General features: G+C 39.7%; 1 protein-coding gene across 1 annotated transcript; it reads left to right on the plus strand.

Moving 5' to 3' along the window:
- Positions 1 to 8,441: 8,441 nt before the first annotated feature.
- On the plus strand, positions 8,442 to 26,996 carry LOC138446069 (hyaluronan synthase 2-like). Its single transcript, XM_069600797.1, has 3 exons — positions 8,442 to 9,068; positions 24,416 to 24,517; positions 26,067 to 26,996. The coding sequence occupies exons 1-3, from the start codon at positions 8,442 to 8,444 to the stop codon at positions 26,994 to 26,996; spliced, it is 1,659 nt and encodes a 552-aa protein (XP_069456898.1).
- Positions 26,997 to 72,089: the final 45,093 nt, after the last annotated feature.

Consider the following 72,089-nt stretch of genomic DNA (forward strand, 5'->3'; position numbering starts at 1 on the left):
CTCATACTTCCATAAGGTTGGAAGGTCATTCACACATTAAGCTGCCTATGATCAGAAAGAGAGGAAACACAATTTGTGAGCAGTCATGCTAAGATTCCTCAAAGTGTAGTGGGTGTTTACTCAGCATCACCTCAACATATGATAAAGAGGAGTAGAATTTGCCATCCCCAAATATGTCTCTTTGGCGTAAGGATTATATTGAGCTAAAGGCAATTGAAACACAGCACATATGGGAAAAGCTTTTTAATTCCCCCAACACTGCCTAAACTTGCACTGGAAAGGGCTCTTACACTAAGAAAGGGACTATTTTCAGAGAAGTATTGGTTGCTCAGTCATGTATGACTCTGTGACCTTATGGACTGTAGCCCACCAGGATCCTCTGTCCGTGGAATTTACCAGGCAAGAATACTGGAGTGGGTTGCCATTTCCTTCTCCAGGGGATCTTCCTGCCCCAGGGATTTAATATGCATCTCTTATGTCTCCCGATGCTGGGAAATATTGAAGGCAGGAGGAGAAGGGAACGACAGGGGATGAGACGGTTGGATGGCATCACCGACTCAATGGACATGATTTCAAGTAAGCTCCAGGAGTTGGTGATAGACAGGGAAGCCTGGTGTGCTACAGCCCATGGGGTTACAAAGAGTTGAACATGACTGAGTGACTGAACTGAACTGAACTGATGTCTCCTGCATTGTCTGGTGGGTTCTTTGCCACTAACACCACCTGGGAATTCAATATCAGAAATACCTTTCTAATCACAACAGACAGCACAGAAATACAAATGATCATAAGAGACTGCTATCAGCAAATAGTAAAATGGACAAATTGGAAGAAATGGATGAATTCTTAGAAAAGTGTAACCTTCCAAAACTGAACCAGGAAGAAATAGAAAATCTTAACAGACCCATCACAAGCATGGAAATTGAAACTGTAATAAGAAATCTTCCAACAAACAAAAGCCCAGGACCAGATGGCTTCACAGGTGGATTCTACCAAGAATTTAGAGAAGAGCTAATGCCTATCCTACTCAAACTCTTCCAGAAAATTGCAGGGGAAGGTAAACTCCCAAACTCATTCTATGAGGCCACCATCACCCTAGTACCAAAACCAGACAAAGATGCCACAAAAAAGAAAACTACAGGCCAATATCACTGATGAACATAGATGTAGAAATCCTCAACAAAATCCTAGCAAACAGAATCTAACAACATATTAAAAAGATCATACATCATGACCAAGTGGGCTTTATCTCAGGGATTCAAGGATTCTTAAATATTCACAAATTAATCAGTGTGATATACCACATTAACAAATTGAAGGATAAAAGCCATATGATTATCTCAATAGATGTAGAGAAAGCCTTTGACAAAATTCAACACCCATTTACGATAAAAACTTTCCAGAAAGCAGGGATAGAAGGAATATACCTCAACATAATAAAAGGCATATATGATAAACCCACAGCAAACATTATCCTCAATGGGAAAAAATTGAAAACATTTCCCCTAAAGTCAGGAACAAGACAAGGGTGCCCATTCTCATCACTACTGTTCAACATAATTTTGGAAATTTTAACCACAGCAATTAGAGAAGAAAAAGAAATAAAAGGAATCCAGATTGGAAAAGAAGTTAAACTCTCACTGCAGATGACATGGTCCTCTGCGTAGAAAACCCTAAAGATACCACCAGAAAATTACTAGAGCTAATCAATGAATATAGTAAAGTTTAAGAACATAAAATAAACACACAGAAGTCCCTTGCATTCCTACACACTAATGATGAGAAAACAGAAAGAAATTAAGGAAACAATCCCATTCACCATTGCAATGAAAAGAATAAAATACTTAGGAATAAATCTACCTATAGAAACAAAAGACCTATATATAGAAAACTATAAAACACTGGTGAAAGAAATCAAAGATGACACAAATAGATGGAGAAATACACCATGTTCATGAATCAGAAGAATCAATATAGTGAACGTAAGTATACTACCTGAAGCAATCTATAGATTTAATGCAATCCCTATCAAGCTACCAATGGCATTTTTCACAGAACTAGAAAAAATAATTTTACAATTTGTATGGAAACACAAAAAACCTAGAATAGCCAAAGCAATCTTGAAAAAGAAGAATGGAACTCGAGGAATCAACCTGCCTGACTTCAGATTATACTACAAAGCTACAGTCATCAAGACAGTATGGTACTGGCACAAAGACAGAAATATGGATCAATGGATCAAACTAGAAAGCCCAGAAATAAATCTATGCATCTATGGACACCTTATCTTTGACAAAAGAGGCAAGAATATACAATGGAGAAAAGACAATCTCTTTAAGAAGTGGTGCTGGGAAAACTGGTCAATCACCCGTAAAAGAATAAAACTAGAACACTTTCTAACACCATACACAAAAATTAATTCAAAATGGATTAAGATCTAAATGTAAGATCAGAAACTCTAAAACCCCTAGAGGAAAACATAGGCAAAACACTCTCTGACATAAATCACAGCAAGATCCTCTATGACCCACCTCCCATAGTAATGGAAATAAAAGCAAAAATAAACAAATGGAACCTAACTCAACTTTAAAACTTTTTCACAATGAAGGAAACTATAAGCAAGGTGAAAAGATGGCCTTCAGAGTGGGAGAAAATAATAGGAAATGAAGCAATCGACAAATAATTAATCTCAAAAATATACAAACAGTTCATGCAGCTCAATTCCAGAAAAATAAACAACCCAATAAAAAAATGGGCCAAAGAACTAAACAGACATTTCTCCAAAGAATACATACAGATGGCTAACAAGCACATGAAAAGATGCTCAACATCACTCATTATCAGAGAAATGCAAATCAAAACCACAATGAGGTACCATCTCTGCCAGTCAGAATGGCCGCTATCAAGAAGTCTACAAACCTTAAATGCTGAAGAGGATGCAGAGAAAAGGGAATCCTCTTACACTGTTGGTGAAATGCAAACTAGTATAGCCACTATGGAGAACAGTGTGGAGATTCCTTAAAAAACTGAAAATAGATCTGCCATATGACCCAGCAATCCCGCTGCTGGGCATACACATTGAGGAAACAAGAAGTGAAAGAGACGTGTACCTAGTGTTCATCACAGCACTGTTTACAATAGCTAGGACATGGAAGCAACCTAGATGTCCATTGGCAGATGAATGGATAAGAAAGTTACGGTATATATACGCAATGGAATATTACTCAGCTATTAAAAAGAATGCATTTGAATCAGTTCTAATGAGGTGGATGAAACTGGAGCCTATTATATAGAGTGAAGTAAGTCAGAAAGAAAAATACCAATAAAATATATTAATGGACATAGATGGAATTTAGAAAGATGGCAAAGATGACCCTGTATGTGAGACAGCAAAAAGACACAGATATAAAGAACAGACTTTTGGACTCTGTGGGAGAAGGCAATGGTGGGATGATTTGAGAGAATAGCATTGAAACATGAATATTACCATATGTGAAATAGATCACCAGTCCAAGTTTGATGCATGAAACTGGGCACTCAAAGCTGGTGCACTGGGACAACCCTGCGGGATAGGATGGGGAGGGAGGTGGGAGGGTGGAAGGTTTGGACTGGGGGACACATGTACACCTGTGGCTGATTCACATCAATGTATGGCAAAAACCACAATATTGTAAAGTAATTGGCCACCAATTAAAATAAATTTTTTAAAAAAGAAATACTTTTCTACATGAGAAACTTACCTGTGTTAACCAGGTACCCTTTGTTTTCAAAACATCTCCTCCCTTTCTGTTCCCTCTTCTCCTACCTGTTTCATTTCCTTAGCTCTGAATGTTGTATAAACCTCCAATACCTGGCTGCCCTTTGAGTCTTCATATCTTTATGGGGCTCATAAACAGAAGTGATTAATTCATTCTTTTAATCTATCTTATATCATTTTAATTGTTTAATGAGCCAAAGAACCTATAAAAGAAGAAGAAAAAAGTTCCACTACCTTATAGCTAGACCTGTCCATTGCTGCGGGGGCTGCTACCAGCCAAGATTGTGGGATCTCTGACAAGAGACAGCAGAAGGTAAGACTTCTTACTGCATCAGTCTCTAGATCTCTGCATGCAGTATTTGTTGAAATGAAAATGCTGAGAATTTCTTTTTCTCAATGAGAATATTTCTTCTGAAGCCTGAAGGTGCATATACTGATGTGCTTTTGGTAGCTAGTTGAGTAGGCTGGGTTCAGGGTCATAAATTCACAGGGAGCATCATCTTTGTCTGATCATATCAGCTTTCAGGGGAATTTTTCATAAGGGGTCCCAGTCCACAAGTGGCCTTTGTCCTGTCAACCTTCACTGTCTTTAGTGGTAGAAAAGCCCATTCTAGCAGTGCCTTCTTGGCTTGACAGATTAGCACATCTGTGACTGGAGGTATCTTACATTCTCATGAGAACTGGAAGAGATCCTTTTCACTACATCCTTCCTACTGCCTTATGACAATGAAGGTCTTTGGTAACTTTGGGAGTCACTTTTTGGGATCTTGTGAGGGCTATATCTTACGCATTCTCCTTTGGGATACCTACTACATCCATGGTTAAGGCTTTAAAAGATTTATTGGCGTGAGTAGCTATTGTGATTAGCAGATCCAACTCATCAATTCAATCCTTTGAATTGACTATATTTAAAAGAAAAAAAAAATAGAGAGCTCCCAGCCTAAACAATTGTTTTATTTGTACTTACATAAAGACCATGTTGAAAACTGGATGCCAAGGAGTGTAAGGGCTAGGGACTCCTTAACAAGTTAAAAAACAAGAATTATACTAAGAATAAATCTTAACGTTCACTTCTAATGTAAATTCCCGTTCTCTCCAACTCCCTGTCCTTGACCCCCGGAAGATCTTTTGGGCTACCTTCTTACTTAAATACAGTCCTGTTCTTTGGCAAATTTCCTTAGATCCCCAAACTTCTCCAACCTCCCCAGAAAATCTCTGAAATACCCAACTGCTTGTTTTGATTTCCCTTTCTTGAAAAGATTTTCAGAGAGCCCTCCCAAAACATCCAGAAAGTAAATTTATCAGAATCACCCAAGATGGGTGATATGGCTCAATCTGCTACCCCTTACAACTCGTCCTACTTTCCATTTCTCTATAAATAGGCTTTGTTAGCTTTAGACTTTCATGTGCAATGTCCTTTACAGATGTATCTTGGAATCCCACTGTGGATCATTCAAGTTCCCTGGACAGCAGCAGATCCGAATTATAAACCCCCCTTACCTCCACTCAGAAAATTCTACCAACTTTAGATAGGGCTTAGAGGGACATATTTGCAACTTGAATCTTTCGAGAAACAAAAGTGTAATTCTGAGAGCAACTTGAAAGTTCACTCAGATTGTTTCCTATTTCCTGCAGAGATTTGCAAATGTAAAAAAATCAGGACACTGGAAGTACAATGTTCTGAACTTAAGGAAAAGAAGGAAATTTTCAAAAATAATTACTCTAGACTTCTGATAATAAACAAATATACCCTGAGACTCCTTGGATAAAACTTGGATATATTCTTTGTACTTTTGTGATATAGATTTTCTATTCCATCTCTTCTAGGACTTAAGATCCAAACATCTCCTATGCCTTCTTAATAATTTCTCTTTATTTATTTTTGGCTGTGCTCAGTTTTCGTTCCTGCTCGTGGGTTTTCTCTAGTTGTGGCGAGCAGGGGCTACTCTTTAGTTGCGGTGTGTGGCCTTATTGTGGTTGCTCCTCTTGTTGCAGAGCATGGGCTATAGGCACACAGGTTTCACTAGTTGCAGCCCTCAGATTCAGTAGTTGTGACACATGGGCTTAGTTGCCCCCTTGGCATGTGAGATCTTCCTGGACGAACTCATGTCCCCTGCATTAGCAGTCAGACTTTCAACCATTGGACCATCAGGGAAGTCCCTCCTATGCTTTCTTGTAAATTGTCTTCCTCCCATTTGTGACTCAGTGTCCTAGCTCTTCATTAGCTCAGGATCTTGCATAAGCTTCAGTTACCTGTCTGTCTTTTCAGTCTTCATGTCTTTTGAGAACTCCCATAAGTATATAACTAAATTTGCTTTTCTCTTGTTAATCTATCTTATGTCATTTTAATGGTTTAACCAACCAAGAACCTAGAAAGGAAGAAGGGAAATTTTTTCCTCCACTATAGTGACCACAGGGAATAAAATGTGAGTGATGCCTCTTGGATGGAGCTGAGCAATATGTTAAAAAACAAAAAAACAAAACAAAACAAAAAACCCCAGTAAATTTGAAGATTTAATTGGCTTTATTCAATAACTGGGGCTTCTCAGGTGGTGCACTGGGAAAGAATCTGCCTGCCAATCCAGGAGATACAAGAGATTCAGGTTCAATTCCTGAGTCGGGATTTGGAGAATGAAATGACAACCACTCCAGTATTCTTGCCTGGAGAATTCAATGGACAGAGGAGCTTGGTGGGCTACAGTCCATGGGGTTTCAAAGAATCTGACAAAACTGTGCACCCACACACAACAACAATAGTGTATTCAATCATTAATTTAGGCAGCATCCCACCTAACAAGTAAAAAGAGATCCCAGGAGTCATGCAAAATTAAAGACTTTTATGAGCAGAAGGAGGTGGGAAAAATGTTTATACCAAATAATTGGTTGTTTAAGGCAATATCACCTTCCTTTGGGGTAAGAGGGGATCTATCACAAATTATGTCATTAATGATGGCCAGGTAACTCCAGAGTGACCAGTCACACTCCTGGGAGAGAATGAAACTGCATTTAGTTTAATTATTAAGTCTCAGTTTGCTGACTGAGGGCTTAGCACAGATGACTCCATTTATGGTGGTGTTGATTCGTTTTTTAAAAAATGTTATTACTGGGGAATAATTGCTTTACAATCTTGCATTCATTTCTGCTGTACAATAAAGTGAGTCAGCTATATGTACATATATCCTCTCCGTCTAGGGTCTTCTTCCCACCCTCCTTCCCCATCCCACCTCTCTAGGTCATCACCAAGACCAAGCTGAGCTCCCTGTGCTACACAGGAGCTTTCCACTAGCTATCTATTTTACACATGGTAGTGTGTGTGTGTATATATATGTGTGTGTGTGTATGTGTGTGTGTCCTACTCTCCCAATTTGTCTCATCCTCCATTTCCACCCCTGTGCCTACATGTCCATTCTTTGTGTCTCTGTCTCTATTCCTGCCCGGCAAATAGGTTCATCTATACCATTTTTTTTTCCTAGATTCTATATATATGTGTTAATATATGATATTTGTTTTTATCTTTCTGACTTATTTCATCCTATACAACAGATTCTACATCCATCCACATCACTACAAATGACCCAGTGTCATTCCTCTCTTATGGCTGGGTAATATTCCATTGTATATATGTGGCATATCCTCTCTACCTGGTCATCTGTCAGTGGACATCTAGGTTGCTCCCATGTTCTGGCTATCATCAATAGGGCCACAATGAACATTGAGGTACTTTTGTCCTTTTGCATTATGGTTGTCTCAAGGTATATTCCAGTAGTGGGATAGCTGGTTCATATGGATAGTTTTTTAAGAAAATATTTTTAGTTTTTTAGTTCTGTTTTTTAAACTATTTTAGCTCTATTTTTAGCTTTTTTTTTTTTTTTTTAGAAACCACTATACTGTTCTCCATAGAAAGAAAGTATGAAAGTGAGAGTGTTAATCCTTTAGTTGTGTCTGACTCTTTGCTATCCCATGGACTGTAGCCCACCAGGCTCCTCTTCCATGGAATTCTCCAGACAAGAATACTGGAGAGGATTGTCACTTCCCTCTCCATTGGATCTTCCTGACCCAGGGATCAAACCCAAGTTTTCTGCATTGGCAGGTGGATTCTTGACTGCTGAGCCAGCAGGGAAGTCCTATAGCTAGTTAATGGAAGAGCTAGTCCTAGAATCTAGTTACGCTGGCCTTTGATCTCAGCTGGCTGCATGAAAAAAGTGAGCTGAGGGATTTGTATCAGAGATGAGGTGGAATTACACATGGGAAATTCAGCAAAACCTGTGGAGTTTTCACTGGGCAGGACTGGGGGAGACAGAACATCATGGAGCAGGACAAAGGTGTTTTGCTTGCCAAGAAGTTTAGATTATACACTTGGCTATGACCCGGAACATAAAGTGCATTTTTAGACAGATAATCTAGTAATATTGGCTTATGAATTATGATTTTCAATGGTATGTCACACCGTCATCTCATCTGATGTTTAAAAGAGTCCTCTCAGGTATGTCGAAAGGGCATTCTTATCCTTTTTTGGCAGATGGGCAAACTGAGATGCAGAATGTCAACAGAGCTAGTTAAGTGACAAACTCAGGGTTAGAACACCTGGAATGCTTCCAGTCCAATGCGCTCCCTGTGGTACCCTGTATGTAACAAGTGTGGGACAAGAGTGGCTAACCAAGTGTATCATGTGATTGCTTCACAGATGCATTGTGAGAGGTTTCTATCTATCCTGAGAATATTTGGAACCACACTTTTTGGAGTCTCTCTCCTCACTGGAATGATCCTTTCTTATGTTATTGGCTACCAGTTTATCCACACAAATGATTACTATTTATCTTTTGGACCATATGGTGCCTTTTTAGCTTTACATGTTCTTATTCAAAACCTGTTTGCCTTTTTGGAGCACCGGAAAATGAAAAAATATGTAAGTATCCCCATTAACTTGGACAGAACTGTTGCTCTTTGCATTGCTGCATATCAAGAAGATCCAGACTATTTGCGGAAATGTTTGCAATCTGTGAAAAGGCTAACCTACCCCGGAATTAAAGTTGTCATGGTCATAGATGGAAACTCGGAAGATGACCTTTACATGATGGACATCTTCAGTGAAGTCATGGGCAGGGACCAGTCAGCCACTTATATCTGGAAGAACAACTACCACGTGAAGGGTCCTGGAGAGACAGATGAGTCACACAAAGAAAGCTCACAGCATGTCACCCAGTTGGTCTTGTCCAACAAGAGTATTTGCATCATGCAAAAATGGGGTGGAAAAAGAGAAGTCATGTACACGGCCTTCAGAGCACTGGGGCGAAGTGTGGATTATGTACAGGTAGGTCTCCACATCTGCCAGGAGAAACATACATTTAAATAAAGCACCTTTTGTATCTCTCCAGTCATATGCTATAGCCCATCTTTGTCCCTTCTGGACACAGTACTTCTTTCAGTTCATCTGAAAACAGCCACCAGGGAAGCCCAAGAATTCTGGAGTGGGTAGCCTGTCCCTTTTCCAGGGGATCTTTCCAACCCAGGAATTGAACCGGGGTCTCCTGCATTGTAGGCAGGCTCTTTACCAGCTGAACTACTAGGGAAGCCCCATGACTGTTGAAAGCACATTTCAAAAGAGAAAGAGAAAAAAATCATATAAAATTATTAAGACAATGAAAACACTTCACTTGTGCAATGTTATTGGTTAGAAATCAAGATTCTTTTGATCAGTAGATCCATCTCTTTCCCTCTCTTCCCTTTTCTGCCACGTTGGGCCTGCTAAGTCAAATCCAACATTATTTTCCACAATCTTAAAATCAGCCTCGTAAAAAAAGAGTCTGTTCCAGCCAGAAAGGTCCTGAGAAAATCTACAGGCCCTAGGAAGTTTTTCACAGAGTCTAGGCAAAAAAAGAATGGAGAACACAATTTTGATTTAAAAGGAAAAGGAATTCAAAATTTAGACACAGAGAAAAGGAACAGAAAAGTGAAAAAGGGAAGGGGGGAAGGAAAAAACAGCTTTTCAGAGCAAAACCTAAGTCATGTTTATTTCACTCCCCAAATAGCATTACCTCATTCACTGCAACTTGACCTTTGAAAACATTTGTGATGGTGTTTGCTTGTATGAAAATTAGGCTGTGTCTCTCATTAATTCCCTGCCTGCACACTCTTGGGTTTCTCCACTCCTAGTTGTCATTGAGGCTTTCTTCTTTAGAATGTTAGTAGGGTTCCTGTGAGGTTTTTTTTTTTTTAATGGGGGTGGGTGGGTGGGTTATGGAAGTGTTTCTTTTTTTCCCTTGCTTTTATTGAGATAGTTAGCAATAGAGTCTTATTACAAAAATGTATAAACAAATCTCATTTAAGAATAGGTTAGCACAGAAGTTATCACAACATTATAAATCAACTATACATTCCTAAAAAAATAGGTGTAGGGATTTTCTTGCTCCTGGGAGTTTTCTAGCTATAATTTTTTACAGATACTTTTAGTAGATTTTGGCCGTAATTGTATCAAGAAAGGAGAGATGTTTCTGGCTTACAAAATCTGATGGACACTTTCCCCCTTCTTTTGAAAGCAAAATTCTAGTTTTCAGAGGATGCATTGTGTTCATTAGGGGCTTTTATGATGCCCAGTGGGTCTCTCTGTGTGTAATGGGATAAGAATGGGCTTTGGGCTTCAGTGTCAACTGACTGAGGTTCTAGTCATAGTTAGTAATAGCTGCTGATCTTGAGGAAGACCACCTCCCAAACCTTGGTTACCTGGATACAAGAAACTAATTTCACAAGGGGTTTGAGATCATTATTACAAATCACGTATCCAAGTGGGCTTTACAAAAGTTGCTAATGATGGTATCATTAACTTTATTAAAAAGCTTGCTGGTAATATTAATACTAGTTTTTTATATGATCATCTAGTACTTACTTGAAAATTATGGTCCATGTCAATTCCCACCACAGAGTGAATTTGTTTAATCTCTGAAGAGTTTTGAAGTATTTCTTTTTAAAAATTAATTAATTTTTGGCTGCACTGTGTCCTTACTGAGGCACACACTGAGCAGTGAGGTGGTGCTGCTATGCTTTGTCGTGGTTGCAGGGATTTCTCATTGAAGTGGCTTCTCTCGTTGCAAAGCACGAGCTTTAAGGCATGCAGATTTCAGTAGCTGTGGCAAATGGGCTTAGTTGTTCTGGCATATGGGATCTTACCGGACGGGGGATTGAACCCATGTCCTCTGCATTGGGAGTCTTCCTGCCAACCACTGGACCACCCCGGAAGTCCTGAGGGGTTTCTTAAGTTGATACCATCTGTATATTAATCTCTCTTCTAGGGAATTGATAGAATTTCATTCCCAAGTTCTAATTTCTAGAGCTATCACAATTTAAGTAGTTTTAATTAACACAGGACATCTTCACATATTTACCTAGTGCAACTTCAGGCTCAGATGACAGAATAAAACATTTAAAGGAAAGAGTAACTTGGAAACTTGCAGAGGATTTGAAGAATGAAGCCTAAAAGAAGAGAACACCTATTTTGATACTTTACCTTTAATTCTAGTTAAAACAATTGTTACATTTGTCCTTTCTAATCAAGAAATCATTGTGTGGGGTTCCTTTTGTTTTTCAACCTGCTCTGCCCAAACTGCCTTCTCCCATCATTTTTGTTTTGAATTTTGTTTGTATTCTTGTAATTTGACATTGTACCTGTCCAAGAAAAAATAAAATATAAAATGTTAGAATAGACTTCCTGCTACAGATGTAATCAGGCTTGAGAACTTCTCTTCCTTCAGGATGAAGCCTCCAGATCGATTGACCTAAGCAGCAACTGGTAACTGGGCCCTGAATCCTTTTTGGACTTTCAGCCCATTCCAACCATTCAAGCAAGGGTAAAAAAATCTTTTGGTATTCTGTGACCAGTAAATTCCATTCATCCTTCATCAGCCCCCCAGATAGTTAACCATTCTGCCCTATAGGAGTGGAAATTACTAAAATCCAAATATTGTTGTTTTTCAGTCATTAAGTTGTGTCCGAATCCTTTGCAATTCCATGGACAGTAGCCCACCAGGCTCCTCTGTCCATGGGATTTCCCAAGCAAGAATACTGGAAGGGTTGCCATTTCCTCCTCCAGGGGATCTTCTGACCCAGGGATTAAACCTGTATCTCCTGCATTGCCAGGCAGATTCTTTACTGCTGAGCCACCAGGGAAGCCCAAAATTCAAACATATGTATCAATATAACTGATTCACTTTGCTGTACACCTGAAATGAATACAACATTGTAAACCAACTATACTTCAATCAAAATTGAAAAGAAAACAAAAACACTGTTCCAGGGTCCAAGAGTTGTAGAGCAGAAGCCCCAGGAAGAGCAAGGAGGGAGGGGGTCGAGGTTATCAGCTCCTGATCATTGCAAGTGCTTGGATGTGGAGTTCAAGTTGATTAGGGGCAGAAGGAAGCAACGTTCTTCCTAATACACAAGAGAGAATGGAGACTAGGGGAAGAAATTGACCATCTGCTTATACTTGCTAACCTGGCTAAAGAACACTGCTTAAGTGTTTGGAGAGATGGCCAAAATGATTGCTTCCAATTGCAGCTGGATCCTTGGCACTTATCAGCACTCTTTTCACTTGATCTTGAATAGATGTCTGTTTATTCCTCTCGTGTCTGTTATTCCATGTTTTGGCATTCTCCCAGGGCCTTACCCAAACTCCTGCCTGTTTGACTACCTGTGATCTTGCCTCCTATGAAAGAGAACAGCAAAAGTACTTGCTCTGAAGGCTATCAAGGCCTTCTTTACTCTCTCCTGCTTACAGTTCCAAAGGTACTGACCTTATTTCTTATCTCAAGGCAACCTTCCATCTACCTCCGAGGCTCTCTCTGTTGGCATCCTCTGGTATATTCCAGACCAATTTTTATTAATTATCACCTCTTTGTCTAGCTCTCTCCACTATCATTTCTAGTCTTCTCTACTAATAACTGTCTCAGTTTTATAGTCCCTCAAATAATTAATATTGACATGGAATATGGAAGGAAGATTTAGTTTAGGATAAATCCAACGTAGTAGCAAATTCAAAAGTGATGCTAGTGGCTCCTTACAGAGACAGAGAAGATATAAAAACAGAAGAAGAAAAATAACAAAATGAGAAAACAAAGATATACAGAATGAGAAATAAAGAGCATGAGGAAGATTTTCTTAATTTTGAATAATGAGGAAACTTTTTCTTTTCTTTGATCTGCCTAGATACAGTTTAAGGTAGGGCAAAAGTCTTTCTTATCTTTTCAAAATATTACTTATGTTAGTTTTTTCACTTGTCTAAATAGCTCAAGATTATGGCAATGTTTTAAAAAATGTAGAAAACCACAATAAGCAAAATTTAAATCATCTGCCACAAATGCTTGACCCAAACATAGATTTTCAAATAAATTCTTTCCAGTATATATGTCTTCTATCCTTTTTTAAATTTGAAATTATGTTATATTTGTCTTTTTGAACCATATTTTATTCTATAATATCAGAAGACTTTAAGTATCTTGTGACACCTAGATTATTTAATTGCTTTAACATATCTCCTATCACTGAACATGAATTTTATAAGTGGCCACCAGTCTGTGTGATGAAAGAGAAAAATTGTCTTATGATGTGTACAATAAGGATTTCCCAGGTATAAAATACACAATAAATATGAACATTTTTTTTCAGATTTTTTTCGGCCACTCTTATGGCCGAAAGCAAAGAGGAACTGAAGAGCCTCTTGATGAAAGAGGAGAGTGAAAAACCTGGCTTAAAACTCAACATTCAAAAAACTAAGATCCTGGCATGACATCCAGGCCCATCACTTCAGGGCAAATAGGTTGGGGAACAGGGAAACAGTGAGAGACTTATTTTCTTGGGCTCCAAAATCACTGCAGATGGTGACTGCAGCCATGAAATTCAAAGATGCTTGCTTCTTGGAAGAAAAGCTATGGCCAACCTAGACAGCATATTAAAAAGCAGAGACATTACTTTGCCCACAGAGTAATGTCTAGTCCAGTCAACGTCTGGTCTGTCTAGTCAAAGCTATGGTTTTCCCAGTGATCATGTATGGATGTGAGAGTTGAACTATAAAGAAAGCTGAGCACTGAAAAACTGATGCTTTCGAACTGTGGTGTTGGAGAAGACTCTTGAGAGTCAACTTGGATTCTAAGGAGAGCCAACCAGTCAATCCTAGAGGAAATCAGTCCTGAACATTCATTGGAGGGACTGCTGCTGAAGCTGAAGCTCCAATACTTTGGCCCCCTGGTGTGAAGACTGACTCATTGGAAAAGACCCTGATGCTGGAAAAGGTTGAAGGCAGGAGGAGAAAGGTATAACAGAGGATGAGATGGTTGGATGGCATCACCGACTGGAAGGACATGAGTTTGAGCAAGGTCTGGGAGTTGGGGATGGACAGGGAGGCCTGGTGTGCTGCAGTACATAGTGTTGCAAAGAATCAGATATGAATGAGTGAACTGAATTGAACTGATGAACATTTTCTAAAAGGGAAGTATATAGGAGACATTGTTCATTGTTCAGTTGCTAAGTCATGTCCAACTCTTGCAACCCCATGGACTACAGAACGACAAGCTTTCCTGTCCTTCACTATCTCTGGAGTTTGCTCAGACTCATGTCCATTGTGTTGATGATACCATCCAATCATCTCATCCTCTGTTGCCTCCTTCTCCTCTTGCCCTCAGTGTTTCCCAGCATCAGGGTCTTTTCCAATGAATCACTCTTCACATCAAGTAGCCAAAGTATTGGAGCTTCAGCATCAATCCTTCCAATGAATATTAAGAGTTGATTTCCTTTAGGATTGACTGGTTTGATCTCCTTGCTGTCCAAGGGACTCTCAAGAGTCTTCTCCAGCACCACAAACTGAAAGCATCAATTCTTTGGTGCTCAGCCTTCTTTATGGTCCAACTCTCACATCCAATCATGACTACTCTAAAAAAGTAGATTTGATTATACAGACTATTGTCAGCAAGTGATGTCTCTACTTCTTAATATGCTCTCTAGGTTTGTCTTAGCTTTCCTTCCAAGGAGCAAGCATCTTTTAATTTCATGGCTGCGGTTACTGTCCGCAGTGATTTTGAAGTCCAAGCAAATAAAATCTGTCACTGTTTTCACTTTTTCCCCATCTATTTGTATGAATTGATGGGACTTGATGCCATGATCTAATTTTTTTGAATGTTTGGTTTTAAGAGCTTTTTCACTCTCCTCTTTCACCCTCCTCAAGAGACTCTTTAGTTCCTCTTGACTTTCTGCCATTAGAGTGGTATCATCTGCATATCTGAAGCTGTTGATATTTCTCCCAGTAATCTTGATTCCAGCTTGTGAGTCATCCAGTGTGGCATTTCCCATGATGTACTCTGCAGAGAAGTTAAATAAGCAGGAAGACAATATACAACCTTGATGTGCTCCTTTCCTAATTTGGAACCAGCCTATTGTTCCGTGTCTGGTTCTAACTGTTGCTTCTTGATCTGCATACAGGTTTTTTAGGAGACAGGTAAGATGGTCTGGTATTCCTATATCTTTCAGAATTTTCCAGTTTATTGTGATGCACAAGGTCAAAAGTTTTAGCATAGTCAATGAAGCAAAATAGATGTTTCTTTCTGAAATTCCCTTGCTTTCTCTATGATCCAACAGATGTTGACAATTTGATCTTTAATTCCTGTGTCTTTTTAAAATCCAGCTTGAACATCTATATGGAAATTCTCAGTTAATGTACTGCTGAAGCCTAGCTTGAAGTGTTTTGAGCATAACCTTGATAGCATATTGGGAAGATCCCCTGGAGAAGGGAAAGGCTACCCACTCCAGTATTCTGGCCTGGAAAATTCCATGGACGGTATAGTCCATGGGGTTGCAAAGAGTGGGACACGACTGAGCAACTTTCAGTTTCACTTTGTTAGCATGTGAAATGAATGCAAATGTATGATAGTTTGAACTTTCTTTGACATTGCCCTCTTTTGGAGTTGGAATGAAAACTGACCTTTTACAGTCCTGTGGCCATTGTTGAGTTTTCAAAATTTGCTGACATATTGAGTGCAACATTTTGACAGCATCATTTCACTTTTCATATAGGAAATAACTTCATTATGAATTTAATCTGATAGCATTCTAGCTATCCAAGATTCATTGAGCAGCAGAAAAATAAGACTGAATCATTCATAATAGTAGAGTTGACCAACATTATTCATGAATTTCATTTTTGTAAATTAACCTACTATCTAAATTGTACACTACCCCAAAATCAATAGTTGCAGTGCTTTTGTAATCATTTTCAGACATATGTGGAGTGGCACGGAGAAGGCAATGGCATCCCACTCCAGAACTCTTGCCTGGAAAATTCCATGGATGGAGGAGCCTGGAAGGCTGCAGTCCATGTTGTCGTTGAGGGTTGGACACGACTGAGCAACTTCATTTCCACTTTTCACTTTCATGTATTGGAGAAGAAAATGGCAACCCAGTCCAGTGTTCTTGCCTGGAGAATCCCAGGGACAGGGGAGCCTGGTGGGCTGCCGTCTGTGGGGTCGCACAGAGTCAGACACGACTGAAGTGACTTAGCAGCAGCAGTAGTGGAGTGGCAAAAGATTTGTCAGCCAATATTCATGTTCTCTACTGAAGTCAAACAAGATCATGCATGCCTTCTTGTCTCAGCTTTTACACAGTAAACAAATAACTTGTTTAGTCTATTATCATGTTTTTGTTTAAAATGGTCCCCAAGTATAATGTCAAAGTGCTATCTAGTGTTCATAATGCAAGAAAGTTATAAATGCCTTGTGGAGAAAATAGGTCTGTTAGATGAGCTTTGTTCAGGCATGAATTCTAGTACATTGGATGTAAGTTCACTGTTAATGAATCATAAGTGTGTGTGTCTTTGTGTGTGTGTTAAAACAGAATACAAATTTTAAAAATTTAGACATTGATCACTAGACAAAGATGTTGTGATCAGAGGCTTGGAGGAGTCAAACCCTGTATTTCAGCTGAAAGAAATTTTTGACATCTGCTAATTCATTGTTCATGGAAACTTGGTAGGAACATACTTACTGTGAATAACGAGAACTGACTGCATATAACATTCGGTTGATTCTTGTTTTATATAGGAAATCTAAGTAACTGAAATGTTCTGAGGGCAGCTGTTGAGGATTTCTATGTTTCTTTGTAGTCTTCATTTTATATGATAAGATGGACAGAAAGAGCTTTTGGTTTGTTCTCAGTTTCCTGCATGCAGATCATGTCTTGTGGTTTTCCGCAATGTCAAGTTAAGCTCTTCATGAACTGGTGTATTTTCCCCCACAGCTTCTAGCCCAGAGCTGAGTGGCCAACTTTCATGAAATTATACACTTTTATTAATTGGTGAAGAGACAGGTAGAAATTCTGCTTCTACTAGACTGGTTTTAAGAAGGGCTAGAGTTGTACCCTTCACACACAAACAAACAGATACTATACGTCCATGAATATATTTCCTTTCACAGACTGTGGTAGATGATGGTTTTCTAGTTGGCAGTCTATCACCAAATACATCCAGAAACTGAACTTCTACAAAGAACTCTTTAATCCCACTATAACAAACCCCTCCCAAGGGATTTCTGAGAGCTTTCCCTTCTGACAGTTAAATTCACCATGTGAACAATCTCTCTCAGAGAACTTCTGGCACTTTGCTGTTGGAAACTGGGAAGGGGGACCAATTTAAATAAACAGAACCTCAAAAGTTTGGTTAAGTTTAGTCTTTTCAGAGAGACAGTTCCCTTGGCTTACTTCTGCTCACAAGCAGGTGGAGTTACTTGAACATTAGTTCTAGATTGCTCCCATTCCTGTTGTTGTTGTTGTTGTTGTTTTCATTCCTGTTGTTTTTAATCATATTTTAGCTTTCTGGTTTTACCTTTCCTGGCTTGAGTCAATAGGGGAGGGTGTGGCCATAAGCTCTGGATGCTGAAAGGTTGAAAGGTGGGTTGAACTTCTGCCTTCACTTTTTACTACCTTAGTGACTGATCTTCCAGGCTTATGACTGTATATTTACAAAACAGTGATAAATAAGGCAAGATCAGAAAAACTTTGCTATTGGAGGAATCCGTTTAGGTTTCCTCCGAGACTTGTGTTAGAGAAATACTATTGATATTTTCTACAGTGGAAAACTTATGCCTCAGTTCAGTTCAGTTCAGTCACTCAGTCATGTGTGACTCTTTGCGACCCCATGGACTACAGCATGCCAGGCCTCCCTGTCCATCACAAACTCCCAGAGTTTACCCGAACTCATCTCCATTGAATCGGTGATGCCGTCCAACCATTTCATCCTCTGTTGTCCCCTTCTCCTCCTGCCTTCAATCTTTCCCAGCATCAGGGTCTTTTCAAATTAGTCAGCTCTTCACATCAGGTGGCCAAAATATTGGAGTTTCAGCTTTAACATCAGTCCTTCTAATGAATACTTAGGACTGATCTCCTTTAGGATGGACTGGTTGGATCTCCTTGCAGTCTAAGGAACTCTCAAGAGTCTTCTGCAACACCACAGTTCAAAAGCATCAATTCTTCAGCATTCAGCTTTCTTTATAGCCCAACTCGCACAACCATACATGACTACTGGAAAAACCAGAGCCTTGACTAGATGGACCTTTGTTGGCAAAGTAATGTCTCTGTTTTTTAATATGCTTTCTAGGTTGGTCATAACTTTCCTACCAAGGAGTAAGCATCTTTTAATTTCATGGCTGCAGTCACCATCTGCAGGGATTTTAGAGCCCCCCAAAAAACAAAGTCAGCCACTGTTTCCACTATTTCCCTATCATTTGCCATGAAGTGATGGGACCGGACGCCATGATCTTAGTTTTCTGAACTTTTTCACTTTCCTCTTTCACTTTTATCAAGAGGCTTTTTAGTTCTTCACTTTCTGCCATAAGGGTGGTGTCATCTGCATATCTGAGGTTATTGATATTTCTCCCAGCAAACTTGATTCCAGCTTGTGCTTCATCCAGCCCAGCGTTTCTCATGATGTACTCTGCATACAAGTTAAATAAGCAGGGTGACAATATACAGCCTTGACGTATTCCTTTTCCTATTTGGAACCAGTCTATTGTTCCATGTCTAATTCTAACTGTTGCTTCCTGACCTGCATACAGATTTCTCAAGAGGCAGGTCAGGTGGCCTGGTATTCCCATCTCTTTCAGAATTTTCCAGTTTATTGTGATCCACACAGTCAAAGGCTTTGGCATTGTCAGTAAAGGAGACATAGATGTTTTTCTGGAATTCTCTCGCTTTTTCAATGATCCAGGAGACGTTGGCAATTTGATCTCTGGTTCCTCTGCCTTTTCTAAAACCAGCTTGAACATCTGGAAGTTCACGGTTCATGTATTACTGAAGCCTGGCTCGGAGAATTTTGTGCATTACTTTACTATCAAAATGTGGGCCACTGGAGAAGGGAATGGCAAAACACTTCAGTATTCTTGCCTTGAGAATCCCATGAACAGTATGAAAAGGCAAAAAGATAGGACACTGAAAGATGAACTCCCCAAGTGGGTAGGTGCCTAATATGCTCCTGGAGATCAGTGGAGATATATAACTCCAGAAAGAATGAAGGGATGGAGCCAAAGCAAAAACAACACCCAGTTGTGTATGTGACTGGTGATAGAAGCAAGGTCCAATGCTATAAAGGCAATATTGCAAAGGAATCTGGAATGTTAGGTCCATGAATCAAGGCAAATTGGAAGTGGTCAAACAGGAGATGGCAAGAGTGAACATTGACATTCTAGGAATCAGCAAACTAAAATGGACTGGAATGGGTGAATTTAACTCATATGACCATTATATCTACTACTGTGGGCAGGAATCCCTTAGAAGAAATGGAGTAGCCATCATAGTCAATAGAAGAGTCTGAAATGCAGTACTTGGATGCAATCTCAAAAATGACAGAATGATCTCTGTTTGGTTCCAAGGCAAACTTATGCCTAGGTTTTGTCTATTGTTTTTCCCCTAGAAAAGTGAGACCATACTGGACTGATATAGAAAGGCAAGAAAATAAAAACTGGGTTTTATTTAGAAAATATATCTATCATGCTTCTAAATAAGCAATATAAAAGTAAAAATTAGAAGTTAACCCTGAAATTGATATAATTTAGCTAAATCTAGAGAGGTGATGTTTACTTTTTATGACTGGATACCCTATCTACTCCTTAAGTCAGTGGTCCTCAACCTTTTTGGCATCAGGGACCAGATTTGCTGAAGAAAATTTTTCCACAGACTGGAAAGTGGGGATGGTTTGGGGATGATTCAAGCATACAACATTTATTGTGCACTTTATTCCTGTTATTATTACATCAGTTCTACCTCAGATCATCAGGCATTAGATCCTGGAGTTTGGAGACCCCTGCCTTAAGTCATATAATGCATTTAAGTTGTTCCAATAATGCATTTGGTTTGCTGTTTTCACCAAGTATTTTTTTATTAGTAAATAATCTCAGGAAAAATTATAATTAGTAAAATTGAAACACATACATTTTAAAAATGTTGGGAATCCTTAGCTAATTATGTGAGGGTGTCATGCCAAATATGTGTAAACTCCACTTCAAATGTGAGCCTTTATGCTTCTACAAATTGTTTTCTTAGTTGTTTTTTTTTTTTTTTTTCAAAACTGGCATATCAAATCCCTACTATTTTTATAAAGTAGTGAGAGAACTATAAAAATACTTACATTTGATATAAATAATTAGTCTAAATCTTGATTAAATTCCATCCAGGACTGCCAGACTTGGGAATTACAGATAACACCTCCATCTGCCAACCATGATATTTATTGTTTAGATGGGGAAGTTTCTACCAAAAAGTAGATTGCTTCAGGCAAAGTCATCTTCTTTTGGGAGAACATAGGGGGTCACTCAGGCAGATTTCTTCACTGGTGCTGACCAGGTAAAATTCCAGTTTGATGGCTTAAACATCACATTCTTTGGAAAGGCTTAAATTACAATTAGGTTCAATATTAAGTTTTGATATATTGACATGGGTTAAGCACAACTGACTCAATTTTGGGCCTATTGCTTCTTTTTAACAATTCTCAAATTTAGATCAGACTCTCAGCTTAACCAGAGAAGGCAGTGGCAACCCACTCCAGTACTTTTACCTGGAAAATCCCATGGATGGAGGAGCCTGGTAGGCTGCAGTCCATGGGGTCGCGAAGAGTCAGACATGACTGAGAGACTTCACTTTCACTTTTCACTTTCCTGCATTGGAGAAGGAAATGGCAACCCACTCCAGTGTTCTTGCCTGGACAATCCCAGGGACGGGGGAGCCTAGTGGGCTACCGTCTCCGGAGTCACACAGAGTCGGACACAGCTGAAGCACCTTAGCAGCAGCAGCAGCTCAGCTTAACAGGGCTTTCCAATGCAGGAGAATCTGCTTCCCAGTGCAAGAGATATAACAGGTGTGGGTTCAACTCTGGATCGGGAGGCTCCCCTGGAGGAAGAAATGACAACCCATTCCAGTATTCCTACCTGGAGAATCCCATGGACAGAGGAGCTTGATGGGCTACAGTCCATGAGGTCACAAAGAGTGGAACATGACTGTGTGTCTGAGTACAGTACAGCAGCACTCAGCTTAACAGAGACATGATCAAATTGTAAGGAATTGTTCTTTAAAAAAGCTTAGGAAATGTTCTTTAGGAATATTTGCTTGGCAATCAGGGACTGTGAACATGGCATTTAAAGTTTTGAAAGAATACAACGTACCAGGGAGAGTATGATGACTATTATAAACAGGATAATTCCCAATGTCTGAAGTGGATTTTAGGACCAGGATCCCCAAGACCCAAGCCAATCAAAATCAAATAAGTTCTTTTTAAATAGCGCTGCAGTGAACTTTAGGGTACATGTGTTTTTTGAATTGTGATTTTCTCAGGGTATATGCCCAAGAGGGGGATTTCTGGGTCACATGGTAGTTCTATTTTTAATTTTTTCAAGAACCTCTATACTGTTCTCCATAGTGGCTGTATCTTACAGAGTGAAGTCAGAAAGAGAAAAGCTAATAGCATATATTAAAGGATGTATATGGAATCTAGAAAATTAGTACAAATGAACCTAGTTCCAGGGCAGGAATAGAGACACAGACATAGAGGATGGGTGTGTGGACACAGGAGTAAGGAGAGGGTAGGATGAATTGGGAGCTGAGGTTTGACATCAATACACTGCATGTATAAAATAAATAGCTAGTGGGAACCTGCAGTATAGCATACAGAGCTCAGATTGGTATTCTATGAGGACCTAGAGGGGTGCAATGGGGGCATGGGGTGGGAGAGAGGTCCAGGGAGGGATATATGTATCCATAGAGCTGATTCACTTCATTGTACAGCAGAAACATACACAACATTCTATAGCAACTATATGCATTTAAAAAAAAGAAGTGAAAAAAAGAGAATGAATTTTAAAATCAAGTAAGTCCATGTAAAGACCCCATTGAAAGAATCTTTTTAAGCCAAGTGTTTTGCTCAGAGATCTTATGTAACTGAGTTTCCATTTCCTCAGAAGTGTTAATGCAGGTAGTTTTGACCACAACAGTGCCATGCACCTTCCGTGTAGGCAATCATAAACCCAAGGAAAATGATAACCACAATTAAGGTAAATATTATCTGGTCACAAATCACTTCCACTAAGTTGGCACTGTTAATGAATTACAACATGAAGAACAGATCCAAGCCAATGCCAGAGTACTGAAAGGGAAGAAAGAGAAAAAGACAGTGTTTCACTTTTAGTTAAGCTATAAGGTTTTGATCTGGTATCTTGGGTGGAAGAAAATTATGTTGATGTCAGCTACTTCTCTTTCTCATCAACTTGATTTTGAGGTTTCTAGCTAAGGTGATGGAGAAGGCAATGGCAACCCACTCCAGTGCTCTTGCCTGGAGAATCCCAAGGACTGCAGAGCCTGGTGGGCTGCCGTCTATAGGGTCGCACGGAGTCTGACATGACTGAAGTGACTTAGCAGCAGCAGCAGCAGCTAGTGTGAAGTTTCTAGAGTCTGAAGGAGCCCTTCTTAATGGAGAGATGTGGACCTAAGGTTCTAGTTCTTGAAGTTTGGCTGCCATCTGTATAGTGGGGAAAACCTGGTATAGTCCCTTCTGGGAGATTTAAGGGCAGTCTTTGTTCTTAGTGACTGCAAGGGAAATGAGTGGGAGAAAATTGGCAATGTTTATTTGGAGAGTCTTAGCTATATATTTGAGGAAACTAGAACAATTCTGGATTTAATCCAGTTAATAGGTCTGTAACAAAGCCTCTGATGCAATTAACAGGACTAGACTCTAAAGTCTAGGTTTTCCTAATAGCTCAGTTGGTAAAGAATCTGCCTGCAATGCAGGAGACCTGGGTTCCATCCCTGAGTTGGGAAGATCTGCTGGAGAAGGGAAAGGCTACCCACTCCAGTATTCTGGCCTGGAGAGTTCAATAGACTGTATAGTCCATGGGTCTACAAAGGTACAAAGAGATATGTCTGTTAGGGGTTCATGATATAGAAAAATCCCAATTTTCTTGGTTTCAAAATTGCAGTTTTTGACTCATATAAAGATTTTTAAGAACAATTAGAATTACTACAACTGCTTCAGTTAATTTACATCTGCTTTTATGTACAAAGGCCTAGAAGAATACTTAGGACTCTAGAATAAAGAATGAAGGTCATGCAGGTTCCCTTTCTGACCGAGTGCCATTTGCCAAGTTAAGATCATATGGACATCTTGCTTCAGAATTATACAACTAATTTTAAGAGAATTGCTTTCCTATATTTTATTCACCGTATTAAAATGGAGGGGAAATCACTGTTAAACATGCCTCCCTTTCAATACTATCTTAGAAAATTTTGATATCTTTCAGATTGTGGGACAAGTTGTCTAAAAGTAAAAGTTTCTTCATTGTGTCCAACTCTCTGTGGCCTCATGGACTGTAGCCTGCCAGGCTCCTCTGTCCATGGAATTTTCAAGGCAAGAATACTGGAGTGGGTAGCCATTCCCTTCTCCAGAGGATCTTGCCAACCCAGGGATTGAACCCAGGCCTCCCACACTGGGAGTGGATTCCTTACCGTCTGAGCCACCAGGGAAGCTCTAAAAGCCTTAGTTAAAGCAATTAAAAAAAAAAAAAGACATCTCGAATGACAACTCATGATATTTTCCAAGTCCTGGAAACCTAGGATGTTGCCTAAGACAGGAGACTTTCATTGCCAAAATTGGGAGCAACCATAGCAAACCAGGAAAAGATATTCGCAAGATATTCCTGGCCCATCATTTCAGCTGTTCTAGCCAACGATGTCATTAACTTAAATACTGAGCTTGCTGAAAAGCAAGCTTTTTTTTTTTTTTAATATTGGGGTCATGATATAACAAATTGTCACCCCCTGATACTTACTTATTAAGACTTAGTGACAGTAATGCTGAAAATATAAAATATATGCCCAATTTAGAACTCTAATGCTAGGAAAGATTGGAGGTGGGAGGAGAAGGGGACGACAGAGGATGAGATGTTTGGATGGCATCATTGACTTAATGGACATGAGTTTGAGTAAGCTCTGGAAGTTGGTGATGGACAGGGAAGCCTATCGTGCTGCAGCCCATGGGGTCTCAAAGAGTCAGACACGAATGAGGCACTGAACTGAACTGGACTGAATTTAGACTATATGGAGTGTACTCAATTGTCTTTAATGTTTCATTCACTTTTTAATTTTTCTATGCAGGTCTGTGATTCAGACACCATGCTTGACCCTGCCTCAACTGTGGAGATGATAAAAGTTTTAGAAGCAGACCACAAGGTTGGAGGTGTTGGGGGAGATGTCAAGGTGCGTATGGCTTCACTTTTTGCATGGGTCACTTTTAGAAGCAAAAATGACCTCTTGAACATACATTTACTCCACACCAAACTCTGTGCCAGGTATTGGTTCTGGAGCTGGAGACACATTAGAATGTGCTTTGGACATACTTTGCTGTGTCTTCTTTTGTCTAAATTGAAATAATTTATGATTTCTTTGCTTAATCCTGGGTTATAACCCATGTATGTAGTGGCTGATAAGTAATATAAAATATAATGTGTGTGTTAGTCACCCAGTCATGTCCAACTCTTTGTGACCCCATGGACTGTAGCCTACCAGGGTCCTCCATCCATGGGATTTTCCAGGCAAGAGTACTGGAGTAGCCTGGGTTGGTTGCCGTTTCCTTCTCCAGGGGATCTTCCTGACCCAGGGACTGAACCTGGGTCTCCTGCATTGCAGGCAGTCTCTTTACTGTCTGAGCCACCAGGGAAGCCCAAAAATATAATGTGTGTGTACTATTTCCACCATATCTTCTTAAGCCATAACTTAATGTTCTGATAAGATGATATTGGAACTCACTTAATACAAGGATTAAACAAAATGGAAGCATGGCAGGAATGGATTTTATATTGTATACCTATGTCTTTAAAACTTGTGGTTTTCCATTTTTTAATTTCACATTATTTGCTATCAATGGGGAAGCAATTAATGAAACCAATATTAATGAAGGTGATTTGAAATGTGTGGGACAGTAAAATATATATGTGAAAGTTCGTGAGGTTTAAAGGAGTTCTTTGTGAAAGTGCAATTAGTTTTTAGCAAAAGATAAGAAGCATATGGAAATGTGATTTAAATTTAGGTATCACATTACTGTATAACCCATATTTATATGCATGGTGATAGTGAAGGCAAAGAAGATGCACTAGATGGACTAAGAAATAGCTTGATGATAAAAAAGAAGCATGCAAAATTCCACTGAAAACTGAACAAAGTTGAGATAGAGGAGATAATTATGAAATATTGCCAGAAAAACAATGGTCAATAAACTGTATACAGAGCCTTATTACAGGATTCAAGTTTTGGGTAGAGAACACAGGAAACCGTATTATCATTGGCATTGAAAAAAAGTAGGGAGGAAAGGGAAGGAAAAATAGCAGACTTGCATGATTGGAAATTATCCAGAGTAGAAGAAAATAGGACTTAACAATTTTCAAATATTGAATGGTATGGAAGAGTGGGAGAGAATTTAGAAACTGAGAATTAAGGCTAAAGAAACCCATCAATATTATAACAAGAACAGGAACAAAAATCAGAGCAAAAAGAGTACAGAGAGTGATAAAATAGAAAAAAAAATTAGTATCTAGTCCCAATACATGCAATCCACTTATAAAATTAATCCAGTAATAGAGAATCAAAGACAATAAAATATAACTGTCAAAAATAGGGAGAAAGCCAAAATAGGCAAACAAAATAACAAAACACTCTAGGTAGTAACCTCAGGATGGTCCAGATTTTACTGGAATTTTCAGCAGATTCACCTTTATGTAATTATTTTTACTTACTTTTATTTTTCTTGCAGATTTTAAACAAGTATGATTCCTGGATCTCCTTCCTCAGCAGTGTGAGATACTGGATGGCTTTTAACATAGAAAGGGCCTGTCAGTCTTATTTCGGGTGTGTCCAGTGCATTAGTGGACCTCTGGGAATGTACAGAAACTCTTTACTGCATGAATTTGTGGAAGACTGGTACAATCAAAAATTTATGGGCAGCCAATGTAGTTTTGGAGATGACAGGCATCTAACGAACCGAGTGCTGAGTCTGGGCTATGCAACGAAATACACAGCTCGATCCAAGTGCCTTACTGAAACACCTAAGGAATATCTCAGATGGTTAAACCAGCAGACCCGCTGGAGCAAGTCCTACTTCCGAGAGTGGCTGTACAACGCGATGTGGTTTCATAAACATCACTTGTGGATGACCTATGAAGCCGTTATCACTGGGTTCTTCCCTTTCTTTCTCATTGCCACAGTGATCCGGTTCTTCTACAGGGGTAATGTTTGGAACATCCTCCTCTTATTGTTAACCATCAAGTTAGTGGCTCTCATAAAGTCATCCTTTGCTGTCTGCCTTAGAGGAAACATTGTCATGGTCTTCATGTCCTTCTACTCAGTGTTATACATGTCAAGTTTACTTCCTGCTAAGATATTTGCAATTTTGACAATAAACAAAGCTGGGTGGGGCACATCTGGAAGGAAAAAAATTGTTGCTAATTTTGTGGGACTCATTCCAGTATCGGTCTGGTCTATAATTCTCCTGGGTGGTTTGATTTTCACCATTTATAAGGAAGTTAGAAAGCCATTCTCAGAATTCAAAGTGAAAGTTCTAGTTATTGCTTTGTCCATCTATGCATGCTATTGGGTTGTGTTTCTGATGCTCTATGTGGTTTTTGTTAAGAGATGCGGCAGGTGGAAAAAGAAACAGCAGTACGACATGATGCTTGATGTCTAATCTTACACTGAAGTTTGCAGACATTCCAAAAACCTTCTTCCTCTAGGAACTGTACTGATTGTACAGAATTGTGGAATCAGATGATGGCAACAAAGGAAATATATCACTGCTTCTGGGACAACTGAGAAGTAGCATTGACATATGTACACAGCCATGTGTAAAAAAGATAGCTAGTGGGAAGCTGCTGTTTAACATAGGGGGCTCTGTTTGGTGCTCTATAATGACCTAAAGGGGTACAATAGGGGGTTGTGGTGGAAGTCTCAAGAGGGAGGGGATATATGTATTAATATATTTATGGCTGACTCATGTTGTACAGCAGAGACTAATACAACATTGTAAACCCCATTTACAAATAAATTTTAAAAAATTGTTTGGTTTTATTTTGATTCGACCAAATTTTTTACCTCATCAATAAGAAGCAGCTCAGGTTTAAGCTGTTATTTTTATAAAAATGAGAAGAATTTTTGTGTATGCACTTTGGCCTACAGTACATCCACCAAACAGTGTTGTGCTTTATGTACCTCTCTAGCCACGCTTTATGTGGGTTATCATGGAAGAAAAGGATTTTGGAAACGCAAGGAAAAGTTCTTTCAACAAATACATGCTCTGTGTTTAAAACAGATAACCAACAGGGAATGCTATTCAATGTTCTATAAAAACCTCAATGGGAAAAGAATTTGAAAAAGAACAGATACAGACATGTGTATAACAACCATTTTGCTGTACACCAGAAACTGACACAACGTTGTTAACCTGCTGCTGCTGCTAAGTCTCTTCAGTCATGTCAGACTCTGTGTGACCCCAGAGACGGCACCCTACCAGGCTCCCCCATGCCTGGGATTCTCCAGGCAAGAACACTGGAGTGGGTTGCCATTGCCTTCTCCAATGCAGGAAAGTGAAAAGTGAAAGTGAAGTTGCTCAGTTGTGTCTGACTCTCCGTGACCCCATGGACTGCAGCCTACCAGGCTCCTCCGTCCATGGGATTTTCCAGGCAAGAGTACTGGAGTGGGTTGCCATTGCCTTCTCCAATACATGAAAGGGAAAAGTGAAAAGGAAGTCTCTCAGACGTGTCTGACTCTTCGTGACCCCATGGACTGCAACCTACCAGGCTCCTCCACTCATGGGATTTTCCAGGCAAAAGTACAGTTTGGGTAAATGCAATTCAGTACATCATTTTTTGTTTTGTAGCCTCAGTATACCTAATCTTATCTATGCACTAAACTTATTTAACCTGCCTTTCTTTTTTTCAGCTTTCTAGTTTGCTTTACATGTTTGTATGAGGTTTATACGGTTGAGTTGGATAAATTATAATAAACATAAAACATGTAGATTAAAGATCGGCAGACCCAGCTGTCCTCTTTTACTTTCTAGGAAGGACTTTTTTCTGAATTACACAGATAATTTTTTCATTTCTCCTGTTCTTGGCCTACACAAATATGCTTACACACTTACATTTATATTAATGTTTTCTTTTTAAAAAATGTATATTCAGATCTTCTGCCTAATTTAAAAAAATTATCTATTTATCTATTTTTGGCTGTACTGGGTCTTCATTGATGTGCACTGGCTTTCTTTAGTTGCAGAGAGCAGGGGTGGCTCTTCGTTGCGGTGTGTGGGGTTCTCTTTGTGGTAGCAGTAGCTTCTCTTGTTGCAGAGCATGGACTCTAGATGGTGGGCTCAGGAGTGCGGTGCGTGGGCTTAGTTGCTCCTTGGATTGTGGAGTCTTCCTGGACCAAGAATTGAACTTGTGTCCCCTGTATTTGCAGGCAGATCCTTAACCACTGGACCATCAGGGAAGCCCTCAATCAAGGTTTAATGTCAAGAATTAGCACATAAAAATGGATGCACCTGGTACAATTAACCTGGCTACTCCAGAGCTTCAATTTTCCAGTTTGACTTTTGACATGACTCATCTTGCCCTGTGACTAGTGTTGTGCAGAATTACGTTAAAAACAAAAACTAGATTTCTTGGGTTGTTTCCTCTTGCACATACTTTGCCCTTTTTCTTTATCTTGGTTTGCATTTTACTCTAAAACCTGGAATGACTTTTCCTTCCCCCTCTCCATATTGACTTGTCAAAATTCTTCAACATCCTTCATTCAAGGCATAATTTTACTACCGTTTTCTTCCCCAAATACCTCAGCTTAAAAGGTTCTCTTACTCCCCTTCACTCTTAAACTTTATTTTATCTCTACCGTGCAGCTCTGTTTTTTTTTTCCTTCTGCCTTAAGTTGTGAATATCAGTGCACATGATAACATCCTGGAACACTAAAAGTTTTTTAATCTGATGCTACATTTTCATCATTTTTGAGTCCTCTGCGGTGGCTAGTAGAGCCAAGGGTTCAATATAATTTGGTGAATAAGTAGATGAATGCCTGAAAGAAGAACGTTTAGGATGAATTCAGTAACGAATCTTCTTTAAGAGGAGTCTGGCATTTTTCTCAATTAGCTTACAGCAAAGGCTGTGAAGGCTGCAGTTCGGATTGGGGCAGTGGATTGATATCTGTGTCAGAGGAAAGAGAGTTACCTTGGCACTGTCTACTAAGTTAAGACATTCACTCAACAAACAGACTTTGAGTGTGATTATGTGCCTAACCGCTGGGATTTCAAAAATAAGAAATGATGCCTGCTTTTAAGGAATTCTTTGAATTTCTCCAGCAAACCAGGCTCCAACACTTCTGTGGGCATTTCCAAAAGCTCTTCCCAACCGAACTTCCTTCCCCCTATTACCTTTAATTAACGCTTTTATTTTATTTTATTTTATTTTTTTGTTTGTTTGTTTATTTGCTTTGGTCGCAAGAAGAGGTTTGTAGGATCCTTGATTCCTGACCAGGGATCGAATCTGAGACCCCTGCAGTGGAAGCTCGAAGTCTCAACCAACAGATCTGCAGGGAAGTTCCCCAAATTAAATTTTATTCCATCCTTCAACCTCACTTTAGTCATATTTTCTCAGGCACTCCTTCCATGATTATTTCTCTATTATATTCTCCTATGAACATTGTCATACTTATTTTTAATTCTCATTCTATGATTCCTTGTTTGATATCCATCTCTCTCATTATAGGACAAACTCAGTGGAAGAAGGAACTGCGTGAGATTTTTTAAGCATCCCATCCTCTGAGTCTAGTGTAGTTTGTCATGTGATAGGAGCTCAATAAAAACTTGTGGACTGAATAAATGAGTGAAGGAATGAAATTCCCAACACAGCTTATGAAATAGCCAGAGTCTGATTTCTGTAAAAAAAAGAAAAAGAGAAAGAAAAATCTCCGAATTTTTCATTTGTAAAGAATTCCTTTATACCTGGATAGACAACTTATGGAAGAAAGAGCAGAGAGATGGCAGAGTTTCATCAGTTTAGGGAAAGGAACATTTATGGGCAGGAAGCTCTTTCTTAGCTGTGAGAAATGTAAAGTGATAATTCACTAGGATTTCGATAAAGATTTATAGACACTGGAAAAAAATCTTATTCTTAATAAGTTAAATGTTAACTGCTGCATTTCCTATTGTCGTATGTAGTTCATGTTTTTTCTGATAAAATTTGGATAAGTATTTCTGATACCTGTTCCTGTGTTACCTGTTTCCCTAGATTATGAAGCTCATCCTGTTATTGAATAAAAGCATTTCTGATAATAAATTGTCTTCAAAACACAAAATATACATGTGTATTAATATATGATTAATAGTTGCTTAAAAACAGCACATGCACATCAAATATATTTGTGGAAACGTCTCTTTGCAAGGCTGTCTCATTTGTCAATGAACTCAACTCAGATTACCACCTTCTCCTGAAATCTTAATGCAAGTTTGTGTGCTCGGCATGCAGTGAGGACAACCAGACTGAAAAGGTGCAGTTTGGGGCTGAGAAAGGTCTATTGCAAGGTGGGGCAAGGAGACAAGATGCCTCATGCCCTCAGGGGCCCTGAAGTCCTGGAAGGGTTATGGCAGAGCACTTCAAAAAGCCAGATGAGGGAGTAGGGGATCACAGGCTGGTGTCACAGGGGTTAACTTTATCAGTCCTTAGGCTCCAGGAGGCCTGGGGCTCTGTGTTGCAAGTTGCCAAGTAGTTTGCATCTTCCATTTGTGGGAGAGGGAGAGGTTTTTACACTTGCAAAAATATGCAGGAAATGAACATTAAGTACTATTATCTAGCTACTTCAAAGAAGAGCTAAAACAGAGGATATGGGGGAAAGCCTGTCCCCTGGAAAGCCCCAGAAGGTCCTGCTTGGTTACACTGCCATCTATGTTCCATGCCACCATATAGTTCATATATCTCTTCCACATGGGATATTGTGTTACTATCATCTTGTTATAGATTCTGCAGTCCTCATCACTGAGCAGAGAGCCAGTTAACTAGGAGGAACCTAATAAACACGGATCGTGTGTGTGTGTGCGTGTGTACTTCCCTGGTGGCTTAGAGGGTAAAGCATCTGCCTGCATCGCAGGAGACCCAGGTTCAATCTCTGGGTCGGGAAGATCCCCTGGAGAAGGAAATGGCAACCCACTCCAGTATTCTTGCCTGGAAAATTCCATGGACAGAGGAGCCTGACACGACTGAGCGGCTTCACTCACTTTTTGTGCGTGCGTGCGTGCGTGCGTGTGTGTGTGTGTGTGTGTGTGTGTGTGTGCGCGCTTAGGGACTCAGTTCTGTCCAACTCTTTGTGATCTCATGGACTGTCGTCCCCAGGCTCCTCTGTCCGTGGGATTTCCCAGGCAAGAATACTGGAGTGGGTATCTTCCCTTCTCCAGAGTATCTTCCCAATCCAGGGAGTGAACCTGAGTCTCCTGCACTGCAGGCAGATTCTTTACCATCTGAGCCACCAGGGAAGCCCCAGACATGGATTTGTTGTTGCTGTTGTTCAGTCACCCACTTGTGTCCGATCTTTGTGACCCCATGGACTGCAGCACCCCAGGCCTCCCTGAACCTCACCATCTCCCAGAGTTTGCCCAAGTTTAGGTGATGTTAAACATGTTTCTTAAAAAATTATTGACAGCAAAAGTCTGAACATATAAATAAATATACCCACTTTATAGGATTTCACTCATTCATGTACTTATTTGACTTTTTACAAATATTTGTTAGAGAAGTGCACTGTATATCAAGCTCTGTGCTTAGAAGGAGGACTTTTAATATGGTAAGTGCTTATTATATGAGTGCCCTGAGACACTGAAAGATTTTCCATGAAACTGTTATTGTTTAGTTGCTAAGTCATGTCTGACTTTCTGCTACCCCTTGGACTGCAGCCTGCCAGGCTACTCTGTCCATGGGATTTCCCTGGCAAGAATGTTGGAGTGGGTTGCCATTTCCTTCTCCAGAGGATCTTCCATCTTCCTTCTCCCAGGGATCAAACCAAACCTGAGTCTCTTGGCAGGCAGATTCTTTACCACTGAGCCACGAGGGAAGCCACCTTCCATAAAATAAAAGGATTTTTTTTAAGGTGTATTTAGAAAACACTGAAGGCATCAAGTTTCTTCACTGAAGAGATTCTCACAAACTTTCAGTGTGCTGATTAGCTTTATGAATCAGCAAGAGAGGCACATTATATACTGAAATCTTCCCATCTTGATAACTATGATGCCCTTTCCATAAGGAGGTTGGTTAACATCTGGATAAACACTTGGGTGCAGTCTCAAAAATGACAGAATGATCTTCGTTTCCTTCATTTCCATGGAAAACCATTCAATATCACAGTAATTCAAGTCTATGCCCCAACCACTAATGCCAAAGAATCTGAAGTTGAACGGTTCTATGTTGACTTACAAGACCGTCTAGAAGTAACACCAAAAAAAATGTCCTTTTTAACATAGGGGACTGGAATGCAAAGATAGGAAGTCAAGAAACACCTGGAGTAACAGGCAAATTTGTCCTTGGAGTACGGAATGAAGCAGGGCAAAGGCTAATAGAGTTTTGCCAAGAGAATGCACTGGTCATAACAAACACCCTCTTCCAACAACACAAGAGACGACTCAACACATGGACATCACCAGATGGTCAATATCTAGATCAGACTGATTATGTTCTTTGTAGCTGAAGATGGAAAAGCTCTATACAGTCAGCAAAAACAAGACCAGGAGCTGACTGTGGCTCAGATCATGAACTGCTTATTTCCAAATTCAGATTTAAATTGAAGAAAGCAGGAAAAACCACTAGACCATTCAGGTATGACCTAAATCAAATCCCTTATGATTATACAGTGGAAGTGAGAAATAGATTCAAGGGATTAGATCTGAGAGACAGAGTGCCTGAAGAGCTATGGATGGGGAGGTTTGTGACATTGTACAAGAGGTGTGATCAAAACCATCCCCAAGAAAAATGCAAAAAGGCAAAATGGTTGTCTGAAGAGGACATGCAAATAGCTGAGGAAGGAAGAGAAGTGAAAAACAAAGGAGAAAAGGAAAGATATACCCATCTGAATGCAGAATTCAAAAAAATAGCAAGGAGAGATAAGAAAGGCTTCCTCAGCGATCAATGCAAAGAAATAGAGAAAAACAATAGAATGGGAAAGACTAGAGATCTTGTCAAGAAAATTACAGATAACAAGGGAACATTTCATGCAAAGATGGGCTCAATAAAGGACAGAAAGTATATAGACCTAATAGAAGCAGAAGATAATAAGAAAAGGTGGTAAAAATACACAGCAGAACTGTACAAAAAAGATCTTCATGACCCAGATAACCACAATGGTGTGATCACTCATCTAGAGCCAGACATCCTGGGATGTGAAGTCAAGGGGGCCTTAGGAAGCATCACTAAGAACAAAGCTAGTGGAGGTGATGGTATTCCAGTTGAGCTGTTTCAAATCCTAAAAGATGATGCTGTGAAAGTGCTACACTCAATAGGCCAGCATATTTGGAAAATTCAGCAGCGTCCACAGGATTGGGAAAGGTCAGTTTTCATTCCAATCCCAAAGAAAGGCAATGCCAAAGAATGCTCAAATTACCACACAATTGCACTCATCTCACATGCTAGTAAAGTAATGCTCAAAATTCTCCAAGAGAGGCTTCAATAGTACTTAAACTGTGAACTTCCAGATGTTCAAACTGGATTTAGAAAAGGCAGAGGAACCAGAGATCAAATTGCCAACATCCGCTGGATCATGGAAAAAGCAAAAGAGTTCCAGAAAAACGTCTATTTCTGCTTGATTGACTATGCCAAAGCCTTTGACTGTGTGGATCACAACAAACTATGGAAAATTCTGAAAGAGATGGGAATACCAGACCACCTTACCTGCCTCCTGAGAAATCTGTATAAAGGTTAAGAAAGCTGAGTATTGAAGAATTGGTGCTTTTGAACTTTGGTGTTTAGAAGTCTCTTGAGAGTCCCTTGGACTCCAATGAGATCAAACCAGTCAATCCTAAAGAAAATCAGTCTTGACAGGAAAAAAGACACAGATGTGTATAACGGACTTTTGGACTCAGAGGGAGAGGGAGAGGGTGGGATGATTTGGGAGAATGGGAATTCTAACATGTAAACTATCATGTAAGAATTGAATCGCCAGTCCATGTCTGACATAGGGTGCAGCATGCTTGGGGTTGGTGCATGGGGATGACCCAGAGAGTTGTTGTGGGGAGGGAGATGGGAGGGGGGGTCATGTTTGGGAATGCATGTAAGAATTAAAGATTTTAAAATTAAAAAAAAAAGATAAACAAACAAACAACAAAAAAAAAGAAAATCAGTCTTGAATATTCATTGGAAGCACTGATGCTGAAACTGAGGCTGCAATACTTTGGCCACCTGATGCGAAGAACTGACTCATTTGAAAAGAACCTGATGCTGGGAAAGATTGAAGCAAGAGAAGAGGACCACAGAGGGTGAGATGGTTGGATGGCATCACCGACTCAATGGACTTGAGTTTGAGCAAGCTCTGGGTTTTGGTGATGGACAGGGAGGCCTGGCGTGCTGCAGTCCATAGGGTGGCGAAGGGTTGGACATGACTGAGTGGGTGTACTGAACTGAATTGAAACACTAGATAATGGTGGTGAAGTGAAGTGAAGTGAAGTGAAGTGAAGTCGCTCAGTCGTGTCCAACTCTTTGCGACCCATGGACTGTAGCCCACCAATCTCCTCCATCCATGGGATTCTCCAGGCAAGAATACTGGAGTGGGTTGCCATTTCCTTCTCCAGGAGATCTTCCCGACCCAGGGATCGAACCCAGATCTCCCACATTGCAGGCAGACGCTTTAACCTTTGCACCACCAGGGAAGCCCAGATAATGCTGGTATATATGCCTAATACCTGGAGAATGCTGGTATATATACCTAATACCTGGAGAAGGCAATGGCACCCCACTCCAGTACTCTTGCCTGGAAAATCCCATGGACGGAGGAGCCTGGTAGGCTGCAGTCCATGGGGTCCTGAAGAGTCAAACATGACTGAGCAACTTCACTTTCACTTTTCACTCTCGTGCATTGGAGAAGCAAATGGCAACCCACTCCAGTCTTCTTGCCTGGAGAATCCCAGGGATGGGGGAGCCTGGTGGGCTGCCGTCTACGGGGTCGCACAGAGTTGGACACAACTGAAGTGACTTAGCAGCAGCAACGGCAGCTGCTAACACAAGTTAAACTTGTTTTTTAAAATTGAGAAACAGTACTCAGAGCTTAACTGCTTATCACCTGAGTCAACAGCTCCAGGTGTGAAGACCACAGGGAAGAGGGAGGAACTTGCAAGCTCTTTTGTTTCAGCCTCTGAGCTACAGAAACAGGCCCTTCTCAAGAGTTAGGTTTACCCATGTGCGGTCAGAAAGTTCTCCACACTGTGGCTAGGACAAGCCTAAGTGACTTCTTTTAGCTCTGCTATTCAGGGCAACAAGGAGGTTAATCCTAATATGCAGGGGGAAAGTACAATGAGTTAGCCTGATCTTTGAAATAACCTTGGCAATGTATGAGAACAGTGACTCAAAAGAGACATAGTTGCTTTAAAAACAAAGGGAAAGGTCGTGTTTTATTCTCTGTCTTGAACCAGGTTGATTGTTGAGTCACAAAATCAAATGCAATCATTTTTAACTAAATCAGGATAAAATCTCAGTATTACATATTTACTCTCAGAACAGAGGCAATAAGAGTCTGCCATATAACTAAATTTCCCATCTCTATAGATAACACATGATATGTCTCTTGAATTAAAAAGCAAAACAGAACTTAAATGAGAGCTTTAAGGAGTTAAACATTCTGCAAGAAGGATCTTTTGGAATCAAAGCTGATTAGCCAGTTTTATGATACTATTTATCCCACATTGTAGCTCAGATGGTAAAGACTGCCTGCAGTGCAGGAAACTCGGATTCCATCCCTGGGTTGGGAAGCTTACTTGGAGAAGGGAAAGGCTACCCACTTCAGTATTCTTGCCTGGAGAATTCCATGGACAGAGGAGCCTGGCGGGTACAGTCTGTGGGGTCAAAAACAGTCAGACATGACATGACTAAGTGACTGTTACTCACTCACTCAGAATTAGTGGAGAAAGAAAACTTCAAGTCCATTTAGTACAATTCAGCTTCCTCAAATCTCTGCTGGAATGAAGCAAGGTATAAAGAAAGACAGCGAGAGTGGAGAAAGGCCAGAATCCTTACCACAAAGGAGTAAATTGCAAATCACTTGGTTTTAGCACCTTGGTCAAGACTTCAGAGTTGGCTGTAAACCCTGATCTAGCCTTTTGGTCTCTTTTACCCAGATGTTTAGGGCTCTCTTTTTAATGCAAAACCCCTCAAATCTGCATTATCTCCAGGCAGCTACTTTACTCTTAAATCTGATATGTTGAGACTATGCTTGAATTCTTTTCCATCAAAAAGTTATAAATCAAACTCAGGCTTTTATGTTATTAGATTTTAAACAAAGTCACTCTGAATAGTCATCCCAGTACATGAAATTTTTAGCACTAATAAAAGACAAAATAACATGTTAAAAATAGATATTCTAAAATTCTTGCCCCAAATGAATTGTTGTCATGTTACCCACTTTGAAAGAACATGAAGACAGAGCAGAGCTTACCTGGGGGCTCAGCAGGAAAGAATCCGTTAGCAGTGCAGGAGACACAAGAGAAAGGGTTCCATCCCTGTGTCTGGCAGATCCCCTGGAGGAGAAAATGGCAACCCACTCCAGCATTCTTGCGTGGAGAATCCCATGGACAGAGGAGCCTGGTGGGCTACAGTCCATAGGGTTGCAGAGTCGGACACAACTGAAATGACTTAGCATGGACACAGGTGGCCAGAACAAGTTTGGAGCTAATGATTTTCACCTCTCAGATTTATTGGGTAATCTATATAGTATATGAAAACTACCTAGGGAAAATACTTACCACATAATTGGGGTTTAATAACTTTTTCTTTTCTTCTCCCCTCCTTCCTAAACCACTAACTTCCTTAGTGTTTCTTCCTGTTTCCTTTCTTCCTTCTGAAAGTTACATTACTCAACAAACTGCTGGGCCAGGCCTGGAATATTTACTTAAATATCAGGGCTTTTACTTCTCAAAAATGCATTTTGATTCACCTAATTTGGGGCTTCAACACAGCCTTCAGATTTTTCTCTAGAAATATTAGAAATAATAGGTGGCCTTCTTCTCCTTTAAACACAGAGCAATCAATGGCTATAATTATCTTGTATGTTCTGACTTCCAAAAGAACACTCAATACAGACGATTCTGCATCTGACAAAGTAAATGCTTTGGAAAGTTTAAAATGTGATCAGTGGGCCAATAGGAAGAGCATGGCATGTCTTCAGATGGATTTGAGTCCTGGCATCACTTTCCATGTTCTGGTTGACTGTGAGTGGATACCGCTATTTCTTCATTTATAAAAGTGTAAGAACTCCCATCTACAAACATCATAAGATGTTGGAAATTCAAAGGAATTCTTTCAATTTGAGTTCTTATTAGTTCTAAGCATTAGATGGAGACATTCAGGTTTTCCCATGGCACAGATCAGATAGGGCCTGACTCATCATGGACACTTGTCTTCATCCTCATTGCTACCACCCTAGCCATGTGGCCATCATCTTGTGTCTGTTGTCAGAGACATTTATTTCTCTTTCTTCTGCGCTTGCTTTTCTGTGTTTTCCCATGGAACAGCCAGTGTGAGGTCATGTCACTCATGTGCTTTGAAGTCTTCAAATATCTTCTATCTCAGGATGCCCTGCTCCACAAGGTCCTGCACCATCTGCCTTCTGTCTGTTTCCATGACTTCCTGTTGAATTCTCTCTTTCTTCCTTCTTACATTACACACTGGCAGTCTTTGTGTTTCCCAGCCAAGACAAGCTTGTCCCCGCTTCAGGATCATTACCTGCAGCTCTTTATTTTGCCTGAAGCACTCCTCTCCATGAACTTGGCATGGCTGGTTTCATCCTGACATTTAGGTCACCTCCTCAAAGAGGCCTAATTTTTTATTACTCGACTATTTTTCAGTCCCACTCAGAAGTAGTCTTACCCAGTATAGCCAAGAATTTAGGCCTTGCTTGGTGGTTTGGGAACAGTGAGCCTTCCCCAGGGAGATTTTGGCAGAAGAAACATAGCTAGATATTAGTGAGTGTCAAGAGGGCTGACAGCTTCCATTGATCTTCCAGGACCATGACTAAGGCTTCTTATGTTGCTGTGACCCCATTAGCTGGCAGCCTTCCAAACTGTCAAGAGCCTTACTTCTGGGCATACAGAGCTGATATCTCACTATGTGGATGTAAGCCAGCCTGGACAAGGTCCAATTAAGAAAGCGTCTACGTGGAAATGATACTATTTGGCAAGAGACAAATCCACTGATGGCATTGGTATTATCTATCTTTCCTTCCCATGCTTAAGTGATTTCCTTCACAGAGCAGATAAAAGTCAGTCTACAGAACTGTGACTGGATGAGAATATGTAGTTATTCTAACCCTGATGAACTTTTGGAGTTTAATAAATCTGGGCCCTCATAGCCTCATCTTCTCTTTTCTTCTATCATTGTGAATGAAATCATTTGGACTTCTTTTTTTTTTTTACTCTAAATGCACTGATAAAATCATTACTGTTTATTTGATTTATTTTTGGCAGCACTGTCTTCAGTGCTGTGCACCAGCTTTCGGCTTTCTCTAGTTGCAGTGAGTGGGGGCTGTTCTCTAGTTGCACTGTGTAGGTTTCTCATTGCAGTGGCTTCGCTTGCTGTGGAGCACAGGCTGCAGGGTGCGTGGGCTTCAGTAGTTGCAGCTTGCAGGCTTAGTTGCCCCATGGTGTGTAGAATCTTCCCTGACCAGGGATTGAACCTGTGTCCCCTGAACTGGCAGGTAGGATCTTAACCTCTGGACCACCAGGAAAGTCCTACTATTTTTTCCTTGTTTAAACTAAATTGACAGATATGAAAAACAGATTAGTAGATGATCACTTCAATTCCACTAGTTCCTATCCATGTACTTGGTTAATATTAAACTTTACTCACTCCGTCTCATCATCCTACAAACCTAGCCGAAATTGCAACCTCCTCTGAGAAGCCCTTCTTATTATAATCATGAAATAAGAGTGGGTGACTCTATCCTTTATTTCTAAAACACAGTCATATTTTTCAGTAATAATGTCTTATATACTAAATTAACTATTTAAAAGTTTATTTTTTCCTCTCTCTAATAGGCTGTAATCTGTACAAGGAGGAGGAGGATATGTTGCTCATCTTTTAGAACATATCTAATCAACATGAGATGCTTATTGATGGAGGAATTTGTCTTTATTGATCAAGTGATCAAAAAATTGATTTTGTTATTTATTACAATTAAGCAAAAAATACACAACTTAGTCAATAACAAGTTAATATGCTTGTGTGCTGTGCTTAGTCACTCAGTTGTGTCTGACTCTTTGCAACCTCGTGGATTGTAGTCTGCTGTCTATGTGGATTCTCCAGACAAGAATACTGGAGTGGGTAGCCATGCTCTCCTCCAGAGATCTCCCCAACCTAGAGATCAAATCCAGTTCTCCCACTTTGCAGGCAGATTCTTTACTGTCTGAGCCACCAGTGAAGCCCCTAATATGGTTGAGTTTCTACCAAATGACAAGCAGTTTGAATACATGGTTCAACACTAAGCAAATCTATCCATTATGTACTAATAACCCTATTTCACAGATGACAGAACTGGGACTCAGAAGTATAAGAAATTTCTCCAAAGTCCATTAGCACATGAAGGCAGAGTTCAAAACTGATTTATTCTCTGAGTCTGTTGTTCTTTATGATCTCTAATAACCTCTTTACAATTGTTTTCTCCCAGGTGGCATAGTGGTAAAGAATATGCCTAACAATGCAAGAGATGCAGGTTTGATCCTTGGGTCAGGAAGATCCCCTGGAGGAGAAAATGGCAATTCACTCCAGTATTCTTGTCTGAAAAATTCCATGGACAAAGGAGCCTGGCAGGCTACAGCCACTGGGATTGCAGAGAGTCAGATACGACTCAGGACACACACACACACACACACACACACACACACACACACACAAGTACTAATGACATTAAATGAAATCATATATCTCAATATACACATTTTTCAAGCTATTAAAATAATAGAGTCCACTAATGTTAGTTTGATTACTGAACTACAGAGATAGCTATATATCTAACAATATGCAGCTTGGACAATATAAAAGACTGATGCATCAAGGTTTAGAGTGGTGAAAAGCATAGGTTTTGGACAAAGCTGTGACTTTGAATCCTGTAAGATGAGTGGTCCTGTGCAGGTTACTCAGACTCAATGAAAGTAACTTTCCTTATCTTTCAATATCCATTTTCTTGAAAGCCAGAACTAGACTAGCTAGTTAAAGCAAAGTAGGAATGTATTGAAGTTACTCATGATCAAAGACCAGAGAACCAGGCAGAGGCAAGGGTAGAAACATAGTCGCTTTGAATAATAAAAGGAGATTTCTCATTCTGATTCCTACTTTTTCCCATGCCCTCCTCCGCCAAGGAATGTGCATTAACCCTGTTTCTGTCTTCCTGGTGCTCCGCAGTCAAAATTCAAATGCTCCCAAGGGAGAGTCTGACTGGTTCAGTTTAGGTCACATGACGGCCTTTTAGATAAATTTGACCAGATTTCTTCAGTAGCTCTGAGTGACTACCACATTGTGACTCAAGGTTTGACTTTACAAAAAGCTAAAAATATGTTTTAATTCTGAAAAATCTGAAGAGAAAGTTTTTAGAATCACTCATTTGGATCCCAAACAAAGTCCAGTAAAATTTTGTTGAAGAGACTTCTTTGGCAGTCCAGTGGTTAAGATTTTGCTTTCCAATGCAGGGGGTGTGGGTTCAGTCCCTAGTTCGGGTGCTAGGGTCCCATATGTGAAGTGTTAGTCCCTCAGTTGTGTCTGACTCTTTGTGACCCATGGACTGTAGTCTGCCAGGCTCTTCTTTCCATGGGATTCTCCAGGCAAGAATATTAGAGTGGGTTGCAATTCCCTTCTCCAGGGGATCTTTCCAATCCAGGGATTGAACCCACATTCCCTTCATCTCCTGCACTGCAGGTAGATTCTTTACCATCTGAGCCACTGGGGAAGCCCATGTACCTCATGGCCAAAGAAATAAAACAAAACATAAAACAGAACAGTATTGTAACAAATACAATACAGACTTTAAAAATGGGCCGCATCAAAAAATGAATCATTTTTAATAAGAGCTTTGTTAGAGATTTGAAGTGCATCCTAGTGATGACAATGTGGAAAGTTTACTTCCTTTAATAACCAAATTGATCCAGCTTGGAATGATTCATTAACATCCATTTACCATGCTTCCTAAATATGATTGTTTTTAGTGTTAAATGTCTTGCTTTTATTGTAGACTGCTATCAGTAAATTTAGTTTTTTGAATGCCTTGCATACAGTAATGCTCCATGGATATTGCATTCCTTCTGTATCCCTAACTCAAGACATTATCAGAACTCTTTTACATTCACGTTAGAGAATGTAACCATATAGAGCCGATATAACTTAAAAACGAGTTTGTTTTAAAGACCCTGAGGAAGAAATTGTGATTGGCTGATGTCAGCTGACTATCCCTCCATCTGAGTAGATGTCCCTTATGAGGCAGGGTCACGTGCCTCCCCATGGTAAGCATGGAGGACAGAACATGAAGGATGAAAGAGGATGAGCATGCTATTCCACCAGCATCAAGCAGACACGTCGGCCCAGACTCTAACAGTGAAGCCGAAAGTCTGTAATAATAGCAGTCTTTTGGTGAACCCTCATGAAACTGACTACTGGGATGCCAATCCCCTTATTTTTTACCGCCTCCTCTTCTAATGGCACACCTACTCTCTGCTGTGCCCACCCAAGTCCCTTTCTTCCATGAGGAAGAGCAATGCTGTTCTGTGAACTGGAGACTCCCCTCACCCTCAGGTCACCTCTGAAGCTGTCCTCTTGCTCTGCTGCAGTTGTCCTGACAGGTCACTTCATGGCTTTTCTCTTGCTGATGCTTCTGGTTGTCACCATTTCCACCGTTGCCTGCACAGTGAGCAAGCTTTGCACAGCAGCTCTTTCCACTCGTCTTCTGCTGCTCCTTTTGAATGATTCAAGAGTGTAATTGGCAACCCATGATGATTTAAAAAGGGTTTTGGGCCTTTTACCATAGTCTAAGACTGAGAACGTTTGCTGTTGATTTTTCCTAAAGTCAGGAGATTAGCACCTCAAACAGTTAGAACAGTGCTGAATATTTACAGGGTCTTATATTTACTTCCTTAGCAAACAGACCTTGAAACTTTTTGTTTTCTTTTGCAGATGGTTTATAGGGGAATGCTTTTAGGAAAAACTTCCTGGAAGACAGTGAGGAAAGTAGGAATAGACAGGAAAAAACTGACCTAAGATGCAGTTTCATCTAAAGCCTCAGACTATCCCTCAGAGGTTCTAGAAATGGAATGGCCGTGTAGAATACTGAATGGGAGAAGATATTTACAAATGATATATCTCATAAGAGCTTAATATCCCAAATGTATAGACTCATACAACTTAACATCAAAAAGGCAAACAATCAATTAAAAAATGGACAGGGGAACTAAGTAGAAATTTTTCTAAACCAAACATACAGATGGCCAATAGACAAAAGGAAAGATGCTCAATATCATTAATTATTAGGGAAATGAAAATCATAACAAGCTCAACCTGTGGTATCACCTCAGACTTGTCCGAATGGCTATTATAAAAAAGACAGCAAATAATAAGTGTTGGTGAAGATGCTGAGAAAAGGGAACCCTTGTACTTTGTTGGTGGGAATGTAAACTGATGCATCTACTATAGAGAATAGTATGGAGGTTCCTCACAAAATTAAAAATAGAACCACCACTGTTGTTGTTATTGTTTAGTCGCTAAGTCGTGTCCGACTCTGTTGAAACCCCACGGACTATAGCCTACCAGGATCCTCTGTCCATGGGATATCCCAGGTAAGAATACTGGAGTGGGTTGCCATTTCCTTCTCCAGGGGATCTTCCCTATCCAGCGATCAAACCCCAGTCTCTTGCACTGCAGGCTGATTCTTTACCACTGAGCCACTTGGTAAGTCCATCCAGCAATTTCACTTTTGGATATTTTTCTGAGGAAAACAAAAGCAGTAATTTGAAAAGATATATGCACCCCTATGGTCATCTTAGCATTATTTACAATAGATTTGAAAGCAATCTAAATGTCCATTGACAGATGAATAGATAAAGAAGATGTAGTATTTATATACAATGCAATATTGTTCAGACATGTAAAAGAATTAAAAGAAGAATTAAATCATCATTTATAATAACATGAAAGGAGCTGGAAGTATTTTGCTAAGTGAAATGTGAAACATATAAAGTAAAATACCTTATAACTGCGTTTCTTTGTATAATCTGTAAAATGAAACAAATGAAAAAACATAACAAATGGGAAATAGTCATAGATACAGAGAACAATTATGTGGTAGTCAGAGAGAAGAAGGGGATGAGTGAAATAGTTCAGAGAGATTAAGAGGTACAAACTTTCAATTACAAAGTCACAAATAGGAGTCATGGGGGTGAAATCTACAGCATGGAAAATACAATCAATAATAATATGACAACTTTGTACGTGATAGATGGTAACTAGACTATTCATGAGCTTCCCTGGTGGCTCAGCTGGTAATGAATCCGCCTGCAATGGGGGAGACCTGGGTTCAATCCCTGGGTTGGGAAGATCCCCTGGAGAAGGGAACGGCTACCTACTCCAGTATTCTGCCTGGAGAATTCCATGGACTGTATAATCCAGAGGGTCGCAAAGAGTCGGACATGACTAAGCAACTTTCACTTTCTTTCTATTCACCATGAATAGAATGGTGACCATTTTGTAATGTTTAAAAATATCAAGTCACTATGTTGTACACATAACAGGCAATAATATACTGTTGTAAGTTACTTATACTTCACAAACAAACAAACTCATGGAAAAAGAGATCAAATTTGTGGTTACCATAGTGGGGAGAGGGAATTAGATGAAGTTGGTTAAAAGGTACAAATTTCCAGTTATAAGATTACTAAGTACTAGGCTGCAGTGTAGAACATGATTAGTACAAGTAAAATTGAAGTATATTATATATGAAGTTGTTAAGAGTGAATCTTAAGAGTTCTCATCAAAAGGAATTTTTTTCTTTGATTATGTATCTATATGAGATAAAGAATATTCACAAAACTTAACTTTGTTAATCATTTAATGATACATGTAATTCAGGGCTTCCCTGGTGGCTCAGCAGTAAAGAATCCACCTGTAATGCAGGAGATGCAGAAGACACAGGTTCAATCCCTGGGTCAGGAAGATCCCTTGGAGGAGGTTATAAAAACCCACTCAAGTATTCTTGCCAGGAGAATCCTATGGACAGAGGAGCCTGGCGGGCTACGGTCCATAGCATCACAAAGAGCTGGACAGGACTGAAGTAACTGAGCACGCACAAACATACTTAAGTCAAATCATTATGCTGTCTACTTTAAACATTTATAATGCTGTATGCCCATTGCATATCAATAAAACTGGAAGAAAAAACAAACAAACAAACTTGACCCATGATTTTCTCCCAATTAAAAAAGAAAAAAGAAATAATACGAGAAATCCTATACACTTCATCCAGTTTTCCTCATTCCCCCAATGATAACAACTTGCAAAACATACAATAATACAATAAGGAAATTAAGATTGATATAACTCATTTATCTTATTCAGATTTCCCAGGTTTTTCTTATACTTGTGTGTGTGTATGTGTATTTAGCTCTATGGAATTCTAACACATATGTGAGTTTTTCGTCCACCACCCCAGGAACGACACAGAATGGTTCCATCACAAGAATCTTTGTCTTGATCTTTCATAACCACACTCTTCTTCCTCATACACACACATGCATACCACTACCCTAAGCCCTGGGAACCACTCTGGTTGTTTTGTAGAGAATAGACCAGAGATCTGCAAGTAGAGAAGCAGGATGAGAAATTTGGAGGGTGATGTAGAAATCCATCTAACAAATGATGTATGTCAGACTAGGATATTTTTATAAGGGTGGTGGAAACAAGATTTTGAATACACTTTGAACTTAGAATCAATAGTATTTCCTGGCATCCTGGATGAGGACTGTGAGGGAAAGAAAGGAATCAAGAATCATCTGAGATTATGAGTAAACCAGAAGGATGGAGATGACTTTGGAGAAAAGATTGATCTTTGAAGTTTCTATTAGACAAGTCCAGATATTTAGTAGGCTCCTGGCATATGGAAAACAAGTCAAACCTGAGAACATAAATTTAGAAGTTATCAGTAAACTTACCCTTAAAGTCATAGGACTAGATGAGATCACCAAAGCAGTGAACACAGATAGAAGACAGAGGATTAAGGTCTGAATCCCAGAACGTTCCAGTGTGAATAGGTTCCAGAGGAAAAAAGTGGAATCAGTATAGAAGGCTGAGGGCTTGTTTCCTTTTCAGATTAATTTCCCTACCTCTTTACCTTCTTATTTACATGCTCTCTACTTTTTTTTATAAGTTTATTTCTCGCTTCCTACAGAAGACTGAAATTTAATTTAGAAAAAACACCACGTCTTCTTTTTTGTCAGGGTCCATGTATCAGTTTGGATCCAATCAAGAGAGAGGAAGCACAGTAGATTGAACAGGGAAAGTTTAATGTAAATAATTATCAACTAAAACTCAGAGTAGAATATTGAGGTTAGACTGACAAGAAATAAATAGAACTGTATATAAACTGTATATAAATAAAAAGAGTACACAAATGAGAGAGAATAGCCGCTCCTCCAAATCTGAGATAGAGACCCTGAGAAAGCATACAACCCACCTTATGCAGTGGGCTGAGATCTTGATCTTGTTGGAGAGAACTTGACCGTGTCTCACCATTTAGAGCATGGGCTTGTGTTTAATTCTGTACACTGCTTCTCAAGTTCTGACCCCTGATATACCTACTGTATAACACAGAGAATTCTGCTTAATATTCTGTAACAACCTAATTGGGAAAAGAATTTGAAAAAGAATAGATACACATGTATGCATAACTGAATCACTTTGTTGTACACCTGAAATTAATATGATATTGTTCATCAAATATACTCTAATATAAAACAAAAAGGGAAAAAAGAACTTGATGGAAATCTGTCCTCTGGGGGTGCTCTGGAAAGCTCTTTCATGCAAAAGGGGCTTCCTAGTTTGCACTAGTGTAAAGAACCTGCCTGCCACTGCAGGAAATGTAAGAAACTTAGGTTTGATCTCTGGGTTGGGAAGATCCCCTGGAGTAGGGCACGGCAACCTGCTCCAGTATTCTTGCCTGGAGGATCCCATGGATGAAGGGGCCTGGTGGGCTACACTTAATGGAGTCGCAGAGTTGGATACAGCTGAAGCAACTTAGCACACACACACACGCACATCGTGCCAAAGTCACTCCACTATTAAAAACTTTCAAGGGACATACCAGGAAAAGCTGATAGATGCTGAGGATTGCCTGCTGTCATGCACTGCAAGAGCTAGGCACTGGAGAAGCTGTCTGAGTTCATAATGTAGGAGCTCTATGCTGGAGAAACCAACTGCATTGTAGCAGTAAAAGGCTGGAAAAGTTGCCTGTGCTGCAGGAGTTGAGTACCAGAGAAGAGGCTCATTGAAGACATGTAACACTGGAGACATCCTGTGGAGGGACCCTCCTAGAGACAACTTACAACCAGGAAGCAGATCCCCTTTCTCCCGAAGAAGTTCTGCTGAGTCATAGCATACTCTACACAAAGTGCTTCAGTTCAGTTCAGTCACTCAGTCATGTCTGACTCTTTGTGACCCCATGGACTGCAGCATGCCAGGCCTCCCTGTCCACCACCAACTCCCAGAGTTTACTCAAGCTCATGTCCATTGAATCGGTGATGCCGTCCAACCATCTCATCCTCTGTCGTCTCCTTCTCCTCCAACCCTCAGTCTTTCCCAGCATCAGGGTCTTTTCAAATTAGTCAGTTCTTTGTATCAGGTGGCCAAAGTATTGGAGTTTCAGCTTCAACATCAGTCCTTCCAGTGAATATTCAGGACTGGTTTCCTTTAGGATGGACTGGTTGGATCTCCTTGCAGTCCAAGGGACTCTCAAGAATCTTCTCTAACACCACAGTTCAAAAGCATCAATTCTCTGGCCCTCAGCTTTCTTTATACTCCAACTCTCACATCCATACATGACCACTGGAAAAACCATAGCCTTGACTAGATGGACATTTGTTGGCAAAGTAATGTCTCTGCTTTTTAATATGCTGTCTAGGTTGGTCATAACTTTCTTTCCAAGGAGCAAGCGCCTTTTAATTTCAAGACTGCAGTCACCATCTGCAGTGATTTTGGAGCTCAAAAAAATAAAGTCTGTCACTGTTTCCACTGTTCCCCATCTATTTGCCATGAAGTGATGGGACCAAATGCCATGATCTCAGTTTTCTGAATGTTGAGCTTTAAGCCAACTTTTTCACTCTCCTCCTTCACTTTCATCAAGAGGCTTTTTAGTTCTTCTTCACTTTCTGGGCCATAAGGGTGGTGTCATCTGCATATCTGAGGTTATTAATATTTCTTCCAGCAATTTTGATTCCAGCTTGTGCTTCCTCCAGCCCAGCATTTCTCATGATGTATTCTGCATATAAGCTAAATAAGCAGGGTGACAATATACAGCCATGACTTCCATTGGCAAAGGATGAATTTTTCAAGGTCCCAAATCCATTTTCACAGAGCAGGTAAAACGGATAGATTTGGAGCTGATAGGCAATCAATCAGTAGCTAGCATAATAGTTTATACAAATATAATGCTCATCACCCAATATTTAGATGTTGATACTGACTGTTTCCTGGTAGCTCAGATGGCAAAGAATCTGCCTGTAATTCAGGAGACCTGTGTTCAATCCTTGGGTCAGGAAGATCTCCTGAGAAGGGAGTGGCAACCCACTCCAGAATTCCTGCCTGGAGAATTCTGTGAACAGAGAAGCCTGGTGGGCTACAGTCCATGGGGTCACAAGTAGTAGGACATGACTGAGTGTGTTAAACAGCACACTGACTGTTTAACCTTGACATTGAAAAATAGGAAAAGAGACCACAGAAGAGAACTATAAGGGAAGAAAAAAGAAAGGAAGGTAGCATTGAAAGGAGGCACTGGAAGGAGAATAACAGAAAGGAGGAACTCTCTGGTTTTTAAGCTGCAGATGACTTATCACTGCTAATGGGCAGAATTTCATGATAAAATTCCAAATATTCTTGTCTCCTGCTCCTAAATATTAGTATCATTGCTCTCTTATGGTCATATTTCTGAGTAACTGACTTGATATTTTAGATTTTTAACAATCCTATAGATTAAATATTAGCTGGGTACTAGGAAGCTGGGTAGAGCTTTGGTTTGCTTAGTGTGGTCCCTTACTTAAAACACTTCTTCCATGATTGTTAAAGAAGGAAGCACCTAAATATCAGTCACAGAAACATAATTTCAAAGTGAAAAAAGAAAAAATACTGGACAGGAGATTTCTCTGGCAGTCTAGTGGTTAAGACTCTGTGTCCCCTCTGCAGGGGGCAGAAGTTTAATCCCTGGTCATGGAACTAAGATTCTGCATGCCATATTGTGCAACCAAAAAAAAAGAAAACAAGCAAACAAAAAACACTGGACGTAAATGAGATGGAAACCTATTTGGTGGAAAAAACTCCGAAGCTCAAATGAGAAATAGGGGTTTGCAAAGAACATTTCATAATAGTAAACCTTTGTCAATTTTATGGTGAGTTTAAGAATAAAAGGTCAAATGAGTGAGGTAACAGATGAAATCCTTTATTCATACATGAGCTTCATCAAGTGAAATTGTGCTTGGGTATTTTGGGGGCCCAAGTCACTGTTTGTGTGTGCTGCCCAGGTGGCAGAGTGGTAGAGAATCCTCCTGCCAATGCATGAAATGTGGGTTTGAACTCTGGGTTGGGAAGATCCCCCAGAGTACGAAATGGCAACCCATTCCAGTATTCTTGCCTGTAAAATTCCACGGACAGAGGACTCTGACAGGCTACAATCTATGGGCCCACAAAGAGTCAGACACAAGTGAGCTATTGAGGACACACAGTTCGTGCATCCCAAAAATAAGTTGTATATCAGGGATCAGAACTTGAGAGGCAGTGTGCAAAACTCAACACAAGCCTATGCTCTAAATAAAGGGCCAGAGCCAGTCTGGTCCCAGCCTAGGAGCTGTGGAAAAGGAGCCAGGGAAACAGTGAGAGGTGGTCTGAGGGAGGGACTGCAGCACCCGACTTGACTCCTGTGGACAGGACTTTCACGTGTTCTGAGGTTACCTCTTAGGTGAAGGGGTTTCTTCACCCAACTCTCTGTCTTCATTTTTGGAAAATAAAGCAAAACAAAGTCCCAAATTAAAAGTAAATCAAGGAACCATATACACAGCTTTCTAGAGGCTCAGCAGGGAACATGGCATTCTGGAACACCTAATTGAGTACCCTGAGCTCTTTATAACCAAGAGGAAGGTCCCTGGCAACTTGGCCCCATTACAAAGCGTGGGAGCAAAGTTCCAACTTTAGGCTCCCCCAGTGCTAGCCATGATGCTTTTTATTTAAGGCTGATTGGACCCCCAGGTAGGATTGGAAATTGCTTCTGAATCAGCTCTGCCATACAATTCTTGTGGTGCCAGATTTGAGCAATAAAATAAAGAGAGAGAGAGAAAGAGAAAAGGAAAACAAGATATACTCTTGAAGTCCAGAAGAGCTTAGCTCATGGATATAATAAAAAAATAAAGAGGAAAAAAGTGTGTGTTTATTCTTATAAAATATGGAGTCAGCACTTCAAATTATTGTCAAACTTCTTTATCACAGCTCTTGATAAATGTATTCTAGAAAGAACGGTGGGTGAGTGCCTAGATTGGAATTATGTGAATCACTGCTTGACAATGCTGTTGATTTCAAGATCCAGGCTAAGTACCCAGGCAGGGCAGCCAGACCATCGACTATCTCCAACAGAGAAAATGGACTCCACATTCAATTGAGTAACTTAAGCCTCTCTGGGTATCCAACCTCTGCTCTCTATCCACACTCAGAACAGGCTGTCCTGAGACTTTGTCTCTGAACTCAGGAGAACAGGGAAAGCAAGGAGGGATTTCTGTCTGTCCTTTCAATCTCCATCTGAGCTCAGGCTTCAAAAGGCAAATGAGAGATTCCCTTATTCGTGAAAAGTGAAACTAAAAGTTGCTCAGTCATGTCCAACTCTTTGTGACTATATAGTCCATGAAATTCTCCAGGCCAGAATACTGGAGTGGGTAGCTTTTCCCTTCTACAGGGACTCTTCCCAACCCAGGGATCAAACCCAGGTCTCCTGCATTGCAGGCGGATTCTTTACCAACTGAGCTATCAGGGAAACCCATCTCCCTTATACCTACTCTTGACCATTTCTGCAATTCACTCTCCAGGATTTGAAGGGTTTTAAATCAGTGTGTCTCTACCCTGTTTGGGAGAAGGCAATGGCAACCCACTCCAGAACTCTTGCCTAGAAAATCCCATGGATGGAGGAGCCTGGTAGGCTGCAGTCTATGGAGTCACTAAGAGTTGGACACGATTGAGCGACTTCACTTTCACTTTTCCCTTTCATGTATTGGAGAAGGAAATGGCAACCCACTCCAGTGTTCTTGCCTGGATAATCCCAGGCACGGGGGAGCCTGGTAGGCTGCTGTCTATGGGGTCGCACAGAGTTGGACATGACTGAAGCAGCTTAGCAGCAGCAGCAACCCTATTTAGAAAGAATAATGGACATCTCCAAACCAAGTTGTATCTCAATTCCACTCCAGCCTGTGGGGATGTGTGAGGCCCTGTTATCTGTGCCCCATCTCAGGCCCTTAGGTTTAGATGACATGGTGCCAGTTCTCCAGTGATTGACTGGATTAATGATTAAAGTCTATTTAGATGTGAAGTATAGAGGTTTTGAAAGGAAGTCACAGAATCAGATTGCCTATGGCTGAATCTCAGGGCCAATGTTTAAAAGTTGTGTAAGCCTAGTCTAGTCAGCTAAGCCCCAAGTCTGTTTCCCCATTTAAAATACAGAGATAAGAAATAGCAAACATTTTTGTAATTCTTTCTCTATGAAATATATTCAAAGCACTATATACTTTCCACTCATGTATTCTTTCTAATATTCTGATGAAGCAGGTACTGGCATCATACTTATCACTGCATTTTATTAAGAATAACATAGCACAGGGTAATTAATAACATGTCTTAGGTCACAGGCCACCACTCAGTGGATAAGGATTAAACCCAGCAAGTTTAACTCTAGAGAATTAAGTGCTCAATTACTATGTTGTACTGCTCCAATTTTGAGAGAAACATATAATGCTTAGCTCAAAAAGGTATGGTAATGTTTAAATGAGTTCTACAGGGACTTCCCTGGTGGCACAGTGGATGGTAATCCCCTTAGCCAATGCAGGGGTCATGGGTTCGATCCCTGGTCTGGGAAGATTCCATATGTCAGGGAGCAACTGAGTCTATGAGCCAAAACTACTGAGCGCAGGCTCTGGAGCCCACAAACTGCAACCACCGAGCCTGTGTGCTGCAACTATTGAAGCCTAGAACTTATGTTCTGCAACAAGAGAAGCCACCGCAATGAGAAACCCATGAACCACAATGAAGAGTTGCCCCCACTCACCACAACTAGAGAAAGCCCGACCAAGCACAGCCAAAAATAAATGAAGTGAAAGTTGCTCAGCTGTGGCCAACTCTTTGCGACCCCATGGACTATACAGTCTATGGAATTCTCCAGTCCAGAACATTGGAGTGGGTAGCCTATTCCTTCTCCAGGAGATCTTCCCAACCCAGGGATCGAACCCAGGTCTCCTGCACTGCAGGTGGATTCCTTACCAGCTGAGCCACAAGGGAAGCCCAAAATCAATCAATAAATACATTTTAAGAATGAGTTCTACACAAATGATGCAGGCTTTAGGACAGGGCCTGAATCATAGTAAGCACTTAATAAGTGCTAGCTATAATTGATGAGGGCGATGACAATAGGGTGGTTATAAGGATGTGATAATGGTAATAATGATGCATTGTGAGAAAATACACATCTATCCTTCCCAAGCACAGGTCAGCTTCTTGAGCACAGGTATCCAGGACATGCAGTTTCTCATCACCTTGAACTGATAAAAATGGAATGAAGCTCTCACTTCTTTAAAAAAAAATATAAACCGACTTAGGGCCCCATAGGCTTTCCTGGTGGCTCAGACGGTAAAGACTCTGCCTGCAATGTGGGTTCGATTGACCAGGGTTAGATCTCTGGGTTGGAAGATCCCCAGGAAAAGGGAATAGCAACCCACTTCAGTATGCTTGTCTGGAGAATTCCATGGGCAGAGGAGCCTGGTGGGCTACAGTCCGTGGGATCGCAAAGTGTCAGATGTGACTGAACAACTAACACTTCAGGGTCTCACAGTGATCAGGTTGATGGTGAAAGAGAAGGGACAGAGAAAAAGGAAAAAGTCAGAGCAATAACTTCTCTATTCTCCTTCCTCAAATTTGACTTATACTCAGGCCGTGTATCAGGTGCTTTCCCCCAACAAATTTGCTGCATGGGTATCATTTTACAATTTTACCTGTGCAGACACTGAAGCATTAAAGAGGCTAGGAAATCTTCTGAGTATGGCCAGCAGAGAATCTTTGAGCCAGAGTTTAATTCAAGCCTGTAGTGCAATGCAGGTGTGGTGGTAATCAGTAATTGTATGTGAAAAATGATTGAGATAAACTGTAGAGAGGCCCCAAAGTAAGATGCATCCTTGTCTCTTTGCAGCATCTCTCACTGAGAAACATATAAAGAACATCTTGTATCATAGGTACAAGGCCTGGGATGCCTGACAGCTTCCACACATCATGCACAGCAAGCTTCAGAAAGCGTCTGGTCAATTGAAAGCTGGACTTCAGAGCAGTTAGGCCTGAGCCAGCTGTCCAGGAAGATATTACACAAGGACACAGGCTTATAATTCCTAACAGTTGGGAATTTGTTGTTTTAAATACCCTCCAGCTCCTCTTTAGTTTCCTGTAGGTAAAAATAACTCAGTTACCAAGAGACCTATGAGTGGTGATAAGTTCTTATGAAGCAGATGCACAAATTTATTGTTAAACGAAGCTCTAATACTGTTATCTAAAATTTCATTTTATGTATGTGCTATATAAGCACATAGCCTATGTGTGCACATACCATATCATAATACCCTAAAATACGTTCTGACATTTAAATATTATAAATTAAGAGGAGAACAGGCTGACCACAAAAAGCTAGGGACCAAATACATTTCTCGTGCGTTTAATCTCAGAGTCATGGCCTCCCATGAGACTTGCGGCTCATCAGAGCTTGAGGAAATTGTTTCTGAGGCATGACTGTCATATTTCTAAATGAGGGAAACCCAATGCACACGTTGTATACAGGTAATTGGTTTTAGGATTACAGGTATTTATGAACTGAATTTTGTCCCCAAAATATACCTTGAAGTCCTAACTCTCAGTAGCTCAGATTGTGACCTTATCTGGAAATAGGGTCGTTGCAAATGTGATTAAGATGAGGTCATTCTGGAGTCGAGTGAACCCTTCATTCAGTGTAGCTGATGTCCTTACAAGAAGAGAAGAGGTGCACAGCCAGAGGTGACCCTGTGACAGCAGAGGCAGAGACTGAAATCTACAAGACAAAGAACGCTGAGATGGCTAGCCCCCTTGGAGGCCAGAAAGAAGCACGGAGCATTCTCACTTCTAGCCATGAGACAGAGCATGGTCTTGCAAAACCTTGATTTCAGACTTCTAGCCTCCAAAATCTAGAAAGAATACATTTTTGTTGTCTTACGTCACTCACTTTTTCTATCTTGTTATAGCAGCCTTAGCATTATATGAACACAGAGGCCATTCTGAGAAGAAACCCTGACTCAGTTTAAGATGGAAGGAAAATCTGCTCTGGGCTGTGCATCTTATGCATCTTATTCATTTGCCTGATTTATTTATATTGCATTCTCAGTGCTAAACAAGTATTCAGTAAATGAATGCGTGAATGAGTGAACACGTTTGCTTAAGGAGATTTCTCCACCTCTCTGCCCTCCTTTGCCCCCAACTCCCAGAAGACCTTTCCTGATCCTTCCTACCATTTTTTGTAACTTTTTTTGGGAGGAGTGGTTTTTGTTTTCTTATTTTTTAGTTTTGAGTCTTGATCTGACAAATGATTTGCAAATATTTTCTCCAGTTCTTAAATTTTTTATTTATTTGAGACTTGTGATTCTCAGTTCCCCAAGCAGGGATTGAATCTAGGACAAGGTGGTGAAGGTGCCTAATCCTAACCACTGGACTGCCAAGGAAAGCCCAATTAGTTAACTTTCTCAGGACATCATTTTGTTTTCTTGATAGAAGGAACTGCTTTAGTAACCTTTGAATTCTCCAAAATGGTTAACAGTGCTTTGTATAAAATAAGTGCTTGATTGCTCACTAAATATCCATTAGGTTGAACTGAAGTAGTCAAACTTTCACTCTTACCTTCTTTCAGTGTTCCATTTTCACTTTTTCTAGTCAAGTTTGCCCCAAGCCCTGCTTTGTAACTTACCTAGTTTTTATCCCTTGTATCCCATGCTTTGAAGACCAAGATGTTAAAGACAAATGCCCCAACCCTTCAGCAAGCCAATGAAAACCTGTAACATTTTGTTATATTTACTTCATTATATTTTTGTTGAATTTTTAAGAGGAATATTAGACATCATGATATTTTTACCACTAAATACCTTAGTATTTATTTCTAAAAACTAAGAACATTCTTCCTTAATGACAAGATTAGTATCTCACCTATTTAAAAATTACTATGATTTAATCAATATCATCTAACACCATGCTAGCTCGTATTTACCTTTTCCTCGTTGTCTCTGACTGTGTTTCATGGATGCTTTATTCATACAATCATCCAATCAGTTTCCATTCACTGTATTTGCTTGTTCAGTCTTTTAAGTCATTTTTAATTTAGACAATTGCCCCATTGCCCTACCTTTCTTTTTCATGTTGTTTAATAGCTAAGTCATGTCTGACTGTTTTGTGACCATATGGACTGTAACCCACCAGGCTTCTCTGTCCATGGGATTTTCCAGGCAAGAATCCTGGAGTGGGTTGACATTTCCTTCTCCAGGGCATATTCCAAACCCAGGGATTAAACCTGCATCTCCTGCATTGGCAGGCGGATTCTTTACCACTGAGCTACCAGGGAAGCCTCTTTTTCATATTATGATGTGAAATCTAGATATGACTTTTGGAGATTCATTATAAATATTTTTCTAGCCTTCTTATACATTCAAAGTCTGTTCTCAGTAAAACTTTTTTTTTTGTTTTGTTTTAATAATCAAGACATGGGACTTCCCTGGTGGTCCAGGGGCTAAGAGTCCAAGCTCCCAAGGCAGAGGGCTAGGGTTTGATCCCTGGTCAGGGAACTAGATTGTACATGTCTCAACTAAGAGTTCACATGCCATGACTAAAAGATTCTACATAATACAACAATGATGATCAAAGAGCCTATGTGTTATAATTAAGATGCAGCACAACCAGACAAATTAAATATTAATAAATATAAATAATAATCAAGGTAAAATACCATAATATATACAAATATTACTGATGTGAAGCAAGGTAGCATTCTCTGATCTTTCTGTTTCCTCTTCCTATTTCTCTCTTTCTTATCCTTCCCTTGTTTTACCTTACATCTTCACTCACAGAATTCTCTTTGATACATATGATATTGATAAAGATTTTCTGGGTTCTAGGAGAATAAAGCAATATTCCTATATCAACAAATACTTAACTAGTACCCAACATGCAGCTGGCAGAAACTTGGATCCATGGGAAGTAGTCTTATAAGGAGAATTTCCTACTTTACCCAGTGCAAAACCCTTGATGGAATTGATTCTTGAATTTAGTGCTATGTCCCCCATCTTTTTTGTAGCTGCAGAAAAATATGGCTATAGCATGACAATTTCCTGGCATCTGAGAAGAGACACCAACTCCCAAATCAGAAAAAAAATTGTAGAAACCATTGGCACTTTCAAAGCAATTTTGTATTAATTCTGTCATTTGCTCCTCCTAAAATAAAGCCTATGAACAAGCTATCAAGAGTTTCAGCTCTATTGTACAATCAAAAAAACTGAAACACAAATGTGTGTGTTTGTGTGTGTTTGTTTAAAGCTAGTTCACTTCTGTTGCTGAGGCTGCTGCTGTTGCTGCTGCTGGCTGCTAAGTAGCTTCAGTCATGTCTGACCCTGTGCGACCCCATAGACGGCAGCCTATCAGGCTCCCCCGTCCCTGGGATTCTCCAGGCAAGAACACTGGAGTGGGTCGCCATTTCCTTCTCCAATGCAGGAAAGTGAGAAGTGAAAGTGAAGTCGCTCAGACATGTCCGACTCTTCCTGACCCTGTGGACTGCAGCCTATCAGGCTCCTCCGCCCATGGGATTTTCCAGGCAAGAGTACTGGAGTGGGGTGCCATTGCCTTCTCCAGTTGCTGAGACTAGCTAGCTATTAACCAGAAAACTTCTGCATAGACAACATTTCATCAGCGTCATTGCTGCTACATGTGATCACATATTTGAGTTCTGGTCAATGGAATGTGATGGGAAGTATGTTAAACACCACTTATGTATTTGGTTCTAAAAAGCTTCTTGATCTAGAAAAATGGTACTGATGAACCTATATTTGCAGGGTAAGAATAGAAACACAGACATAGAGAATGAACTAGTGAACAAGGGTGGGTTGAAGAGGTGGGGGTGGAATGAATTGGGAGAGTAGCAACCCACTCCAGTGTTCTTGCCTGGAGAATCCCAGGGATGAGGGAGCCTGGTGGGCTGCCGTCTATGGGATCGCATAGAGTTGGACACGACTGAAGCGACTTAGCAGCAGCAGCAGCAGCATTGATATATATATACTATCATGTGAAAAATAGATAGCTATTGGGAAGCTGCTGTATAGCGCAGGGAGCTCAGTTCAGTGCTCTAGGTAATGGCCTAGAGGAGTGGGATAGGGGTGGGTAGGAGGGAGGCTCCAGAGGGAGGTGATATATGTATACACATGACTGATCACTTTGTTGTACAGCAGAAACTAACACAATATTGTAAAGCAATTATTCTAATTAAACAAAATTAAATTAAATTAAAATCTTCCAGTAAGAACCTCCATGCATTATATATTTCATTCCTGTGTGTTACAGTAGTTAACATTACTCTAACTTATAATTATTTCCTATCACTCCTATGTCTCTTTTTCCCCTTTTCCTCAAACATCCTGCGCCTATGCCTGCCTTCTTCATGATGCTTTCCTTTTATGAAATGCACTAACCACCAAAACTCACATCATGTGAGTATTTTATGTGCTTTATCTTTCAAGTGCTCTATCTATAAATATCCATAGCATCAACAATCAGTGTTATACATTTTGCTACTTGATTAAATTGGAGACTATTGGTCATGCATATTAAATTTCACTCAAACCATACCGTCTTATATTACCCCAGGTCCCATGATACCCTGGGAGGTATTGAATATAAAGTAAGAACTTAATACATTTCTGCTGAGTAATTGAAAGTGACTGATTTGATAAGCAAAATTTAAAATACCTAACCATTTCCTGGCTAATATATTAATTTCTATTATTTACTTAGTATGTTTTATGAGTTTGGCATTGCTTTAGAAACTAAGACCAAAGTAAGCACACTACCTCATTAACCTTTCCTTTAAAGCGCATGTACATTTTTTCTCCTAGACTTGTCTGCTTTCTTTGCATTGCCTGGGAATATCTACATGGTTTGCTGAATAAAGTGAAAGTGGCTCAGTGGTGTCTGACTCTTTGTCACCCCATGGACTATATAGTCCATGGAATTCTCCAGGCCAGAATACTGGAATAGGTAGCCTTTCTCTTCTCCAGGGGATCTTCCCAACTCAGGGATCAAACCCAGGTCTCCCACATTGCAGGTGGATTCTTTACCAGCGGAGCCACAAGGGAAACCCTGAATAAACTAAGCCTTAAATTCAAGTAACTTGATGGTCAAATCCTGCTTCCTTCATTTATATTCTGTATAACTTAGGACAATATCATTATTCTTCTTATACCTCTAATTGTGTCACCCTAAAACAGTCATGTGTAACTTACAAGATTGTCATGACAATGATGTAAATATCATATATAAAGTGCCTTGTTGTTGTTTAGCTGCTAAGTCATGTCCGACTCTTTTGCAACCCCATGAACTATAGCCTACCAGGCTCCTCTGTCCATGGGATTTCCTAGGCAAGAATACTGGAGTGGGTAGCCATTTCCTTCTCCAGTATAAAGTGCCTAAATCTAAATAAATCAAGTGGATGCTCATAAAATGTGAGTCCCCCCTAGTGTGGCTAAGTCATTTTGGAAGAAGAGGGCATCTAACATTATATTTGAAGTGGAGTAGGTGATCGCCCTGAGGAAGTAGAGTACTCTCTGCCTTTTGTTTATGAATCCCCCAAAGTTCTGTAACTGGAATTTTACATAGAAAATATGGATGCAGATCCTTTACATAATCTTTTTATTCAGGAGGAGGACAGAAGAAAACTGTTATGTTATTAGACATGAGAAGTTGGAAGAAACTGACATTATTTCTGATTTTTTCTTTTTTTTTGGCATCTCTTTCTAATTAGCTCTTTTGCCTTAAAAAGCCAATTAATAACAGTTTCAGCTTGTTTCATCCCTATGTCATGATGATTAGGCAGTGTGTGAAATTTCCATAGTTCTAAATGAGACGATTTTAAGGAATATGAAAACACAGCATTCAGCCTCTGAGAAGCCCTGCCCCGAGCCAGGATGGGGGAGATGGAACTAAACAGCTGCACGTGTGAGCAGGATTAGCGATTTCAGTCGACTGCCAGCCCAACATGAGTCACCAGTGTCTCGAGGCTGCCAAGAGGATAATTTGATCTGGGGCTGAATTAACAGGACTGTAGTGTCCAGACCGAGGGGAGTGATACTCCTGCCGTCTGGGTCTGAATTGGACCACACCTAATGTACTGCAGCTCTTGTTTATCCCAAATACCCATTTCTTTAGAGTGTACTGTACAAAGAGGAGTTTACTGTACTATGGGAATAGATGGTCTATCACTTGTATCCAAAAATGTAATCCTTTACCTTATCTCTACTCTAGAATTTACCACACAAGTTGTGTTGTTATTTTAGAGGGGCATGTTTGTATCTCTGAGGGCTAGGAACGTGTCTTTTTCATTTGTGTATCTAGTAGTATAAATAGGGGGGAAAATGTTTCTACCTTTCTTTTAAAAAAAGAATCAACTTTTAGAAGCAGTCTACTCTATTGAATTTGAACACTGTAGTCAAAGAGACCTGACTTCAAATTCTATTCAAATTATTATGAACAAGGAAAAACATGCCATTCCTCTTCTAGTGTTCAGATTTTTACTTTGGGGTCAGAGTGTTTTTCTTTATATTTTACCCCCAAACTACCAGACACAAATTTGTGAATAGATGCTTCCTTATCTTCCTTGTATATAGAGCTGTGAGCATTGACTCCTGGGACTTTTGTCTCCATAATAAAGCAACTTGAGAAGTTAGCTGGTAGGGAACAGGGCAATGCAGAGATGGGACGATCCCTATCTTGGAAAGATAACATACTGGGGATTTTAGGCAGAGTGATTTAAAAAATCAGGCACTAGGGATTAGAGAGAATATCATTTCAAGTGAGTTAAGGCAGATGAATTCATGACTGGAAATGAGGTCAAATATAAAGCCTATCAAGCTATCCCTCTTATCCTTCCCGTCACCCCAGCTATTAATCTGAACACAAAGTTGAACTAACAGCTAAATGATCACTGAGAGAACCCAAGGGCAATTCACACAGAAATTTGTTGGCAAATAACATGTCTGGATAGAGGTCTCCTTTCAAAATTAATAAGAAAGACAATAAACAAAACAAAAATCAGTCCCAACATCAGAAAACATGGGCCCAGTAAATCTACTAAAAGAGGAATACATTATTCTGAAAACTCAGAAGAAATACATACCTCTGAAATATATTTTATAGAGAAAGCAGAAGGAAATTTTAAAATAAAATTTTACAACAGGATGTGAGATTATTTATGAATTAGAAGCAAAAATTTCTACAGAGACAATATAAGAGGGAAAGAAAGAAAAGAATGAGAAAGATACTACACTTAGATCATTAAGAAACAAGATGAAATATAGAAATAAAATAGTTACTTGAAACACACAGTAGAAACAGGAGAGCCTAAAACAAAAACTATGGAGTTTTGTTTGGTCAGAAATATTTTGACCAAATAAATAATTTATTGGGTCAGATAAATTATTGGTTCACAAATAAATCAGTGATGGGAAGGACAATTGTGAGATATCGCAGGAAAGAAAAAAATGATTAAAAATTGATAAAAATAATAAGAGTAAAGATGGTTATATAAAAAAAGAACATGTACCCAGTCTAAGAATTACATTCATTAATATGAAGGTAATAGAATGATCTTAGATGAGTTTAGATAATGATACAACTGAAGAAGCATTTACTCCAGTGATAAAGACCTGAATATGCAGTTTGAAAAAGATCATCACATTCTGCTGAAACTAATTTAAAACATTTCTCACATATACTGAACAAAATTTACATTTTAAGAATAAACTAACACTAGAAAAGTATTATTAATCCGTATTGATAATTATGATTGAGTCATCCCTCCAACTGAGTTGAGGGATGACTTCTCAAAAAAAAAAAAAAAACAAATTGTTAGAAGCCCATGGAGGAACTCTACTGAAAATGAGGGGTTTGGCAGTGAGGGTAAAGTAGACTTGAGGAATGTTGAAAAAATTTGAAAGACCTACCATGACGAATAAGAGGAAGGCCTTGCTAGAGATACATGAGAGGTCTATTTGAGGGACTTCCCTGGTGGTCCACTGGTTAAGAATCCTTCTTCCATTGCAGAGGACTAGAGTTCAATCCCTGGCCTGGGAAGATCCTACATGCTGATAATGATAATACCAAGTGTCAGTGGGGGTGCAGAGCAAAAGGAGACTTAGTGGGGATGTTGAATGACAGAACAACCATTGAAAATTTTTGACACTTCTTTTAAAGTTACAAGAACATTTACTATATGACCCAGGAATACTACTCCCAAGTATTTACTCAAGAGAAATGAAGATATATTAATATTTCCATGCAAACTCAAGTACATGAATGTTCATTTTGGCTTTATTTATAATGTGTGCTCAGTCATGTCCGACTCTTTGTGACCCCATGGTTTGTAGTTCATGAGTCTCTTCTAGACAAGGATACTGGAATGGGTTGCTATTTCCTTCTCCAGGGGATCTTCCCAACCCACGGACTGAACCCACGTCTCCTGCATTGCAGGTGGATTCTTTACCACAAGCCACCTGGGAAACCCCAAGATTTTATTCATAATTGCCCTGTCTTATTAGTCATAATCAGTTCAGATTGCTATAACAAAAATATCATAAACAGGTGGTTTAAACAGAAATATACTCCCCCACAGCTCTGGAGGCTGGGAAGTCCAAGTTCAGGGTGCCAGCATGAATGGGTTTTGTTGAGGATCTGGTTTTGTAGATGACAATCTTCTTGTTATACCAAGGAGGGCAGAGAACAAGTTCTTTTCTGTCTCTTTGTATAAAGGCACTAATTCTATCATAAGAGCTTCACCCTCATGACCTAATTAACTTCCAAAAGCCTGCTCTCCAAAAGACCATCACATTGAAGATTATGATTTCAATGTAGAAATTTGAGGAGGTGGACACAAACATTCAATTCACAGCAAACCCTAAATGGTAAGCAATTTAAATATTAATCAAGAGGTAAGTGGATCAACAAATTGCCCTGCTAATAGGATAACAGCATGAATGTATCTTGAAGGAATTATGCTTAGTGAAAAAGGACAGAAATAAAGGAACAAAAACATATGCTATATGTTGTTGACAGCATCTGATGTGACTTTTTCTAATCACTGTTTCCTGGTATTCATGGTCTTGTGTAATCTCTCTTTGCATGTGGGCTGAATCTAGTGATTTGCTTTTAATGAGTAAAATACGGTAAAAGTGGCATGATGCCACATGTGAGATTAGGTTCCAAGTATTTATCAGGGAGGAGTACCTTAGTCTAGACAGGCTAGATCCAAAGAAACAAGTAACTGTTTTCCTCAATTATTTTTCATCGTCTGATTTGTGTTACTTAAATTTTAGAGCTTTGTTTCGTTTTCCATGAAAATAAATTTATAAATAATCGCATGTGAGTTGTGGAGGTGTAGGTGACATTTATTTGCATTTAGTGAAGTTTTTTTTTGCATTCTCTAAATTATGATAATTACAATGTGCTGCTTTTGTAATGACAGATAAGTAAATTTAATTAAAAGTAAATTAGCAAGTTCAGCTATGTGAAGCAAATAAGAAAACAAAAAATATATGTGAAAAAAATGAGAAAAATATGTATTTTAAAACTTTTTTGCTTTTCCTATATCATCTAATTTTTCTACAAATAGTATATGTTACATTTATAATAGGAAACAGTTTATACATCAAATGTTTTTATTTAAACTTCAGATGAATTACTACTTCCAAAATGGAGTCAGTTCATTGTCAGAAATATACTGAGCTGCATTAAACTATTTGGAAAAAGCAAATATGTGGACCTCATAGGGGTATTAGTCAGAAGAGTAAATCTTAGAATATATTTCTGAAAAAAAATTTTTAGCAGAGTCAAAGAATAGACTTAGATTCAGAGTGTGGAAAGAAAATTGTGGGGTCAGCTGTTGAGAAAAGTCTTCATGGGACTGGATAAAAAGTTGAAGGAAATGTAGGATTCAAACAATAGAAAGGGAACAAAAGGAAAGAACATTTTTGACAATAACCACAATTTAAGTAATAATATTTATGTGAAAACAGGTGACTCTGGTAGGAAAGCAAATTTTTGGGGGGGGCACATCAAGGTTGCTTAAGCTCTCATTAAACTCTAATGCAATGCGGGAGAAACCTGAGTTCTATCCCTGGGTTGGGAAGATTCCCTGGAGAAGGAAAGGCTACCCACTCCAGTATTCTGGTCTGGAGAATTTCACAGACTGTATAGTCCATGGGGTCACGAAGAGTCAGATATGACTGAGTGACTTTCACTTTCACTATCATTAAAATTCCTAGGTCACCACCATGCTAGTATGTTGTTGAACTTTTGATCAATCTCACACTTATTTTACCATTTATCTAAGGTTGCATCATTGCTACTATGACCCTCTAATCATCTGTGGGCAGAGCTTCTGCCATTTGACTTGGTATCAATTTATTTCATTGAGATACATGGTGGACATTTATAACACTAGTGAAATAATCTTACAATATAATTACTGTCAACACTGCCATTTTTTATTCCAGTGAAAATGTTGGTTCTTTTGGATGGAAGACTTCAGTTTTGTGTAAAAAAAAAAAAGTATACTGAACTGGGAGTCAGAACAACCTGTAGCCTCATTTTATTTCTAGAACTAATTTATATGAGACTTTGGTCAAATAACTTAAATTCTCTTCGAGACTGTACATAAAAGTGGTCAGAAATGACCTTCTAAAAAATAGCTTCAAGCAAAGGACCGAAATGTCATCATTAAAGACATGTTAGGAGTGAGGACAGGCAAACTAGAAAGTTTTTCAGCTTTTAGGAGTTGCCTTAAAAAGCAAATTTTCCTTTGAGGGGAATGTAGTAGATGATAAAAGCAGATAATAAAATTTCTGAGAATGATTGTGGTCCTAAAAGAAGTTTCTTATAAGAGTCTAGGAGTCTCACATGAGTGTGTGTGTGTGTGTGTGTGTGCATCTATGCATCACATGTGTGTTGGCATTGGGGGATGATTGGTATCAGTATGTAAAAGTTATAAAAACACATCTAGTAGTTTTTTATGCTACTCTTTTGGAGGAAAAAAAAATCAGATAATGCAAAACAAAGCAAACAAAACAGAATAACCATCAAAGGAGCTACAGTAAAAAAACAACTAGCAGGGGTTTAGCAAACAAAACAAAGCAAATATCCAGTGCCTATTGAACTCAGTAGCCACATAATATCCTCTCCTGTTTATAGCCAGAATCTTGAATAATGAGAACCAATATCGGAAACAAAGGCTACAGAAGTCTGGATAAAAGTCAGAAGTTTTCATCAACTAACGTTATTGTTCAGTCGCTAAGGTGTATCTGACTTTGCAATCCCATAGACTGCAGCACGCCAGGTTTCTCTGGCTTTCACTGTCTCCCAGTTTACTCAAGCTCGTGTCCATTGAGTTGATGATGCCATCCAACCATCTCATCCTCTGTCACCTCCTTCTCCTCCTGCCTTCAATCTTTCTCAGCATCAGGGTCTTTCCCAATGAGTTGGCTCTTTGCATCAGGTGGCCAAAATATTGGAGCTTCAGCTTCAGCATCTGCACTTTCAGTGACTATTCAGGGTTGATTTCCTTTAGGATTGACTCGTTTGATTTCCTTTTTGTCGAAGGGACTCACAAGAGTCTTCTCCAGCACCACTTGATAAAAGTCAACAATATTCATCAAGTAACATTTTCTGAGTGCTTATTAGGTAGGTAATTTGCTAAGTTTTAATAATATGCCTACAAATAAGGAAACTGACCTTGAAGTTCTTCTATATTTGTTTTGGGTTTTAAAATTCTATGAAAACAGAGCCCCTTCCTTAGAATTACACTTCTACATTGAGTTTCCCCAGATGTTAAATGGAATACAAATAAATCACTACCTGAAGCCCTTCTTCAGAAAAATCTAAATTGACTCCTTCCCTGATGGAGGAGAGACTACAAAGTTGAATTTGGAGCATGTATTGGAAATGTTAGTAATGGAAAAGTAAACGTCCTAAAAAATTCAGTCCTTTGGAGGCTTTTGTGAGGTGGTTACCAACTGTTAGCGGAAAAAAGTTGGTGAAACTCAGAAGTTCTACATGACATGTGAAAGATACAGATTGCTTTGTTATTAACAGGAGCAGTTCATCTTGTCACCTTGAATGGCTAATATGGCACAATAGTTTTTTGTCTTTTTTTTTTTTTAACTCACCAATGAAATCCAGTTAAAACTTCCTTGTATATGTGTATATACATTGACAAAGAAGCTCACTGGGCTTGAGGGTTCTATAAAAGGCCCATGACGATAATATACCTTGGGTTTAAAATAATCTCCTAGGGCATGCTGCATCTCGTTGTTTCTCAATAGAAATAGCTCACACCAGCTGTTTCTTTCCACTCCCATAAGCCCTAAATGAGTAAACGTGAGCCAAACGGCTATGTAGTCATCTTGTTGGCATCCAAATTCTACATTGGTCTCCCTCAGTTAGAAAAATATTTGGTGTATCCTGGTTCAACCTGCTGCACTCGTATTTACAGTCAGAGAACACAGTCCTCTTTCTTAAAATATCTTGAAATGAGTAATGCAAAAAAAGCCAGGAATACCACAGGAAAAGGTTAATACTAAGTCCAGCTTTTGTCTACCGTGCACCCCTTATGTTTTCTGCCTTGGCAGTTCTTAACCCTCTCAAAAAGCAATGGCTTCCTTAACACCACCTGCCAGCAAAATCACAACCCACAGCGTGTGTGTTTCATTTCACAGATATGGGGGAAGTTCAGCTTAACTTGTCGGGGCTTTTTGCTTGGTGGTGGTGAGAAGAGTCCTGATTCTGCTCCATGGACCTCTGCTTTGAAGTTGACAGTCTGTCCAGAATATACTGTATGACTTTGACTGTCCCCCCCTTGACAGTTGCAGCCTCTGATAAAAATTAATAAATCTCATATGGACACTTTCTTTCCTGCTTATCTTCTGCCAGCAATGGCTATTTAGTGTGGTTCTCGTTTGTGACCTTATGAGGCTAGGGAAAATCATGCTTTCTGACTAGATGAGGGGATGGTTGTTTATGTTATGATGGAAGAAAGGATAGGATCTTTAAAATAAACTCTGATTTCCTGTCGCTGCCTTTCTATGTCTAGTGAAGTGAACGTGCAGCCATACAAAGGACTCTTCGTGCTGGCTGCTCCGTCTGGTAGATGGTTTTTCATCTGGACCAATTTTTTCCTCTAAAACAAATAATTAGAGTGTAGCAAGCCCTCTTTTTCTTATTTTAACCTTTTAACACTGCAAATTCACATACCTTTGTTACTGAGGCTTTTGCAATCACTTAGGGACCTATGTGTTACCTGCACTTGGAATGATGTTTTGAATTAAAAACAATAAAAGCATAAACCCCAGTAATACTTTAAACCTCTCGAGTTCCAAGTATCTTATGACAAAGAATAAAAAGATTATAATGATGAAATAAAATACCATTTTTAAGTAGGGACATAAATGCTCTCCCTACTCCAACCTGTGAACCTTACTACAGTTACATCGTGTGGGTGTTCGTTATTTGTGTGTGTCTATGCTTCTGTATGTGATGCTTGTGTCTCAGCACTCTGCTTATCTGTATGTCTCTTACCAGTGCCCTTCCCCATGGAGCTCAGTGCTGTTCCCAGCCAAATCCCACCCGCCATGACTCTGTTCTGATTGGAATAAGAGCTAGAACCCACAGTAGATAGCACCTGTAGAATAACCTTCTTACTTTGGATGGGTTCTGCCCTCACTACTTACCCTCCTAAACTTAAAGCTTTTCTATTCAAGGCTTCCCGTGGTTCAGATGGTAAAGGATCCACCTGCAATGCAGGTGACCTGGATTTGATCCCTGGGTCGAGAAAATCCCTTGAAGAAGGGAATGGCAACCCACTCTGGTATTCTTGCCTGGAGAATTTCATAGACAGAGGAGTTTGGTGGGCTACAGTCCATGGGGTTGCAAAGAGTCAGATATGACTGAGTGACTAACACCCTTTTCTACTCAAGGCTGAGGCCACCATACTCACCAGGAGCATGCGCTTTAGTCTGTTGGCCACACAGTGTGTTGGTTTTCAGTTCTTTATTGTGACTTTAAAAAATATATTTCTCATTCTCAACAGCCCTTTTCCCAAGAGCCTGCTTTGTTCTTATATGAACCTGGAGAGTTCAGAACATAATCGTCACAGGAGTTTGGAGAAGGCAGTGTTCATAGGAAGAGGACGTTTCAGGGAGACAGGAGACTTGACCCTTGAAGAAACTGTGGGATTCATTTTATTCTTTATCCAAATCCCCAAGGGTTTCCAAAAGCTATCAGAATGACAGCCCTGTGGAATGTTAGAGCTAAAAGCTATCTAGAGGGTCTTGATGTAAGTCATTCTCTATGTCAGATGGCAAAGATGTACAAATTATCTAGATTAAGTCCATGAAAGAAGAGATCATTTCCCACTGCTGGAGGTGATGAGCTACTAGAATGTGTCTTAGAGCAGAGCTGTCACATGGTACAACAAAGGTGTCATTGTCACATGCCGAGGTATATGGAGCTGCCTGGAGCTGGGCCATAGCCAGCTTACACAACCACAGGCAGAGATCCCCTTCAGGGGCACCTGGTGTGTCTCACTTTTCTGACTGGGGAATCGGCCTGCATATCAGAGAATCCCAGCCGGTCCTGGGCCATGAACACAGATACAAAACTGTGACGTATGTGAAATTATTGGATTGGCTTCAACTGCCCCAGGGCTTCTTCTCTCATAGCTCAGTTGGTATAGAATCCACCTGCAGTGCAGGAGACCCCGGTTCAATTCCTGGGTCAGGAACATGCCCCTGAGAAGGGATGGGCTACCCACTCCAGTATTCTTGGGCTTCCCTTGTGGCTTAGCTGGTAAAGAATCCACCTGCAATGCAGGAGACCTGGTTTCTGTCCTTGGGGTTGGGAAGATCCCCTGAAGAAGGGAAAGGCTACCCACTCCAGTATTCTGGCCTGGAGAATTCCATGAACTGTATAGTCCATGGGGTCGCAAAGAGTCGGACACGATTGAGCAACTTTCACTTTCGGTTGCTCCATATCCTTGTTGTTCTGTCCCATTTCTTCACTCTACAGCTTCCCTCTCTCCTCCCATATCTTAGCTGGCACCTCTCCAGCAACTCTCTAAAACACATATTCTTATTTTCACATTAAAAAATTTATTATTGGAGTATAGATCTTGAGAAATCTGTATGCAGGTCAGGAAGCAACTGGACATGGAACAACAGACTGGTTCCAAATAGGAAAATGAGTATGTCAAGGCTGTATATTGTCACCCCGCTTATTTAACTTCTATGCAGAGTACATCATGAGAAATGCTGGGCTGGATGAAGCATAAGCTGGAATCAAGATTTCTGGGAGAAATATCAATAACCTCAGATATGCAGATGACATATCACCCTTATGGCAGAAAGTGGAGAACTAAACAGCCTCTTGATGAAACAGAGAGGAGAGTGAAAAAGTTGGCTTAAAGCTCAACATCCAGAAAAATAAGATGATGCCATCTGGTCCCATCACTTCATGGAAAATAGATGGGGAAGCAGTGGAAACAGTGTCAGACTTTATTCTCTTGGGCTCCAAAATCACTGCAGATGGTGACTGCATCCATGAAATTAAAAGATGCTTATTCCTTGGAAGGAAAGTTATGACCAACCTAGACAGCATATTCAAAAGCAGAGACATTACTTTGCCAACAAAGGTCCATCTAGTCAAGGCTCTGGTTTTTCCAGTGGTCATGTATAGATGTGAGAGTTGGACTATAAAGAAAGCTGAGTGCTGAAGAGTTGATGCTTTTGAACTGTGGTGTTGGAGCAGACTCTTGAGAGTCCCTTGGACTGCAAGGAGATCCAGCCAGTCCATCCTAAATGAGATCAGCCCTGGGTGTTCATTGGAAGGACTGACGCGGAAGCTGAAACTCCAATACTTTGGCCACCTGATGTGAAGAGCTGACTCATTTGAAAAGACCCTGATGCTGGGAAAGATTGAGGGCAGGAAAAGGGGACAACAGAGGATGAGATGGTTGGATGGCATCACTGACTCAATGGGCACGAGTTTGGGTGAACTCTGGGAGTTGGTGATGGACAAGGAGGCCCGGAGCGCTATGGTCCATGGGGTCACAAAGAGTCGGACACGATTGAGTGACTGAACTGAACTGACAGTTTTCTTACAATATTGTATTTGTTTCTGCTGTACAGCAGACTGAATCAGTTCTATATATACATACATCCTCTCTTTTTTAGATTTCCTTCCCATTCAGGTCACCACAGAGCACTGAGTAAAGTTCCCTATGCTATATAGTAGTTTCTCAGTTATTTATTTTGTACATGGTATCAACAATGTATATAAGTCAATCCCAGTCTCCCAGTTTATTCCCCCCACTACTTCCCCGTTGGTATCCTTAAATTTGTTCTCTACATCTATGGCTCTATTTCTGCTTTGCAAGTGAGTTAAATGACATTTGTTTTTCTCTTTCTGACATTTCACTCTATATGACAGTCTCTGGTTTCTCTTCAGAGCCTATAAATCTTTTGTCTTTTCACATGTTTTTATCTTCAGCCTAATCTTGAGTAATCTCTCTAAATATTCTTGGCTATGCAGATTTTTTTTGTTTAGATCAGCACTGCAATCCTAGCATGTAGTACTGGGTATGACCTATTATATGTTAAATATGTATTTAATGACTAAGTGAAGGATGTTAATTTCCTTTCTTTCTGGTTCTCCAGCTTCCCAACAAGAGACAGATATGATGTGATGAACTGGGTCTCATTTTCTATGACCTCCTAAAGTGAGGATTATTTTTATCTCCATTCTCACAACACTTTCCATATTTCTAGCTTCTGTTAACTGGTTCCACTTTCTGAAGCAGAATCTCTGGGTGTAATACCTTAAAAATCTAAATATCTTTGAGTATTTATAGCATGCATCCTGGGTAAATATTATATAACAATTCATCAAAATTTTATAACAATTGAAAAAGAGGGCAAAAAAAAGAACTGGAGTTGAAGCATGGTAATTAATATAGAACACATGGAAGACAAACAGTAAACTATCTTGAAAACCTGTACAATGCAAATGTGTCTGTATATTTTGGTAGAGGTTTAACTTATTTACTGTTAGAATGAAAAAAAATACATTAAAATATGAGCACTACAAAAAGGTTAAAAAGGCTGTAACTCTTGAAGTTACAAATAAGGAATTCTTGAAATGGTAACCAGTTAAGAACCAGGGCATTTCTTATCTGAGAGGGAATGTTTGCAGTATTCAGGGAGAAAAAACAACTCTGTAAAACTTAAATGCTCAATTTTTATTGCTCACAATTTATGATCCTTCAAGCTAACAATGAAAATTGCCATTAAAGAAAGAGCTGGATTTGAGATAAAAGTTACTACAACTTCCTAAGTTTTTTGATGATTCTGTATCATTTTTAGGAAAGTGTGGACTTGTGGTATATTATGTTGTTTTTCCAATATCCTTTTCTCTAATTAGAAAAATTTCTAGGTATCAGTCAAGACTGATCCATTTTAAACATGAAGTGAAAATATCATAGCCTGTGTAGTACAGCTGCTTCTAAATGATTCATTTGACTTGGAATGAATGGTATGCTGGTAAATCTATCACAACTCATTTGCAGCATTTACCATTTCTATAGTGGAAATACTCCTACCATGGCCAATTACCAGTGCCAGTGTGACTTCACTAAGCATGGAGTTGGGAAGGAGTGACCAGTAGTAGGCGATTATGCAGTACATCCTCCATTTAGATAGGATAAATGTGAATAACCTTGGAGAATAGATGATAGTAAAATATAGTAAAATACTCAGAAAGTAATAAAGTTTGAGTATTAACTTTTTTGTTACTATGATTATTTAATTATAAGTTAATATAATTTAAATTTTAATAAACAACAGGTTTATAAAATTCCTGAAAAATTAAAAGTCGGTTCTTATGATTCAGGATAAGGCATCAAAAGCAAACTAAGAAACTCTCCAAAGGTAAACATGTTGAGGACAGTGTCCAAGTCTTTATACAGTGTTACTGTTCTCTATTGCATATCAAGTGTATTTTTATAGCTGTATATTACTATTAATATATAAGAGGAAGTGATCCATTCTCTCTGAAGTAGTATGGGTAACTGTCAAAATAGTAATTCCTTTGTTGTGCAGAAGCTTTTAATTTTAATTAGATCCCATTTGTTTATTTTTGGTTTTATTTCCAGTATTCTGGGAGGTGGATCATAGAGGATCCTGCTGTGATTTATGTCGGAGAGTGTTTTGCCTATGTTCTCCTCTAGGAGATTTATAGTTTCTGGTCTTATGTTTAGATCTTTAATCCATTTTGAGTTTATTTTTGTGCGTGGTGTTAGAAAGTGATCTAGTTTCATTCTTTTACAAGTGGTTGACCAGTTTTCCCAGCACCACTTGTTAAAGAGATTGTCTTTACTCCATTGTATATTCTTGCCTCCTTTGTCAAAGATAAGGTGTCTATAGGTGAGTGGATTTATCTCTGGGCTTTCTATTTTGTTCCATTGATCTATATTTCTGTCTTTGTGCCAGTACCATACTGTCTTGATGACTGTGGCTTTGTAGTAGAGCCTGAAGTCAGGCAAGTTGATTCCTCCAGTTCCATTCTTCTTTCTCAAGATTGTTTTGGCTATTCGAGGTTTTTTGTATTTCCATACAAATCTTGAAATTATTTGTTCGAGTTCTGCGAAAAATACCGCTGGTAGCTTGATAGGGATTGCATTGAATCTGTAGATTGCTTTGGCTAGTATACTCATT

Source organism: Ovis canadensis, chromosome 9 (assembly GCF_042477335.2).
Source record: "Ovis canadensis isolate MfBH-ARS-UI-01 breed Bighorn chromosome 9, ARS-UI_OviCan_v2, whole genome shotgun sequence".
NCBI classification, from domain to species: domain Eukaryota; kingdom Metazoa; phylum Chordata; class Mammalia; order Artiodactyla; family Bovidae; genus Ovis; species Ovis canadensis.

Excerpts from the sequence above, each read along its gene's own strand:
- LOC138446069 (XM_069600797.1), top strand. The coding sequence starts at position 8,442 with ATGCATTGTGAGAGGTTTCTATCTATCCTGAGAATATTTGGAACCACA. Across the intron at positions 9,069-24,415 it reads GAAGTGTGGATTATGTACAG|GTCTGTGATTCAGACACCAT; the intron begins GTAGGTCTCCAC and ends TTTTCTATGCAG. Across the intron at positions 24,518-26,066 it reads GTGTTGGGGGAGATGTCAAG|ATTTTAAACAAGTATGATTC; the intron begins GTGCGTATGGCT and ends TTTTTCTTGCAG.